The 67,212-nt window shown below is 42.1% G+C and overlaps 5 protein-coding genes across 5 annotated transcripts; 2 read left to right on the forward strand and 3 right to left on the reverse strand.

Moving 5' to 3' along the window:
• Positions 1-9,753: 9,753 nt before the first annotated feature.
• On the forward strand, positions 9,754-15,911 carry larp6a (La ribonucleoprotein 6, translational regulator a; the record flags this gene model as incomplete). Its single annotated transcript, XM_080028107.1, has 3 exons — positions 9,754-10,562; positions 12,606-12,804; positions 13,741-15,911. 3 exons carry the CDS (start codon positions 9,754-9,756, stop codon positions 14,857-14,859), a joined length of 2,127 nt encoding a protein of 708 aa, XP_079884233.1. The 3' UTR covers positions 14,860-15,911.
• A 3,687-nt stretch (positions 15,912-19,598) lies between these two features.
• tm2d3 (TM2 domain containing 3) lies at positions 19,599-26,977 on the reverse strand. The gene is made up of 6 exons (XM_080024847.1): positions 26,868-26,977; positions 26,116-26,217; positions 24,615-24,775; positions 21,782-21,956; positions 21,395-21,470; positions 19,599-21,002 (listed from the first exon to the last, which is right to left on the reverse strand). The coding sequence occupies exons 1-6, from the start codon at positions 26,971-26,973 to the stop codon at positions 20,837-20,839; spliced, it is 786 nt and encodes a 261-aa protein (XP_079880973.1). The 5' UTR covers positions 26,974-26,977; the 3' UTR covers positions 19,599-20,836.
• Positions 26,978-27,945: 968 nt separating this feature from the next.
• On the reverse strand, positions 27,946-39,312 carry tars3 (threonyl-tRNA synthetase 3; the record flags this gene model as incomplete). The annotated part of the gene is made up of 19 exons (XM_080039108.1): positions 27,946-28,447; positions 29,097-29,211; positions 29,345-29,417; positions 29,774-29,878; positions 30,303-30,403; positions 30,498-30,575; positions 31,107-31,244; positions 31,405-31,567; positions 31,684-31,850; positions 33,811-33,909; positions 35,623-35,769; positions 35,970-36,048; positions 36,145-36,209; positions 36,356-36,473; positions 36,749-36,873; positions 37,489-37,612; positions 38,193-38,380; positions 38,500-38,592; positions 38,974-39,312. 19 exons carry the CDS (start codon positions 39,310-39,312, stop codon positions 28,299-28,301), a joined length of 2,466 nt encoding a protein of 821 aa, XP_079895234.1. The 3' UTR covers positions 27,946-28,298.
• A 1,824-nt stretch (positions 39,313-41,136) lies between these two features.
• ulk3 (unc-51 like kinase 3) lies at positions 41,137-56,213 on the forward strand. Its single transcript, XM_080033310.1, has 15 exons — positions 41,137-41,271; positions 41,437-41,557; positions 41,820-41,915; positions 42,247-42,390; positions 43,034-43,116; positions 43,939-44,094; positions 44,315-44,420; positions 44,584-44,624; positions 45,012-45,114; positions 45,729-45,793; positions 46,068-46,146; positions 48,305-48,345; positions 52,702-52,749; positions 53,007-53,070; positions 55,097-56,213. Exons 1-15 carry the CDS (start codon positions 41,233-41,235, stop codon positions 55,111-55,113), a joined length of 1,203 nt encoding a protein of 400 aa, XP_079889436.1. The 5' UTR covers positions 41,137-41,232; the 3' UTR covers positions 55,114-56,213.
• Positions 56,214-59,761: 3,548 nt separating this feature from the next.
• LOC307254803 (growth arrest-specific protein 1) lies at positions 59,762-63,566 on the reverse strand. The gene has a single exon (XM_080033317.1). It carries the CDS (start codon positions 62,882-62,884, stop codon positions 62,123-62,125), a length of 762 nt encoding a protein of 253 aa, XP_079889443.1. The 5' UTR covers positions 62,885-63,566; the 3' UTR covers positions 59,762-62,122.
• Between the last annotated feature and the right edge of the window lie 3,646 nt (positions 63,567-67,212).

Raw genomic sequence — 67,212 nt, forward strand, 5'->3', positions numbered from 1 at the left:
AGTGTCACTGTGAATGCACTCCGTAGGGAAACCAATGCTACAATAGGTGCATTCAAGGTTAATTTAATGGCTCTGGACTGGACACATATGGTCTAAAATAGAAATTATTGTGTATTAATTTAGTTTACTATTTCATTCATTATTGTTACCACAACACTGAGAAACTTTGACTTGTATAAGCAATAAGCAATCACTGGAATTTGGATTTACAGTTCTTTTTTATTTCAGTTCATCCTTTTTTTGTTTGCATTGTATCTATTTATTTTGAAGAAATGTGTCTTTAATTAAATATCTCTACACCATATGACACACCGCAATGAGGCCAGGTAGCATCGCTGCATAGGATCAGTGGTCAGATTGAGGCTACTCAATAATGTAGTCTCCTGTACGCTACATAGACTGTAGCCTACTTGACAGTTTAGGCCTTCACACACAATGCACAGAGAGTAGGCAGAAGAGGGGTCCCTAACCCTAACCCTTGCACTTTTTGTGCAGTTGTTTTGTATCACACACAAGGTCATTCTCCATTAGGCTTTACAGGTTAAGGTTAAACATCAACCAATGGAACATGTACATTCAGCAGAAGCACTAATGGCTTGATGTACACAGTAGCCTAAGTAAACACTGGCAGCCTCTGCTGTGTGGTCGGACATATAGATCTTTGACTTGGTTGCAGTCAGCTAAAAATAAAGCTATAGTGTTTTACTTTTTCATATAAATGAATGGTGGTTACAATCAAGTCATCACCAAATGAGTTTACACAAAGTTGATTAAGCCGATCATATGAGCTCCACAAAACTTTTTTTTTTTTTTGTATTTCTCAGCATGGCAGCATTTACAAACTGATGTCGCCCCCCCACCCGACATTGGCGCAGGAGCTCAGAAAAATCCCAAGTAGTGCCCAAGTATTGTTCAATTTGATGATTCTACTGCTAAGAAAAAAACCTGGACATACAGCAGAAGGTATACAATCCATGCACGACCATGAAGGCTTACCTCGTGTATATGCACCAAGGGTGTTGTTGTAATTACTCAGAATTCCTCATGGGGGAGACAGAAGTTATGCACTACCTTTAAGTGTGTGATCACATCACTTAGAAGAAAATCAGATAGGCCTTCTAGAACTATTCAAACATTTTTCTCAGTATGTCAGCATGGTAAAGACAAAAAGTCTAAACAACAAACACTACGTCCCACTAGTAGGTACAACCACGAAACATTGTAAGCTGTTTGACAGACAAAACACATCAAAAAGCAAATCATTACTGGCACCTTCACCTTTCAACATTTTGAATTGAGCACTTGTCTGCTCCAGTTTTGTACTGCACATACAATGGATGAAATGCTGAAGAAAGAGATTGCTATGATAATGACCACAGGAACATTGGCAAGTAAACAACTGACTTTTTTTCCTCCCAATAAACATTGTGTCATTAGAGGAATAGGCACAGGTGCATCATATAACACTAATGAAGACTCTGTTCTAATTACTTGTGTCGGTGGAGCCGTGGCCGTGAGTCACTTGCATTTCTCAGATACCTTGGTGGAATTATTTTGTGCTGATTCATACCAGCCATTAGCTTCCTGTTCACTGCACCTCAAAACAAACCTGACTATGCACATAATGAGCATATTTGACTGTAATTTGAGCCAAAATGTCCTTTCTTCTTAGAGAGTGTGCACTTTTATATGCACTACATGCGTGTGCATAGAAATAAATGGGTATAAGCTAATGACCTTGGCATCAAAATAAATACATTTTGACTAAATAGCAGCGAAGACACAGTTGGAACTAATTATATTAATCCCATCGGGATCTCAGCATTACCCTTGTGTTAGCCAAATGTCATGGTAAAATACTGTTTAAAAAATGCCCTATAGATTAAAGGCTTTCTTGTGTTGCTGTAAATTGTATGTCTATCGTGGGTCGATAACACTTTAGACCATGTCTTTATACACAGTTTTGGAGCGCTCTCTTTTTCCTCCATTTAGACTGTATTACCCATGTTATTGCTCATTTAATTGCAGCCAGTTTTACCAGAGAACACCAAATGTGATTAAATAGATTGTGTTGTGCATTTTCAGCTTCTTTTTTTTTAACCTGGCAGTAATGAGCAGTTGCTCAAGTCCAGATTCATCAAAAGGACATCCCACACACTGCCTGTCACGATCTATTCATGAAGCGCAGACTGACACGTATTATGGGAGGTAATTATCAGCAGTCTGTGTGACAGGCCGTGTCTAAAAAGTACAATGTAAATTCCAGTTATGTATAAATAGAATCTACTTACATTAGCCATGTACATATAGGCCTACATGATCCTATCATACATGATTCCCAAAAGAATCACAGAGGCAGAGCCAAAAAAACAGTGTTATTCCTAAATCTATCCGTATCTCCTCATGTGTTATATGTTTAGTTCATCCTAGTGGTAGGTAGCCTACTGTATTGAGGATCTGTCAGCAGGGAGATGGATACACAAAGGAATGGAAATTACATCAAAGTCAATTATTACTAAAACTTGAACTATACCTATCACGTATGGGTTTGCAGCAAACCATTCAAAATCCACCACAATATCTTGGCTGTTAGAAAAAACCTAAGCGTTTGGCTTTTTTACCTTAGGAAATGCAAGTATAAAATTGTATTGCTGACTTGTTGGCAGCAGCACAGCCTGACCTCAGCCTTTACCGACAGTGGAGATGTAGATTGGGAGACTGGGACAACATTTGTAAATAAATAATGTGTATATATATATATATATATATATATATATATATATATATATATATATATATATATATATATATATATATATATATATATATATACATACTTATGTATAACGGAAGAATTACAGTAATAGGTGATGCACATTGATGTGCTGCTTTCTACCCTCTGGCAGTGAATGTGTGTGTGTGTGTGTGTGTGTGTGTGTGTGTGTGTGTGTGTGTGTGTGTGTGTGTGTGTGTGTGTGTGTGTGTGTGTACATGTGTGATATTGCACCATGGTTTTCCTGGCGTTCACAGTCAGAGAATAAAATACATATTCTGACAGCTCTGGGTTTAACGTTTTCAAGCTTACTTACTATAGAAGGTTATGATATAGTTTAATTTTAGCACTTGCATTGTAGTGACCCACTTCCCAAGTGTCCTCAAGATTACATGTTTGTTTTTTCATAACCAGGTCAGGTTCACGTCTTAACAACACTTCATTCGCTGCGATGTCTGCAAGAGATGGGGGTGGCAAACGTGTCTTCACAAGGTTACAACCATCCCCCACGTTTTGCAGTTTCCCTCAAACGAGGAAGAAGGAACGGACAAGAAGGGGGAAACAGATTGGTTGCCATGGCCCTCTTCCATCTGCCATGTCACGCTGTCTAAATAAAAGCAAGCTGTGCAAAGACAAAGAGAGGAGGGCTTCTGTGAGTGAACAAAAACAACTATTGTTTTTAGTGTACAAATATCCTGTGTTAAAATTGTGGTACAAAATGTCAGTGTTAGCCTCAGTATCAGCAAATTCTCACTTGTTGGAGACTGCACCTCCTGCTTACGTCAACAATTACTAGTGGCATGGCAGGTTTTAACAATGGAACAACATTATCTAATAACAAGAATAACTCCCTCAAAGGGAACACCCAGGTCAGATCTACTGGGTGATATGGGTGGATCCATTACATTTATTCCACTGTTAATAATGTAGATGTCTCATACTTGCTGATGTCACATTAAACTTCTGTTTTTGTGGCAGTGACAAACAAGACTAAGAGTACACAGCAATGCTAGCTCTGTGAGGCTGTATTAAGGCACAACTATGTTTGGAGCTAAATACAAACATCAGCACGCTAAAATGACAATGCTAATGTGCTGATGTAAAGCTCTGCACCTCAGTTTTGGGGTGTTGGCATCTATAAAGGTCCATGGTTGAAAAGCTGACATTGTATAATTAGCACTAACACACACACACACACACACACACACACACACACACACACACACACACACACACACACACACACACACACACACACACAAGTATAGAGCTAAGGCTGATGTCATCAGTTGTTGTGCATGTAATTGGTCAGAACCAAAGTACATTGCAAACCATGTTATAGTTGTTGAGATATTTCACTCACACCACAATTAGTAATGGAGGCACCACAGGAAAAATCACGGGATAACCAAGGTCATTGGGGATCATCATCTTGGAATCATGAATATATTTATTAATGTTGATTCAATTTTGCAACTATATTTACTTTACTACTACTATTCATACTTCAAATGAGATCCTTCGACAACTGTGGCACAGTCAACCATAATGTGAGGTCATGTACAAGTTATGCAAATGGTGAGACTTCCAGATCCTACGATTAAAGACATATCAATCAGTCAATCAATCACTCCAAAACTCCAGAAACCATAAATGGTGGAAGGTTGGGCTTGGGGCTAGCAACCCCAACTCGCAAAATCCTACATGCTACAGAAACGTTGATGAAAACTAAAAAATCCCAAAGTCTTAAGACCGAAGAGGATGGAGGGTTTTCATCGATGGCCTATGTTCCCTAGGGAACTTAAAGGCCTAAGTAAGTAAGTAATCAGTCATATCGACAAGCCATTAAAGGGATAGTTCAGTATTTTTTAAGTGTGATTGTATGAGGTACTTACCATAAGGTAACACACTAACTAGTGTGTTACCTTATGGAGATGGATGTCATTTTAAGGAGTTTGAGGGAGATTTCGCTGCAGCATAAGTCATCATTGTACTGTTGCAGAGGGGACCAGAAGAAAAAGAAAATCTCCACGTATATAAATGGACACTTCAAACTTAAATATCCGTTCAATTGTACCCTAAATTGAGATTTTTTCCACAACTTTAGTTTGCCTACAGACAGCCTTTTATTTTTGTTTTCTTGTGTCTCTTGAATAATCCACAGTAGCTCTGAGTCGAGAGGCTGATTAGTGGAGTGAGACAGAAATAAACGGCTGTCTGGCGGAAAAACTAAAGTTGTGGAAAAAATCTCAATTTGGCGTACAATAATGTAACATATTAACCATTATATATATATGTATATATATATATATATATATATATATATATATATATATATATATATATATATATATATATATATATATATATATATATATATATATATATATATATATATATATATATATATATATATACAGTGATTCTTGAAAACCGGGACAAAAGGCCGTCTTCCATATGTAACTGCTGTTATGTTTAAAACTAAAAATATTTAAAATTGTAGATGTTATTAGGGATTAAGAATAGAATGTCCCCCTGTATCTAGGCAATGTAACACATTTTTGGTCATGTGAGATACATGTTTTCAAGCCCCTCTCTTTTCCCCTTGGCCATGAAAGAGACGACCTCATGGTGATGTTGTAAGCATGTTTTTTTCACCAAATGTCTTTTTTGCATGTAAAAGTAAATTTTCTTGCTTTCAACTTAATCGATTGTTGTGCCAAAGCAAATTGATTCAGGTAGAATTTTTTCATACATGTTGATGAACTACCAACATGTGAAACCACGTGATGATGAAAACTGAAGATTAGCCTGAATTGCTGAGAGAGGTAGTTTTTTCTCAAATTGTGGCAGTGGGGTAAAGTGAGACAAATGCTGTGGGGTAAAGTGAGACAGTGTACAGTAGGGGAGAACGGGGTAAGTAGGCACACTTTTTACTCCAGTGAGAATTGCTCATCACCTAAACATCTTTCAATAATCATTCCTACATTAAATTGAAGCTTAAGGTGTTGGCTTGAAATGTATACCCCTCACTTTTTATATCTTATTGTAATAAAGAAGAAATTAATCATCAAAGACACCCTTACACATTGTGACAACCAACCCCATCAAGGGGTCGGTTGTCAAACACTATGGGGTTGTTTGTCACAATGTTATCTTAATGGGAATAATATTAAAAAGAAGGCAAGAAAGTAAAACTAAATTTGAAAGTTTAATTGCATTGCCAAGTTGACAAATAGGCCTACATAACTTACTGTAGCCTTGGCAGCTGGTCTAGTTTGGGATGCACTGGGTTTGTTTTGATTTTGTTGCCCTTTTTTCTTTTGCATGCTAGCTGCCTTTTCCTGCTCTATTCTTTCCTTCTCTGGGGTGTCAGTGAGGATACAGCTTAACAATTTATTTCGTTATTGGGTTCCTTTTCTGGCTGCAGCCTTTGGATAACATGTGACAACCAACCCCCCAAAAAATGTGACAACCAATCCCAACTTGAATTTCTTGCTAGCATCAAGGCCAACAACCATCTGAAAACTAATTAACTTGCTAACCACAATCTAAACTATAGTTTACCCTTCACACTTTGTATGGGTAACAAGTGTTTTGTTATAAACCCATTGTGTAAAAGTCTAGAAGAAAAATACTGAGGAGCTAAATATTTTCAATTTGACATGAAAAACACAAACAGTCGTCTCTCCTCAAATTCAGCAGTCTAACTCCAAGGAAGACTATGTAGGTGACCTCTGATCCCAATTCTGGATATTTACATGCCAAAATTTCACAGACAGCGCCTTCTGGTTCCGAGATATAACGATTGTGACAACCTACCCGTGTGACAAATTACCCCGTTCTCCCCTATGTGCCCTCTTTTAATGAATCCATTATATTTGAGGTAGCAAGGAGACTAGTTTTAATAAGACAAAAGACAATGTGGGCTAGAGGTGGGGGTTGATGGTTGAAGGGGTGTCAGCAAGGGCATGGTTTGGCACGTGTGTATGTGGGGGACAGGAGAGTGACCTTTAACTTCAATGGACTCTAAGTAATATGTCTTTATTCAATGAATGATCCCAACAAAACAAATGCAGAAAAATATTAATCAAAGACTCAAAAGAAAAATGACAGCTGGGTCTAGTCCTGTGTTCAGAGTCCCAGGCTGTTCTAGCTGGTTCTGATTGTTCTTTTCCCCAAGACACTAGCTGGTTCTAAGGGTCTTGTGTTCTGACCCCCAGACTGTGTTTTAATCTAACTGGTTCTATCTGTCATTTGAATGTTAATTATTGAATATGAATTATATGGTCTATTTGATCAGAGTTGCTTTCAAGTGTTAAGAAAAAAAAATTCTTAATTGACCAAACCCCATGATTCTGTTACTCGTCCGACATTAGTTTTGGAATATTTGGTTTTCAATCTAGCTGTCAGGATTCTAACTGCTACAACATGTGTTGTTATGGTAGTTTCAGAGTGGAAAAAGTAAGTGGATCAGTTTACCCCCTTGATTTCGATGGTCTGTCTCAGTACACCCCACAGCTGGGGTAAACTGAGACACAAGACAACTTTTTTTTAAACAATCATATTTTCACTGCCCTTTGTCATGAATAAATTCTGCTAATGCCCTTTTCTAGGAAACATCCTGAATTAATGGGAAATGTGTAAATTTGACTGATAAATCATTTTAGTTCCCTTAGAGGGGAGCAAATGTAAAAAATGTCTCACATTACCCTGTTCTCCCCTATATATACTGTATGTGTACCTCATACAACCAGACTTCAAAAATCCTGAACTATTCCTTTAAGGATTATCTCAGAGGCTATAGTGCCACTCATAGTCATTACGGTCTCATACATTAGGAAGTCAAGTCAATATGTATAAACCAGTGTGCAACGTTTCAACGATTTATTGCTCCGGGGTCAGCGCTATGTTCCCACAGCCCGTTGTATTCACATCCCGATGGTCCCACAGCCCTTTGTTCCTGAAATTGGTGATTAGGTTCAGGCATCACAGCTGGGTGGTTAGGGTTAGGGTTAGGGGACAGGGAGAGGATAGAATAGGAGTGACACCCACACACAAACATGATATTCTCTATTATACAGTTAGATTACTTAGAAAATGTGAGACCAAAGGGCTGTGGGACCATCGGGATATGGGAACATAGACACACTCCAATTGCTCTACATCGGCAGCCAACGCCAGGTACAAGTGTATGGGGGAACGGGGGTGTAAAAGAAGAAAAATACTGTGGAATGATTCACCCCGGAGGAGAGGTGTCAAATGTTAATTGTGGAAAAAATGAACTAGCGGTTGTTCAGGTGTGAATGAGAAGGAAATAGCGGTCGAGGGATTTGATAATGTAAATGATCATCATACACTACTACACTTACTTTCCAGCTTATTAGTACAACTATACATGTATTTAATTTAGCAACAGTTAGCCTATAGCCTACATCCTGTCTAATGTTTGTGTATTTCTAAACTACTTTATGTACACGTTGTGGATGGAGGACTGAAGGCTACCATCTATGTCAAACTGGGACAACAATTCTGGAAAAGAAAATTGGGCAGCAACACCACTTACAGCCAGGTGCTTATCGTGCCACCCTAAAATCGATGTTTGTGTAACAGTTTCACAACAAATGTCTTCCTAAGTCGGTTTGTGTATTTCCTAGAAATTAAATCAAACAAGCATGAAATGAATGTATTTCCCTTCATCTTGGAGAAAAGGCTATTTAGCCCCCCAAATTAAACTAGAGCACTGTAGGTCTGTGTGTGTGTGTGTGTATGTGTGTGTGTGTGTGTGTGTGTGTGTGTGTGTGTGTGTGTGTGTGTGTGTGTGTGTGTGTGTGTGTGTGTGTGTGTGTGTGTGTGTGTGTGTGGTGCAGAAAATGACTCAGACTGCCCACCAGCTGTGAGTGTGGCCCGCCAGTGGGGGAAGAGTAAAGATATTTCATGCAGAGCGGGCCACGGCCAACAACGCCAGTGTGGATGCATGTGGGTGATTTCCAGGGCCATTAGGATGGAGGCCAACAACAAGCTACCAATATGGACTGGAGGTACGGCCTAAAAAGGGATAATCACATAGCTGGAATACTAATAGGCTAATGTCTCTAGCTGAACACCTACATTGGTTCCTGTGCTACAAATCAACATTAATGAAGTTGTGGAAATTAACTTTTGGATTTCCCATTGGATTTAATAGGTTTACTTTAACTTTAAATTGAATGGGGTTTGACTGGTCCTCATAGGCGAAAAGCAGGCCACCACTGCTTTTGATGGATGTTCTCCATACTGTTTCTGGAAATGTTGGGTTGAGTTTTGCTGTCATAAGAATGAGCTTATAGCCTACATGTCACAATAGGCTAACATATAAACTACACAGATAATATAAAATAATTACATTGTTTCAAATTAAAGTAAAGAAAAATGCTTATCTCCACTAGTGTGGAGAAGGCGTTGAAGTCGATCATCATGTTAGGAGATTAATTTGACAATGTGTCATTGACTGAATTTTAGGCACATGTTATTTATTTATTTGTTGTTAACTCTGCAATAAAAATGTAAAAAAAAAAAAAAAAATCTCCAAACTGCAACTTCTGAAACGCTTAAAATTAATGGGACGCATTGGCATACTTTCTAACTAATCTGGTGTTTTGATAGCGTTCTAATTTGCGCAATCTCTGATTTGACTTCCATGAATGAGCTAGGTCTAAAGGCTATAGGCTACCTTTCATACTTCCGTAAGGCACCACTTGCACTTTGCGTGCCGACAAACGCTGAAAGCACATTATCCAATTAGCGGCGTTAGAGAAAGGGTCTCCCCCGCCATTGGCAATTTCCCAATTAGGAAGGAACACGTGAAAATGCTCTGCTACTTAGAGCCAGGTGAACGGGGCATTCGTGCCTTCACAGAACCAGACAACAGTGTTGGCCTATGTGTGTGAGTGTGAAACCCCTGTGTGCGTGAGAATAAAAAAAAGCAGAACGAGAGAAACATGCACGCATTGGTGAACGCCTTCATGCGCTGCCTCTCCTTCCTCTTGCCTCCCTCTTGGCTTTGTGTCAGCTTTTGCTTGTGGGTTGGGAACGATTGCGACGACAAGCTGCCGCGGCCCAATCCGAGAGCTCGTCTCAAGAGCAGAAAGCCTCTCATTACATATGAGGAAGTAGCGGCTGTAGCAGCAGCGTCAGAAGCCCAAGGAGGCTCCACCAGCCCGTCGGTCTCCCCACCACCAGCAGGTCCAGGTCCAGGCTGCGTCTCGCTGGCTGCTACGAGCCCCGCCGCTCCTCGGAACTGGATCGGGGGTTTGTGGCTCGCCGTGGAGCGCGTCTTCGGAGCCCCCTGGGTCCTTCTCCGCCATCGCTGGTGCCCGAAGAACACGCGTCTAGCAGCGGCAGCTTTACGCGCCCCACCGTATCCCGTGTGTGCCCTCGAGTCGAGTCAGATAATAAGCTTCCAGGGAGGCGCTGCTTCTGCTGCTACTACAACCGAGGAAGGGAAGGGAGAAGGCGGACGCACCTTGCTGACATACTCGGGGAACATGAGCGGGACCGTGCAGGGCATCCCCGCCGCCGATCCGAACCCAGCGGAGTGTGCCCCGGATCATGCGTCAGCGGAGGAGCAGGGGATCGATGAGGTAATCACCGTGGATCAGCACACGCAAGAGATGGGCACGGTGACGATAACCGTGGCCATTCAAGCGGCGGAGGACGAGGAGCCCGAGGAAGTGTCATCCTTCAACCATATTGACTTCCTCGGAGGCAGCTGTAGCGAGGACGAATTCGGAAGACATGACAAATCAAGGTTTGAGTTATTGGCCACTTAATTGTTCTAATAGCTAGAGTGATGTTTGGTTTCTAACCTATGCATTTAGTTCACTTATTTCATCGTTAGGTTAACAAACTGTTTGCCACAGACTTGTGCTACTTGAATCAATATGTCATGTTTTTGTTTCGTTCAATCCATGTGAGTTAAGTGTATTGCCCAAACAGGCAGCTAGGTCAGTCTGGGTTCAGCGAGGTTGGAGAATGGTGAATGAAACGTTTCAAATGCTCTTGCATGGTGACGTCCAAGGTTATTTGGAAACACTACTAAGTCTATTTGTTGCCTCGGATTCCATCAGTGTTGGCCCATCACGTCATCTGGTGAACTGCCAGCACATGAGCAGCAGCAGCAGCAGCAGCAGCGTGCTTATAGGGCTTTTTTTAGTCCCACTGAAAGAATGTTGTGGTGTATAAAGATAGGTCACTGTACAAATAGCCCTGCAATCCTGGCAGGTGCAACATAGAAGAATAGACAGTAGCCAAACAACATCACAATGGGCCACAAGGGACAATAGACAGCTCAAAACTGGGTGAGTAAATCCTCTCAAACACTTGTAATGGGATCTTATTATTCCCTGGGTGAGGAAGCGTTCAACCACCTGTAGGCAGCAGCTTCAGTGCCTGTAAAACCACACGTGTGCACACACCTGGGAGGGAGTGAAAGGATGGCACCTTCACTTTAATCTAAATCCCCTGCGTCACAACCTGCTATTTATATCTCTCTGCCCTATAAGTTCCCTACTGGCACTACACAGACGCGCACACACAGAGTGAGTCAGCGGTAAAGACTAAACGGGTATAGAAATCAGTCTGTCCATACCAAGTGTTTGCCTGGAGGTCACACCTTTTTTATTTTTTAGTAGTGGCTAAAGGCGTGCCTGTTATCCCTGCACGGGCTGATGATTTGTGGCACGTTTTATTAAGCTCAGATTGTCAGCTATGGCTTTTTTTTTTTACCCAAGACTCGCAGTGCACTTTCTTGATGGTGATTTGAAAGTGAACTTCATCAACACTTGAAGGTAGTGTCAGCTATTCTGGAGAATGCTTCATGTCAACATTTTTACTTTTTTTGTCAAAATCAGTGAATATCCCCTCCACGATCCACTACCTGTCCGTACTGTGTGTGCTTGCTTGCGCTGAAAAGAAGTCCAGTGTTGATGCACAGCCTAGGCTCTATAAACTGGTCTCCATGCTCCGATGGGCCACCTTTTGTTCATATGCTTTCTTTACATAACACGTTTAAAGAGTGTAGGCTCTGAGGAGATATCCACTGATTTTGAAAAAGTGATTTTGATATAAAACTTTGCTTACTCCACCTTTTAATCGTGTGTGCAAAGTGACGGTATTCTTTTCTGAAAGCTCAGCCCTGTGGTCGTCTTTTATCTAAAGTCCTGGGGAACATTGCACCCGTGCCAGCTGGAAAGCTGTTGACTTCGGGAGGGGAGGAGGAGGAGGAGGGGGAGGAGGAGGAGGAGGCTGGAGGAGGTGATGAGTCATCCACTAAAATTTCCTTCAGACCCCTCACTCTCCTCCGCAGGTCTGTCTGCGCTGCTCCACAGCTGCAGGCAGGTGTCTGACTGAGAGCAAAGTGTGCCTGAAAGCCTCTGAGCTATGCAGCGTTCAGCCACAGTTAGTGTGTAAACTGTGCGACGTAACTTTGCTTTCGGTGATCCACCACCATATTCTGTGTGGGAGGGAGAGAGCTTGTGACTCTGTGCCCTTCAGATGGAGAGGGCTTGGCAGTGTAAGGATTGGTGGGGACACTGTGTGTGGTATGGGTCTGGCACTGAAGCATTGTGACTATAAAGCTGCATGGAGACGCAGCTTGTCAACTTGTCTGCTGCACGGGGAAAAAATTGCACAGGAACATCATGGCTGGAGTCCATTCTCATCCTGCCAACAACTTGTAAGCTTCTGGGCTTATTGTATTAATGGAAGTGAAATGTGTAACAGTTGTAATGTGGTATAATGTACTGAACCATGCATGTTGTCTCCCACCCCCCCCCCCCACACACACACACAGCGGTGCTGGGACCAGTGGAGGGGAGTTGGAGGAGGAGAGCTGGCAGCCCCCGGATACGGAGCTGATCCAGAAGCTGGTGGCTCAGATCGAGTACTACCTGTCTGATGACAACCTGGAGCACGACGCCTTCCTGCTCAAACATGTCCGACGCAACAAACTGGGCTTCGTCAGCGTCAAGCTGCTCACGTCCTTCAAAAAGGTGATCATCGCTGCTGCAAAGCAACACGCAATGCAAAACACAATAGGAAGTAAAGTTCAAGTAAAATCACTGTTTTGAATAATAATAATAATACTATTGGTAGTATGAAATCCACTTATGGTTCATTCTCTGCTTTTTAATGTTTTTCTCATTGAGATTTCTGAGCCGATAGTCAATAGTAGGCTATACTGTATAATATCCAGCCACAATTCACAATTGACATGGGCTTTTAACACTGACCAAAACGAACAAATGAGGTTTAAATTCAAATGAAGCCCATCAAAAATGAGCTAAATGCAGTTTTAAAATGTGAAATACACACGGCTGTGTCTAATGTGTAAATGACTCGCTGCTGGAAATACAATGATGTTCTCACATTGATTCACAACAGCTGGTGCTACTTCAGGCATGGCATGCAGATTTTATTTATGTGTTTATGCCACAACTCCACAGTCCGACACACACACACGCGCTCATATTTTAATATAATGGATGTAAATATGAGCTTGAGAACATTGATGTGACTCATTTTGGGCATGATCAAATTATTCAGCGATGAAATGAGTAATAATGCATGCAGTGAAGGCAGGATGTTTGGCTGGCTGTGTCTTATAGAGTCAGTTCAGATATTGATTCAGGAAGTATGACTGAAGGGAAGATGCTCCACTTTACTGATTGAGCCTTCTCACAAGCTTAAGTTATTGTTTAGCCAATTGTTTTTTTTTACCGTACGCTTCATAATTCACAAAGGAACTGTTGCAGGGGATCAAACTGTGCAATCTTATTATTATTATTATTATTATTATTATTATTATTATTATTATTATTATTATTATTATTATTATTATTATTATTATTATCATGCATTGCCCTCTTAACCCCCCCTCCCCTGCTGTGTCCTCCATTAACACAAGCATTATTGTCTCTTTTCTGCAGGTGAAACACTTGACCCGTGACTGGAGAACCACCGCTCACGCTCTGAGACACTCTAAGATACTCGAGCTGAACGACGAGGGGCGAAAGGTGCGGCGTAAATCGGCGGTGCCGGTCTTTGCCAGCGAGTCTCTGCCTAGCCGCATGCTGCTGCTGAGTGACCTGCAGAGCTGGCCTGAGCTGGCTGCCCTCACCAAGGACAACGAAGAAGCCAACGGTGAGGGAGGATCCACCCTGCAGGAGCAGCTGATGAAACTGCTGCTGAAAGCATTCGGTACATACGGCGCCATCGCCTCCGTCCGGGTCCTGAAGCTCGGCAAGGACCTGCCCGCCGACCTGAAGAGGCTGAGCGGCCGCTACACCCAGCTGGGCACAGAGGAGTGCGCCATCGTGGAGTTTGAGGAGGTGGAGGCCGCCGTCAAGGCCAACGAAGCAGTCGGCTGCGAGGACGGAGGGGCCGTTGGGTCTCTGGGCCTCAAAGTGGTCCTCATAGGCACCAAGCCGCCCAAGAAGAAGGTCGCCAAAGAGCGGGCGCCACGCGAGGAGGGATCCGGCATGCGCAAGAGCCGCTCGCTCAACAGCAGAGTGCGAGAGCTCCAGTACCATGGCGACGACTCGGCCTGCAGCTCCTCGGATACAGAGAGTAATCCCACATCTCCCAGGCTGACCCGCAAGTCCCTGTCCTGCAATAAGCTCAGCCCCACCACCGCCGTGGGCATCAGCATCCAGAACAATCACCTCAGTCCTAGCATGTCCCCACGCAACAGCCCCTGGTCCAGTCCCCGCGGCAGCCCCAATCCTCAGCGCAAGTCTCCCCATTCCCACAAGTCTCCCCTGGCCACCGGCGAGGGCAGGCTGAGTCCGGAGGCAGGGCGCCGCTGGGCAGACTACTCGTCGGACAGTAGCCTCACGCCCTCGGGCAGCCCCTGGGTGCAGCGCAGGAAGCAGGTGGCCTCTCAGGAGAGCAGCCCCGTCAGCAGCCCCATGCTGGGCAGAAAGATCCAGAACGCAGATGGGCTGCCCCCGGGAGTGACCAGGCTGCCCAGGGGTCCAGACGGAACCAGAGGCTTTCACTGTGTCATAGTCAGCGAGAGGGGAAAGAGCGCTGCCACTCAGACTTGATAGATAGGTGGGAGCATTTCTTATGCATTCCTTAATAATTCCCCAGGAGAGAGAAATGGAAATAGGAGCTGTACTTTGCCACGTCGCTCAGCCCCTCTCCCCCCCCCCCCCCCCCGACCCCCACATTTGAGACTGCGTAAATATATTTTTGTTTGAGTGCATATCAGTTTTCAGTCTTTGTAATATTTTTATACTGCGTTTTGAGTTACCATGGTAACGTTTTTGATTTACCTAATGGGAATTTGAGTGAATGTAAATCGAGTCTCTGCTTTGATTTTTGAAATGGACCAAGTCATCTCCATTGCTGTCTAACCTTGTTTTACATGGGGCGGGTTGGATAGGGGATTTTTTTTTTTCTCTTTTTTTTTATTGAAAGGTGTCCTGTCTTGTGTTTAAAAGCTCACAACATTGTCTGTGGATGGTGTGTAAATGTGTATAAGTGGTGTAAGTGGCATTGGCACATGGACTTGATAGTGATATCATCGTATGCCTTCTCTGTATTTGTCTACTGTGAGTTCCATTTTTACATGCTGTTTAAACTGAGGCCATAATCGCTCCGCTGCCATAAAGGTTGGGACAGTTTCAACTTGGGCTAGATCTTTTTTCTTAGTTTTTATTTTGCCTTTTTTAATTTCCGTATTTTTCCGTACGCTTTGGCACTTATTTTTTCAGGGGTCTCTTCTAGCCCTATGAATGTTAATTTGTTAGGCAGGTAGCTGCTTTATTTATTTTTTTAAGCTTATTTTTTATTTCCTTTGCATACCTTTTTCCATCAGTCTTAAGCTCACAGTGAGGTTTGAGGGATCAGGTCAGGCAGTAGAAAAATGCTCATAATGTTCTTGCCTTCACGTCTGAGCTGGGGAAAAATTTGTACAGTGCGATTCCTATTGTACAAATAAATCACTGAAATTGCAATTGGCCTGGCTTTCTCTCTTGTTTGTGCGACACATTCTGTGGCAGGCATGATGGTCCGAAAACAACCACCATGTCACTCTTGTTTTTCAGTTCAATATGCAGCAAGATTAAAGTGAGATTTTGTTGCTCTGCCAACACTGAAGAGGCTCTTTAGACTTGCAAAGCATAATTGGCACAAAGTGTTTTTATTGAAATGGATTGCACAGATGGGAGGATGATAAGCGAGTTGATGGATTATTGTGTTACATCAACCCTTTCAAATATGCAATGCAAAGAAATGGTACTGAATACCATTAGATGTTCCATGTTATAGTTTCACAATGTTGAATGTAGTGAATACAAAATTGGGCTTTTTACAACGCAGAAAAACTAATGTCCTAATGATCCTGATGGAACTCAACTCTATAAAGCGCAGCATAACCGGTTGCATAAGTGTTCACCTCCTCCAGGCATAATTGTAGCAGAGGCAGCTCTTTAAAGAAAAAAACAGCTAAGTGTTTATGTGGATAGAGCTGTGTCAGGTAGGTTGTTTGCATGTCTGCACATTCCCATTCATCCATTGTCCAAGCTCTGTCAAGTTGCATGGAGACAGTGAATTGAAATGCTCTAGCCTTGCGACAGATTGTGGGCTGGCTCAAGGTTTGGGTTATATATATGGACAGTGTTTCTGTTTTGAATGCCGTTCAACCTGTGAAGTCTTGGCACTATGTGTAGGGTCATTGTCTTGCTGGAAAATAAATCTTATCTCCCACAGTTATTTTGTAGTCTGGCACAGACTTTTCTTCGTGCTTTGTATTGTGCTGTGTTTTTCTGTCATCTATGAAGCCTTCCAGGGCCTGATGTGCGGAAGTAGCCCCCACAGAATGATGCTGCCACCACCATGCTTCATGCTGGGGAAGCTGGGTATCTGCATTTTGACTTGCATCAAATATTTTTTGATTTTGGTATGTACAACAGATAGAAAGCTTAGTTTAGGAAGATCTAACTTTGTTTCTGTCTGCCTCCCACTTGCTTTCTGGTAAACACTCAGATGAAAGTCGGTCACAGAACAGAAGTTGCACAGCGACGGAACCCCGTGGCTCTGTTCACTGTCCATATGCCTCTTTGCTGCTCACTAATGCTTTTCAACCACAACTATTTTAATGGTTTGGAGAGATGTTCAGAGGTGGAAATGTTGACAGGGAGTTGTCTCCCACCACAGGTTGCTACTTTAAGAGCTTGGCTGCAAACTTTTTCTGGAGTGTTCCTTTGTCTTTTTGCCCCAAAAAATGACTAGTCAGTGGTTGGACTTTATTCAGCCTGCAGCCATACCTTTTTATTGCAAAGAGATAAAAAATAATTAAAAAAAGATTTCAAAATAATGTATTTGTTACATGCTCATACAGTATGTGCAGTGATCTGTTGGTGTGGCAGACTCAATATTTCTGAACTCAAAATGGAAAATATAGTTGGTATAAAATACAATAAATGTAGTGTATACACAAGAAAGGTAAAGTGTTAAGTTACTGCAATTATTTACATTGTCACATGATCTCCACTCCAAATGATCATGTGTTCTGTTGAAAAAGGTTGCACGCAGTGAGTGATTTAGATCGGAAAAAAGTACTGATTGCGTAAGTGCCTACAGCAGCATACACCCCATGATGCAACAAAGGGTGTATGCTGTAGGCACTTAGGCAATCAGTAATTTATGTTTTATATTTGCTCTTAATTCAGATCATATTGTAGTAGACTGTACAATATAATCTAAAGTTCTACAATGTACAGCATTGTTTCTACTTTGTGACGAAATGGTCCCCTTTGCTAAATGTCAAAACAATTAGCCTAATTGCTCCCTTTAATTGCTCCCTTTAATTGCTCCCTTAGTGATTCATTGTTGTGTTAATACAATGAAAACTTCCACGGGCGGTATCAACCTTTTATAAGCACTATGATTTCTGCCATTTCCGTTTTTTGAAGGCTCCTTAGCAACTGCCGAAGTGTGAGAGAAAGGAGCTGAGTTGTATGCTTGTAGAGTGGTTGGACTTTTTTGGATTACATGTGGTTACAGAATTTCGGTTTATCCTATAGCCTTTTGTCTGTAATTGATCTCCTGTAGGAGTGAGAGTAATGGGAGGACACAATTTATTGTGCATTGCCGAATGCACAGGGTCAACAGGGCAGAACCCATACTGCAAAATTCACAGCTTTGAAGGGACATAATTGGGATTGAACAAAAGCGGGAAGAATACACTTTTGTTCTCCTATTTGCATGATTAGCTATTCAAAATTTGTCGTGATACGAATACCCGCCTTTATTTGAAAGCCAATATAGTGGCCCAGCTCCCAACGAGTGTACATCCGAAGGGTGAGAACAATAACTGTTTGGGATAAGTACCACAAAATGATAGTATTACTCTCATAAGGAAATGTTTGATGCAATTACCAGTGGTTAGTTTATACTCACAGAAAATGTGAATATCACAAAGAGAGATAATGGCAAAAAAGCAAATACAACACTGGCCATTTTTTGTAATTGGGCAGTAGCCTTTTATGTATGAATGAAAAGTTATTTAGTGCAGTAATTATAAATAGCTATTTATTTTGGACTTGATTTTTCCCAGACATAAGTATGATTACTGTTAAAGAGTAGAGCCTTTCAAATAGGAGTTTTGCGCTTTTTGTTGAAGTTAGTTTGTCATTGTGCATTCATCTTCCTGTTAGAGGATTATTCCAAAATAATATTCATCATAGTTTTAATGTACCAAATGCATAAACAGATGTATGTACAAACACATCCATTGAGTATTTAGAATGGTATACACCCACGGCTGACAGCTAATAGAAGTCTGCCATGACAAGTGAACCTAAGCCAACACATGACCTCACAGTATGACTCAGACGAACTGAAGTCATGCTGTAGCGGGCTGAAGCAACAACGAAAGGGAGTAGTTTGTGGAGTCAGGATTACAATGCATTTTTCTCAGAATATAAATAGCAGGTTTCAAAAGGGTGACAGCAGGATATAGGTACGCATTTCAAGTCTCCTCCTTAACTCAGGATATATGACAAACACTTGCATCAGTCTGTGGGAGGGAGCTGTAGTGTAGTGTGAGTGGGCGGTACCAGATTTTAGGAACTAGATTTAAAGGGTGGAGAAATTTTACAACAGTCTCGGCAAAGTAGCCAATCAGAAGAGTCGACACAAAAGGCAAGAACTCCAGAGAGGAAATGATTTTTTTTCCCTCTGTGATACTTCGTGTTATTCACCCTCATACTGTATTGCGCAATATGAACACAGATGTATCAAATGACTTTTTGACTTAAATAGTGCTGTTTTCTATACAAAATGACTGTATAGCTTACTTTCTGATAAACATTCTCAACCGCTCGCTCTCTATGTCAATGTGGTGCCCTGCGTAAAAACATTTGACAGATTGCGTATTTAGGAAGGGAGTGTTAGGCCACCAGGCTTCCCTCCTCATGTCACTCACCTGGAGGTAAGAGGCTTCTGGCCCCACTCACTGCGTTTAATATGAGGAAAGGCACACACATCTGTGAGAATGACCTCAGCTAATAATAGAGCTCTGAATTCCTATCACAGGTTAAAAGAAGTGCACAGCCTCAAACAAAGAACCTTTCCTTTTCAAGTTCCTTTCACTCTGAAATCAAATATTGAAATATTAAGCAGTTCCGAATCTTTGCCAGTGTTAACTGGAGCAGTGTGGCCCCATTAAATGCTACCATAAACCAAGGAGCCAATGGAAAATAATGAATCCACGGTCCTCATATATCCACTGATAAATCTCTTAGTACTGATAGTATAAGTAGATAAACACATACTGTATATTTCACAATTTTATTTACATAACTTAAAAAATGTCATTTACAGTGTTCAAACAAAATTCAAACTGAAAACATATGTACACGTAGTGAGATGTGAGTCCATTAGTGCCACACAGTCTTAAGCAAAGATCTTGCAGTGTTACAGAGAGATATTTGTATTTACTATGTGAAGAATGATAATGAGTTGGAGGGAAAATGCCAGATGAATGGACTGCATATCTCCAACACAGGAAACCACAGTAACTGCAGTTTGTTAGTGCAACACATTTGAAGCGTTTCAAAATAAACATTCAGTTAAGAGATTATAATCTGTGCATTTTCCAAAATAAAATCGACAACTACGTGTTGCAGAAAGTGATGCCAGATATTACAGTCCTTGCCTCTTCACTTCCTTCTGGTTCTCTACTAGTTCCAGTTTGACCAAACAATAGCTCTTATGTTTTTTTTATAAACACCATATGTACTTAATCATGTCAAATGTAATTTGTTTAGAGCTCTTGAAAAGCCATGCCATCATTTATCTCTAGACAATGTTCTTACTGGCTGGCTCTATTTTGTGGAAAAAATGAAGTAAAATAACCATTGAACTCATCCACATGAACACATATCTGTTGTCAATAAGAACATAATGTTCTCCAGCATATTCATTCAGTCTTTCCTTCAGTACACACCTATTAACTTTCAGCTTGTCTGTTGCCCTTATAAAAATCTCTGTAGCCTTGGTTACCATTGACCCCTATTGATGCATTAACCTTTTGCAATAAGGGGGGAGAAGCAACACGACTCCAAAGATGGCAGGATGTGTGAAAACGCTGCACCTCTGAGTGTAATATGAGCCTATCTTTATATCAGCATGACAAAGGCCCAAAACCACCAGTCAGGGCAAGCCAACAAGATAGACATAATTATGGGCCCCACATCCTCCTGCACAGCTCCATCTGCAAGCGTGTCAACGGGAGAGACTGACTTGAACCGTTGGGATTGATCTGATGGTTGCTGTGTGGGCGAGTGTCAGAGTCGTTGCTTGTAATGAGGAAAACACCTTGCCGCGTGTTAGCAGATGGGGAGAAGAGGACATGTTGCGCAGCGAGCTCAGGGGTGCCAGGCAAAACGTGCTAAAGACACGGCATCCCAGATCTTTCAATCCTTATGAGAGTGAAGCAGTGTGAAGCGGAACAGAGAGGGCACAAACCCCCCTCCCAGCCAGCCAGGGTCTCCAGGGGGCGTTTTGGCTTCTTCAGATGTAGAGAGAACCGTCAGCGGGTCCCACATAGCCCACCCCGATCAGAAGAACGTCTATCAAAGTCCAAATGCCCAGGCCTCCAAAGCTGAACAGTTTGCCCAGACCCTCTCTCCACTGGCCCAGGTAAAACCGATCGGCCCCGAAACCACCCAGCGTAATGCTACGGAGAAACACATTATTGCTTTTAGAGCATTCGTCCTGACAGAAAATGTTTTTTTTAAGATAATATAAAAAGGTGGAGTTTCGGCGATTCTGGAGAAACCTTTTTAAACTCACCTTTTGTCAAAATCAGCATAGGCTCTGTAAATGGGTATGTTGCTAGCTATGGTCCCCCCCCCCCCCCTTTGTTTACATACCATTTTACAGATCCTAGGCTGTGTATTAACACCAGATTTCTTTCCACCCACACACAGTATGGACCGGTAGCGGATCATGAGGAGATATTCACTGATTTCGACAAAAACTGATTTTGACAAAAAGCATTCTCCAGAATCACTGACTCCACGTTTAAGCTGGTCATAACTCTTCAGACACTAGTGGGAGAAGGTTTACCTGAGTGCCAATGCTGTCGACCATTTGTATCCTCCGGTCCAGTTACAAAATAAACGTTTCTGAAAACGTCTTTTACCTGCAGAAGAAGAAAAAAACATTTAGTGGACATAGACAGTGCCTTTCACCAAACCAAACAAAAACAAATACCACAATATCATTTCAGGAAAACATATTAGCATGACTGAAGACACTTTAACCCTAACACATGTACAATATGTGTAGATAAAGTGTCAAAAAAACCTTATGTTAGACAAGTATTTTGTTTTTCATTTGTGGTGATGAGGACCCAAAACTGAAAGAGAACAATGGTACATTTGTGTTTCTAGGACCCACAGCATTTGAAAGGTCAATGATTTTACAATATATCAGTGTCTGCGTTTTTCATACCTAAACAATGTACATGGTCCAACACGTCACAGGTGGCGTTGTAGCGCTTGCGTGGGCAGGACACTGTCATACAGTTGGTAGAGTTGGAGCAGCGGTACTGGGACGCATCCAGCTGCCAGCAGAACTGACAGGGGATGGAGAGGGAGAAGTTGCTTTGCTGCTGTCCAGACTCTCCCTGCAAACACAGAAAACATCAGGTCAACGCTACAAAACAATCAATTATTCTATCAACATTAAATGACATTAAATGGTAAATGGACTTGACTTGTATAGCGCTTTTTAGCCGATTTCTCAGCCCCAAAGCGCTTTACATTTCTTACCACATTCTCTATCTCTCACTCTCACACCCACCCACATCCACACCAGTGTTTCTCCTGGAATAATTTTTAGGCCCGGTGGTAAGAGCTGATGAAGAGTATGCGTGCCGGGTGCGTACCAAATTTCTAGAGGAAATTGACCAAAACGAACCCCATTTGGGATGAGCCTCTTTTGACAGCCCGCTAAAAATGAGGGCATAGGGTTATGCTTTCACATTCGGTACGTTTGTAAATGTGGTGTTTCTCACAGGATTTTTAGATCCTGCTGGGTGAGAATGGACCTTCTAGGGAGATTTGGGGGCATCCCCCTGCAGAAGAAAACTTTATCCTTTTAAAGTTAAATGCATCAATCTGGTGCACTTTGAAAGGCAAAATCTGATTAATTCTGTGCTCTGTAAACAACTGTCATATGTCCTGCATATAACTATTTTCTGTAGTAATTTGGAGAAACAAGCCATGTAAACTATTGAAGAAAAACACGTGGATTTCAATAAAAATACGAAAATAAAATACAATAAACACTAAGATCTAATATAGACAGGTTCCGTCTAGCACTCATTTCTGGAATAATCTGAATCACCTCACCTTGAAGCTAGCCTATTGAAACCTTTTTTTTTTAATGCAAATAGCCTTGTTGAAAATAAATCAATTAACATAGGTTAATCATGATGTGTAGCCTATCAATATGTGTGATACATAAGGCAGATTCCCTATTCCGACCATTATATTTCATCTAGCCTATTTCTCAATTTAAAAACATAAAAATAAAGTAGCATTGAAAATACAAAAAAATAAAGCTTGTAGGCCTACAAAAGCGTGCTGTTTTCAAGATAACGTAACAGTTGAAACAATAAATAAATAAATATGTCCCTTGAAAATAAATGTATGCTTTTCTGAGAATGTCAAAGGCAGTAGCAGTGTGGTACTTCTGTAAACTTACTGAAACGAGTGCATGCTGTTTTTTTCTGCGCTGTCTCTGCTGTTGATACAGATTGGTTGTGTTGCCACGGCGACGTAGCAATTTTTACTTTCTAAGTTTTGCTCAGCACTTTTTCCTGTTCAACGTCCCTGTTAATGAGTCCTTAATATCTCCATAGGCAGACGCTGGGTTTATTTTCGCCACTAGTTCAACGTTTTCTTGCTAGACATGCTCCTGCTGTGTTTAGCAAGTGCGCACTGAATGCACACGCGCATCGTGCCGCGTGCAGACACACACACACACACACACAGATCAGCTGATGGGATGATCAGACGAGAGGTTGTAAGGACACGCGCACACGGGGGGGAGACCGACAGTGCCGCGCAGACGCTTGTGAATGATTATTACGGAATCAATGAAAAATGTATTAAAACATTTAAAAAAAATTTAAGTCAGGCTGCTGTTGGCCTGGCGGGGGGTCTCGTTGGCCTGGCGGCCCCGCCAGGCCTGTATAATGGTAGGGTAAACACTGCACACCCACACCCACACCCGTCAGTAGCTGCAATGCAATGCGCTCTCTGACCATTAGGAGCAAAGTGGGGTTCATTGTCTTGCCCAGGGACACTTCGACATGTGGCGATAGGGAATTCTGTCAAAACATTCAGGTGAATTCCAGTTTTCCAGCTAACACACATGCTTAAAAGTAAATGACCTTACGTGCTCTGTTGCATTTCCTCTTTCTGTCAAAGAACAAGGTTATGAGTTCTATATCAGACCTGTCCTTATGCCTTGTTTCCTCTTCTCAGGTCAATGCGGCTCAGAGCGGCTCAGCATGATTATGCTAGATCTAGCGTGCATTTCCACCGCCAACCCAAACCTTTAGGTAGGCAGGGTTTAGGCTGGACGGCGATAGCCGCCGCCAGTATATGGGTCAAAGTATCGGTCCATGGAACGACTGTGGTCGAGCCAGCAGTCTCTTGTTTTTGCTTGGTCAAACCAGCCACTCCTATATTAATTCCCTTCTTATTGTGAGGGTATTTACGCCGATAAATTCACAGAGACTGCTTGGTGCAAGCCGACAGGGACATTGAGCAAGCAGTCATGGCAGCTACGTAACTATGGTGACATCGTAGCAGTGGGACACAGTGTAGCCCCCAGATTAATTTAATGAAGAGGAAAAACACTTTTGGCAATGGAAACGCTAATATAAGCAGACTGAGCCGCACCGAACCGAGACGCTCTGCTCAGTGGAAATGAGGCAATAGAGGCCATTTCCGAGGCAACCACACCTCAGGGCATGCACGCTTTTTTATTATTGTCGTCACGTGTGTCAATAGTTACACCAATTAAAGTTTACAGACAGCTTCTAGTCCCGCCTCCTCCTTGATTTCGATTGGTTGTTGTTGAACTGTTTTCAACTTGAGATGCCTGGAGCGCTCCACCTAAAAGCCTGGGGTGTTGAGAGCTGCTAGTGTGTCCTACCAAAGAGAGTATTTGCATTGAATTGCAGGACGGCCAAGAAGCACATTCTGAGGACATAGACCCTTACTCCACCATTATGCATTATAGATCCAACACAGGATGAACTGATACTCACTATACAGTGAACTCCTTTCTTGGGTTTACAAGCAAAGGAAGCTGGTTTCCTGTAGGTGCAGTTGTGTTGGTAGTTGCAGTGAATGCAGTCAGCTGGCAGGCGGCTACACAATCCCCCACTAGGACAATTGGACGTGTAGCTCTCATCATCTGCAGGAGACGCTGAAAAACAGCAAACACAAAGTTACAGGATAACTTCCATTTCTAGCTAGAATCATCAATGTGTGATTGTGGTGTAACAAAGCTTTGTCACAAGTTGGATTGCTTTATTATGTCTGGGATCAATGAGTGTGGCAATAGGTGTGTGGCTACATCCCTTTGAATCTTTTGACAAATAGGGAAAATGAGGCTGTGGGAGGTAAATGACTAACACTGTGCCCTCAACAAAAAACCCAAAGATTTTTTGAGCAAGGCCATTCACTCCTGATTAGCCTGCTGGCTAGCAAAGGAAATCTGTGTTGCCTTTCTGAAAAATAACTAATGCCTCATTTCCACCGAGTAGAGCGGGTCGGATCGGAGCGGCCCTACCCTTACTGCTAGGGCGGGGTTTAGGCTGGACTGCGATAGCCGCCGCCAGAATATGGGTCAACTGATTAATTTAATGACGAGGAAAAACACCACACAATAAACAGTGCTGTGCTCACATTTTCGCCAAAAGACAAGACTCTCTTCACTCTTGCCGAGGTGACTACACATGGCGGAAATGATTCTTTCAACCAATAAACGGACTGCATATGTAGCTCCGCCTTTTCGGCACCCTTTCAGGCGGCTGGTACCCCAACGGAGGAGTACCGAAATATTAGGAGCGGCTCAGAGCGGTTAGGTGCGCTTAAACCGTACCCTACCCAACTTTTGGCAAATGAAAAGCCAAACTACCCGGACCGAACTGCTCCGACCCGCTCTACTCGGTGGAAACAAGGCATAAGTCTTCATAAAACATAATATTCCCTTTGGTATGATAACGTGACTAACAGACGGTACTGTTTTCACGCAGTAAATAAATCCACTGTTAATAAACAGAGCCTAGGCTGTGTATTAACCCTGGATTTTCCTTCGGGGCATACACAGGTAGACAGGTAGCAGATTGTGAGGAGATATTTGGCAAAAAGTGATTTCGACAGACAACAAGCATTCTCCAGATTCGCTGACTCCATCTTTAACTTAAAACATAAACCAATAAAGTTAAAGAAAGGTAGCTAATTCATTCAACTACACAGAGGGGATATAACCACAGTGCTGCTGGTACAAATAAGTACAGATGAGCCGTTTTTAATCCCAGGCCATATACGAGTATAACTCATGAGCTGTATGATTGTAGATAATCAAATCTGTGAAATGCCATTTTATGAACCGGAAACTAAGGTCATCAACAACTCTAATGTATTTGTTTGTAGGTAATGTATGTGCTACAAAGGTAATCTAAGTAAGACTGGGTCTTTTTGATGCATCTGTTCCAGTCAGGAAACATAATAGTTCCAAATGAGTGTGCTGACTGTGTTTACCCGAGGCAGCAGCAGGGACCACTGGGCTGGTGATGACAGGTCCATGCTGAGCATCTCTGGTGTAGGGAGGCTCCTGGCCCACATGAGGAGAGCTCAGGTACCCTGACAAGCAAAACAGACAAAGAAGACATATCAGTCAAATTCAACTCGAATCTGATATGGCCATGGTTATAACACCTTATACACACACACACACACACACACACACACACACACACACACACACACACACACACACACACACACTACATTGGGCTTTGACCAATAACGTTCGCTGCATTTGCATATAACGAGACTGACACGACCAACAACGCAAGATTATATATAAACTTGAAGTCTAGAACATGTGTATTAATTAAAATGTAAAAAATTACTTGTTTTTAACTTGGTTACATTTCATTTTGAGTGACTGTAATTCCCGAGGCGTTAACTGGCGAGTGACACTTCTTTCAAATAAGCAAGGACAGTGAATTAATTGTTAGGCCCTTTAATATTGTAAATGTGACATTATAGGTACTCAACCAAACATGTATGTTGTGTTAAAAGTAAACACACAACTGCTCAATCAGCGCCCCTCACTCTCCATCTCAAACTAGGCAGGGCCACTGCTGTTAGCCCGTTAGCTTACCAGATAATGCTAACTCAGTGGGAGGAAGCTAACGTTGGTACGAAACGGCTAATTGCCCAAATGAAAGCTAGCCAGATACGCGGGGCAGGCTGTGGTAAATCAGTAACATGCCCCATAAACATACCGTTTACACGCTGGAAAAGCAGGTCCATAAACAAAACGATAACAATTCCGTAGGTTTTTAGGCAGCGTCCTCGGTCTGGTCTCCATGTCTGACAGCTAGTGGCCATTGTTGCTGCAGAGCAAACCGAAGATGCGTTCAGGTCATGTAGGAAAAAAGAACAGTATTGACAGCGAAGGTCTGCTACTCAAAAAGGAGGTTTATGCTAAAATATAAAACTATAACCCCGATGATTTGATCATCTACCTAAAGGCAGGAAAAGTATTCCCCTGATACTTATGGCTCATGATGTTGTTTTTGTTAGTTTTATACACCCAGCCATTCGCGTTAATTTTAAAAAGCAAAACATATATATTTACAGTTGTCCTAAGAATAATAACAGTTGTTGTGACTGCACATTTGGAATGCCTGGTAATAGTTTCAGAAGTGGCTACAAACCCTTGTTTTCCGGGAGGGTAAACTATTCCCAAATGAAAGGTGAAGAAGGAAAAGGAATAATGTGTACCATCATTTACACACGACTATGAACGCAGCATAACGACCATCAGAGCATCCTGGTCCATCTTGCCACGCCTATCGTGCTCCACCTACTAAAACCCTGTTTAAACCCTGTTATTCATACTTAATAAATTGAAAATATTTTACCCAAGTTTTTTCTTTTAACGCTTTTATGTCATATTTCTGGAGGTCATACATTCATATTTAATTTGGTGTTCGTAGGGTATGACCTCTGTGAAGGACAGGAACATTGTCCTTGGGTAAGAACCAGAGCACTGATATAAAAATAAGGAACAATGGAGAAAAACAAAGTAACAGTTCTTTTCATTCTGTATGAGGACGTGTGGCACTGTATTGCTCCATAGTTAAAGATGACGGGTGAAAGTTGTAATTCCATTGGTGATATCTGTAATCCGGAATAAAGTAAACCAACCGAGTGATGAATTCCTGGAAGGCTGCGTGTCTATAGGCTACAACACCATCAAACTGTTGCTTATCATCACATCAAAAACACTCATCTTTTATTGTTATGAAAGTAAAAGCCCAATCGCTCATATTCAGCGGATTCATTTTATTTCCGGGCTTCCCCATGTTGACAGACCTTTAAGAAAATCATAGTCAAATTCACATAACCTTCATTATGACAATGATCACATGTTTCTTTAAATCATCAAGTTACTTCCCTTTTTAAATAGACTTAAATTACCTTCACGTGATTTCATACTTCACACATCACATACAAAAACATGTCCTTTTCTACCCCTCACACAAGATCACGCAAAGCAGCCCTGTTCATAACCCTTACTAACAGAATATCAGCTCAACAGTTTATTGTGTCTGATTACTGCTTTATGTACTATACTTTCACTGTACCAATCTTTACACATGGCTTTTCTTTGTCTCTGAGACTGGGCGGTTCCCTTTTTATTTTCTTCTTCAGAACTCCTCCTCTGCGTTTTTACAGCGGGATTGTCTGAGCAGGGTGAGGCGAGCCAGCACCTCGGCCACCGTCAGTTCTCCGTGAACCTTGTTGTCCCTCGTGCGCACGTTGACACAGTGAGTCAGCTTCTCCTTCTCTCCCACCACTGCCAAGACAATGAGAAGACACAACAGCTTGACAAGGGCCAGAGTCACATACACCACACACACACACACACACACACACACACACACACACACACACACACACACACACACACACACACACACACACACACACACACACACACACACACACACACACACACACACACACACACACACACACACACACACACACACACACACACACACACACACACACACACACACACACACACACACACACACACCCCTAACATATTCCCAGCTTTGTGCGGCTAAATAAAACAACCAACCAATTAAGTTGAATTATTCCAATGCCTTTACTGACCATCACACACTTATGAAAAGTACCATGTGGAATATGCATTGTCTATTGCACTTGGTTTTCCCCTTACATTGGCTTTCTATAATACTCCCATAAGGGACTTCTGAATTTTTTTCCAGCCGTCTGTGATAATTGTAATAGAGAAAATACAAGAACAGCGTCTTTAAAAACACACTGAATGTTGTGGGACTGGGAGTAACCAAATTCAATGTTCCTTTAAAGTGATTGCAGGCAACTACGGAGAGCAACACAATTGAGCTGAAATGCTTTGTAATCAGTGTTCAATCAGTGCTGCTAAAAGCACATACGTCAGTAGATTTTCTCACCCAGAATGAAGTTATATTGGGCCAACTGAGCGTTGCGGATTTTCTTGTTCAGAAGACAGCCAGAGTCTAGGTCAGCATCGGCCATGAAACCCGCTTCTGTAAACTGCTTACACACCTGACAGGAGGAAGGAAAATCATCGATGAATATACAGTTTGTGAGCATTACACAGATCTAAATACCACCAGTAATGATTGGCTGCATCCATATGTAGTTCAATGTCGTCAAGGTAGGGAAGGAGGAGACATACCGTCTTGGCGTAATCCTCTAAGGATGGGTTGACAGGCACTAACATCACCTGACGTGGAGAGAGCCACAGAGGCCTGGTGGAAGGACAGACAGACTGGTATGAAGCTATGTTCATGGTTATACAATACACCGCTGTTAAGATAATAACATTACATGTCCAGAAAGGGAAGAGGACTTAAAGCTATAGTGTGTAACCTCTGTTGCCCCCATGAGGAATTCCGAGTAATTACAACAACACTGTCATTGCAGCTACATGAGATAAGCCTTTGTAATCGTGTATGGATTTTATTCCTTATGCTGTATGTCCAGGTTTTTTCTTACTAGTAGAATCTACAACTGAAACATTTTGTGGGCGCTAACTAACAATACAGGGGGAAGTTTGGCTTTTCAACACAATGCCATATCTCTCATAACCACCATAACTTCTCACCATTTCCCTGCAAAGTTCTCTGTGAGAATGGCAATCATCCTCTCCACTGAGCCCAGGATGGCCCGATGGATGATGACTGGGCGGGCTTTGTCATCACCGTCATTCCTGCAACACAATGCATCACAAACAGTATTAAGAATGTTTCCCCATTAACTCCACAGTCACCGTAACTGTACCTGACATAATCTAACCTTAATCAATCCTTCTACTGATCTAGAGAGTTATCCCCTTCCATATGAAACACCAGGCTGATTGGACTAATACAAAAATTGTCATTACTATTAACTGCCAGCTGTTTACTGCTGAATACAAAAGGCATTGTGTTTTCCCATGCTGGGTTAACAAATTGACGTTCCTGATGAGGTGATGCTTGATGAGTTCAAATTTAAATCAAAGCCCTAGGTGTCCCCGTGGAACACAGTGCACAAGATGAGACATATTATTCAAGAAAGAGATTAACATGTAATCCTCGGTGCAGTAAAGCACACAGACTCAGCAGCGTGTCAATTTTGTGGATGAGGTGACTCACCCCACAAAGGTCAGGTTGAAGCGGATAGGCAGCTGGAAGTCCAGCTGAATGGTTGCACACTGGTGGTAACGTCCAATCGCATCTTTGATCTTAATGTCAATCTGAAACCGCACAGAAAGAATTGCAGTACTCTCCAGACCTCAAAGCATGAAATGGATTAAAAAGGTATGAAAGGAAAAAAATTATAATTCTGACCTTGGGTCCATAAAAAGCACCGTCTCCAGGGTTGAGTTTCCATGGCTCCCCGAACTCATTCAGGCTGTTCTCCAGTTGCTGCCAATCACAAAGGCATAAGTTAACATAATTCAAATCTAAACAGTGAAAAGCAATTACTGTGAAGTGGGGCCAAGTTCTACTGACGCACAAAATGAAATATAAAACATGCAGTTCAATTCAGTTTGGACACAATTGCATTTACATTTGAAGTGATGCCTTGCCTTGTGCAACTTACAACATCAATAACAGAAAGGAATGAGCAACGTAAGTTATTGACAGCACACCTCCTACAGAAATGCAAGGAACTTCACAATGACTCACACATCCGATACTACTGTATGACCAGACAGCGAGGAGCCAGCTCTCTAATCAACAAGTCAGTGTCAACGTGAGCAGTCATGTGCTTTAAGCCTGAGGTATGGCAAAGTCACTGCATTGTTATATTGTATGCCATTAAAGCAGTGACTCATACATAGGAGAGACTAAGGCACATCTCCTGCTGAATAGTGGGGCGGCCTGAGAAAAAAAGAGTTTAAGTGCATTTTGCACAATGGGTGACCTTGGATTGCGATGCGTGATGCAGTTTACCTTCTCAGCCTGGTTCCACACAGCGATGTCGCCCAGATACTTCTCTGGACGAGTGGAGAGGTGGAGCTGGAAGGAGAAGCCAAAGACGTCGTACACACAGCGTAGGAAGTCCAGACAGCCCTTCATCTCTGACTCGATCTTTAGACAGGAGAAACAGGGAGATGATTCAGACTTTAAGATATGACTCATAACAAGCAGGTGGTAATTTTTCAAAACTGCTTTCCTCATGTTCAAAGACCTAAAAAGTGCAAGTGTAAACCACCAGGAAATCCTAAAAAAAAAGTGCTGATGTGGTCACCTGCTCCATTGTGCAGAATATGTGAGCGTCATCCTGCTGGAAGCGGCGTACTCTGGTCAGCCCGGTCAGAGTTCCAGACAGCTCGTTTCTGTGCAGCACGCCAAAGTCTGCCAGCCTCAGAGGAAGCTCCCTCCACGAGCGAGGCCTGTGGCTGAACATCAGACTACAGGACAAACCGGAGAGCAAGAAATCAGAAGTCTGTGACCTACGGTTTTGATATAAAAGCATGTTCTGGAATCGCTACTTCAAAAGTTCAATCTCAGAGCGCTCTGAATTTACCAGTGTCCGGGGCAGTTCATGGGTTTGAGTGCAAAGACTTCATCCTCCACGGGGAAGGAGAACATGTTCTCGCTGTAGTGTTGCCAGTGGCCAGAGGTCTCCCACAGTTTGCTGTTGTAGATGTTGGGGGAGGCTACTTCCTGGAAGCCTCTTCTCCAGTACTCATCCTAGAAAAACAAACAAACAAATAAGATTCATGACTTCTGGGAAGACAATAGAGCTACTGAAACAGAACTCTTTTAAAATTCCTTTTTAGGGAGCCTACTGTAACATCTGGCCAAGGACTACACATGAAAACAAGCTTTTTTTGCTAAATCTGGCATATTTACAGAAATCACATTTATTTGCACCGTCCCTGTTAAATAAAACATTCAAAATATCGGATCCTGTGGGGTTATCGATTTGTTTTCTTTCAGCAAACCATGTAATGTCAAGTTGAGAATATGTGCAACAGGAAGGAGCATTAAAAAACACAATGTGTGCTCAGTCAGCATCCCCTGAATGAATACGATTTAGCAGAAGATAGATATACTGTACACAACCTACATGTCATGTGCTAAGTGACAACCAACTTTTTAAATTATTGCATTGTTATAAAGCCAGCCTCCAGCATCTGTAAAGCGATCTTCACTGTTTTAGTGATATATTGTAGAAGGGAAATGCATAACTTGTAGCTTGCTTGCTTTTTTGTGTTTTCTTTCCACATTGATAACAGATTGGAGTGACGTGATAATGATCTTGCACCCTGTCTGTGCAAAGTGTGTGAGCTCTCCTTGGCTTGGCCTGGTGTGTTGGTGTGTGTGATGTGAAAGTCTTCAAGATGTCAATGCATCCTTACAAATATGTCACAGAGACCAGTCACCAAACCTAGCAAAACAGTTTATGTCACTGTCAAATCTAGACTTTGTTCAACTCTGGACAATCTTCTCTTAACTGACAACAACAAATCTGTAGCAGTCCTTCAACCCAATTATCAAATGCTAGTATGTGTTAAGTAAAAACCGTTTGCTGTTTTGCTGAAAAGTCCAGTACCCAATGTGAAAATCTTGATTTTTGGTTCTGGCACTTCTGACTAAATACTGTTCAGTTGTTCATATAGTTGGTGTTTGGCAAAAAAAAAAAAAAGCTTTAGAAAAACAGATGGTGGGCTGCATGTCAATGAGCTGCCAATCACTACAAGTACGCTGGAAATGTTAAGCATAGCTGAGTGAGCCTCGTGGGCTCAGGTTGAGAGTGGTTACAAGTGTTTTTTTGGGTTTCATTTGTGAAAGGTTTTTTTCCCCAAACACTCATGTATAGATGCTGGTTCTAACTATAGGATTTTGTTCTGAAATAATGAGTTGTTCAGTGATCTTAAAGAACGTTCTGAATGGATTCGACAATAGGTATTATAAAATCATTATAAAACACTCAACATAACTCAAGCAATTACAAAACAAGTTTAATGGAAATCGCTTAAAAATCCTATAATGATATAAGACATGTTTTTCATAGAAGCCTTTTAGAAAACTGCATGACGGGAAGATTAAAGTGTACACAATACAATGGTCAAAATAAATCCTTTCAAATCCCAGGGTCAAAAACCTCCTTCACATCTATTGAGTTGTACCTAGCTCATCTTTTGACATTGATATTGAATATATTTAAAAATATGAATCTTTCGCATAAAGAAAGGATGCTTTTTGTAAAACAAAAATAAACTGAGCCTCTTCAAAGAAGAAGGTCGGCCATTATCTGAAGGCTTCTGCAGCTCACATCACTCACAATGCTCTAAAAGAACACTGCAACTGTTTTTAACCTGATGCCTTTTATTTATTTTTAATTTAATTTAATTTTTTAGCTGTATGTATTAGCTTGTTTTTATATAGCCTGTTATGAAGTGTAATTTTAGCATTATAGTGTCAATTGTGGTGTACTTTGTTTGTTTGTGTGTGTGTGTGTGTGGCCTTGTGCAAATTCTGCAACTTATTTTCTGCTGCCTGTCTTGGCCAGGACTCCCTGTGAGAAGAGTTACTGTAACTCAATGGGACCTTCCTGGTGAAATAAAGGTTAAATAAAAATAAATAAATAAATGGGAACGTTCTATTTAAAATAGAATGAAACCTTGCGAAGGTCAACCACTCTTACCCTGATGAACTCTGTGAGTGTGTTGTAGATGTAGGCTCCATGTGGCATGAAGAAACAACTGCCGGGGCTCAGGTCATGGAAGAAGAACAGTTCCTGATCCTGTGAAACAGACGGAGATGAGATTTTTTAAGACTTCACATTTCCTTATTAACCGCAGGTACGACCAGCAGGGAGTTATGCAATCATCACACATGAGACTATCTGTTAGCGTATGGCAGCCAAAGAAAAGCTATAAAAGGGAATAAGAAAAATTATAAGGACACAGCTAGGTTTGGTTTAACCCTGGTAGCCAGAAATAAGGACATATCTAATTCATTCATTCCTCAAATACATTAGTACAAGGGTTTCAGCAGGTCCTGTGATTTCCACAACATCCTTGAATGGTAAACAGTGTTTTTAGAACAGCATTGATATGAGTTGTCTCCTTGTGCGTTAGCTTATAACACACCTCTCTGCTAACACTAATAAACGTTGATTATACTGCTTAGTCAATTGCACTTTGATTTTGGAATTTGAGGTTTTGCGGAAAGGTTTTTCATCACACACAATTTGAAGTAAATGAAAGTGTTGAAACTGAAGTTCTCCACCATAGCAGTAGCAGGTGTTTTACATGAAGTGGATCAGAAAATATTCCCTTATTGTAAAAAAAAGTTTAGTTAATCATATCATAAATCCAACCTTGAGCTAATGACAGCAGACTAAGTCGAGTTTGGTTTTGAAAACTGACTTTGAAACACATCAAACACAAATCACGTTGGTTCACAATGAAGGAGACTGCCATGTTAAGACTTATCGAAGATATTTTTGCAGCCATGAGCCTAGGGCTGCATCTTCGAGATCGTGGTCGGCTTGGGATTGTGCCAAAGGCAACATCTTTAGAAACAACATGGCCCTTTCGTCACCTTCCTCCACATGGCATCAACAGCAAGATTTTCCCTCTCACTGTTAATATAGAACTGTGTTGCAACCAGTGCTGACTGAGGTGCTGCCGTCTGCGTCTGCCAGGCTGGGGAAGCAGCTGGGATGCTCAGTGACTCACGTGCAAATAAGAAGAAGCACAGTGCCCTCAACTGGTAGAAAGCTGCAACAGTTGATTTATTGCAACAGCCAAAATAAATTGTGTCCATGTAGTTTTGCCATAGTGGTTTGGCCCTTTAGCCTTTCTGATGATAACTGGATTATACTGGTAAGATAGTCTCCCTTTACTGAAAGGCGGAGTCAGCTATTCTGGAGAATGCTTGTTTTCAAAATCACTTTTTGTTGATTTCAGTGAATATCTTTTCACGATCCATTTCCTGTCTGTACTGTGTGTGTGCTGAAAAAAAGTTCTATTTTTTTTTACATACTAGTTTACAGGGCCTAGGCAGTTTACAGAGCCTAGGCTGTGTATTAACACTGGATTTTTTTTCAGTGCACACAACGTACGTACAGGTAGCGGATCATGAGGATATCTTCGCTGATTTTGACTAAAGGTGATATTTGAAAACAAGCATTCTTCAGAATCGCTGACTCAACCTTTAACCTCTGCCTGATGTAGTGATTTCTTCGTATCTTGTTACATGTGTATTAACAGTTCATGTTTGCCTTGGTGTGGGTTCATTTCAGGGTTTCACCACATCAAGAGAAAAAACCCACAAACCTAGACTCTAACGAGGAAAAAAACTGCTACAAAAAACCTCAGAGGAGATGTGTCAGCCATCACATTATACCAATTCAAATCTAAATTCACTTTGTACTGGGTTTCAGGTTACAGTTCTGGGGCCCGTCAGCCCCGCTGGGTGGGCTTGGACCCGACCGCCTGCAGTGACTCACTTTGCCGATCTTGCGATGATCTCTGTTCTTGGCCTCCTCCTGAAAGCGTTCCCACTCCTTCAGCATCTTTGAGTCTGGGAAGGAAATCCCATAGATCCTCTGCAGAGTCTCCATGTCGGCGCGGCCCTCCCAGTAGGTTGAAGAGTTCTGATGACAAGAGGGAGAAAAAGATGGAAGAATTAACATTTTTATTATTTTAGTTACAGATCTAGGAAATACGTGTTCGGAAATCCAGAGCTTAAAACTGGGAACTCTAAAATAAAATCTGAGAAGAGCATAAATCAGTTTGGTGCTTGTGTAATTTTGAGCACTGAAACCAAAATATCCTGTGTGTATTTCACACATACCTTGTAGATCTTCATGGCCTTGATCTTGCCTGTGTGTCGGACATGGGGACCTCTGCACAAGTCGATCAAGGGCCCACATCTAACCAACAAAGACACAAGAAAAATAGCTCAAACCTCCTCTTTGAATGCATTGAATCCAATGAATATGTGTTCTCCTTTCTTGTAAGAAACCTACCTGTAGACTGTAGTAGTGGGGGTTTTGACTTTCTCATTCAGAATGCGGCACTTGAATTTGTTGTACTGAAAGATATAAACACCTCGGGTTAGTTTCGAAGTCATCCGGAGCAGTTTTTCTGTTTTGGTATGAGGATTTCACTGTGTTTAGATTAAGCAAGAGTGTACACACCAGGCCATGTTAAACAGATTGTGAGACCGTACCCTCTCACCTTAAACATCTTCAACAGAGTCTCCTTGCTGATCTCCAGCCTCTCAAAGGGCTGTTTGTCCTTCACCACAGTCTTACACAGAGATTCCAGGTCCCCAAACTCAGTGCTGGACACTCCCCTGGAAACAGCAAACATGCTCAGCTCAGTAAAAAAAAGCTTGTGGTCAGTGCTGCTCCGACAAGTAGGATGACATTTCTGTAAATACCTAACTGTGGGTGACATGATTATCCTGTGTTTTAACTTAGTACACTAAGACAAAAGGTGATACATTTTTGCTGTATGTGCTCTTTTCAATAACTGATAATAAAAAAAACTACAGATGAAGTGTGAAAATGGTGTAATATGCCAGAGAAATCTGAGCAGAGAAGACAGATAGTGAAAATGCTTGCTCACTTCTGTCCATCCAGGAACATGTCGTAGTAGAATCCATTCTCGATGGGCGGTCCGTAGCACAGACAACCTCCATAGAAGCGCTCCATGGCCTCCCCCAGGATGTGAGCACTGGAGTGCCAATAGACCTATGACATGAGACACAAGGTGAAGATATGTGTGGGGGGAAAAACTGTTAAATAAACGGTCTGCTCAAATAAGATATATGTATATATAAAAATAGTATTCTTTTCACTGATGGTCTTGTTTGCTGTTACATGTCATTCATGGTCATCAGAGGAAAAATTAGACTGTTTCAGAAATATTTAAAAGATCCTTGTAGCACCTTTAAGATGGAAAATGCTCATTTTAAATCAATAAAGTATATTTAAAAATGTACTAATGTAAAACTAGATTTGCAGAACAACAGAATACATCTCAGTGGAGTCCTTCAAGAAGCTCCTGAAGGCCCACCTCTTCTCAGAGGCCTATGACCTCCAACCCGCCCCCACCCCCCTGTGTACACAAACACTGTACTTCCCCCCCTTTTTTGTGAAGCAACCTTGGGTACCTTGAAAGGCGCTATATAAATTCAAATTATTATTATTATTATTATTATTATTATTATTATTATTATTATTATTATTATTATTATTATTATTATTATTATTATTATTATTATCTCAGAGGTTTCGCTCTGTAGCCACTAGCCATGTGATAAAACACTTTTTATTTTTTATTTCTTTAAATAACTATGTACTTACAGCCTGAGCATCGTCATTGTCAAAGCGCAGGATCTCAATAGAGCAGTCCTGCTCCAGAGGTCTGTCCAGGTCCCACAGCTCCCCATTCACACGAGAAATCACTGCGTTGTCTGCCAGGCCCTGGCTGACAGATGGCAAGAGAGTTTCCTCAGACATGCTCCACATCCCACTGTGTTATTTCTATCATTGTATTCATTGAAAAGAAAAGGAATACGGTCGTGGAGAAGGAAATTAAACAGTGTCTCCCTTTAATATGTCTGTTTGTCTCAAAATGTTTTAGTCTTTTAAAAGGTTAATAATTCATTATAGTGATCATGTAAGCAGCCATTAAAGGAGGAGTCTGAGATTCTGGAGAATGCTTGTCCAAATCCATTTGTCAAAATCCGTGAATATCTCCTCACGATACGCTACCTTATCTGTACTGAAAAATACCTGATGTTAATACACAGCCTAGGCAATGTAAACTGGGACGTTGTTAGCTACGGTGGGCCCCCTTTGTTTACATACCTGTTCACAGAGCATAGACTGTGTATAAACAGCAGTTTTTTTTAAATCAGCGCACACACAGTACAGACAGGGAGTGGATCGTGAGGAGATATTCACAAATTCTGACAAAAATGCAATTTTGTCAACAAGCCTTTTAATCAATGATACAAATGCTGTCTGAACATTAGGGGATCTGTACGGCTCTGCTTAGAACTAACCTGATATCGCAAGCCAACTGGTATGGTGTGGTGAGCCAAGCCTTGCCCTCCACTTTACTCCCATTGGGCAGCTCCACAGTGATGGGCTTACTGTCTGCAGCTCTCTTTGCCAGCAGGGCATCACTCTCCTTCTTCAGCTCCTCATACAAGCTGAGGCGCTCTGCAATGTATCCAGGCAACGGCTTCAGCTAGAGTGGGAATAGTTAGGAATAACAATCTAAGTCAATATGGTAATGCATTCTGGGAAAACATGAGCATGACCAGAGCTCGAGGCTTGTTGTTTTCACCAAGGTCCATTATTAATCACCTCTTTCACACCTCCGCCTGCGCCTTGTCCCTTTTCCTGCTTCTTCTCCTTCTTGTTGTTCCTCTCAGCTGGTTTGGCATCTCGGGTTGCCACCTGTCAACAAACAGAGTGGGGTGTGTCTGTGTGTGTTTAGGTTCGTGTCACTATTTCATTATGAGGCAAATGCTATTGCTCTCAGGGGAAAATGTTGAGCATCCAAAGTGTGTGTGTGTGTGTGTGTGTGTGTGTGTGTGTGTGTGTGTGTGTGTGTGTGTGTGTGTGTGTGTGTGTGTGTGTGTGTGTGTGTGTGTGTGTGTGTGTGTGTGTGTGTGTGTGTGTGTGTGTGTAAACTCTGTGAAATGTAGAGGGGGTATCTATTTCTGGAAACTTTGCCATTTGGCTTCATTGGACAGAGGCCCGCTCCTCATAGTGGAGAATTACTATCACATAAACTTACAAATTAAGCTATTTGAACTGGATGATAGGCCGACTTACTTTCTCAGGCTTTACAACGGCTTTATTATCAGCCTGGTTGTTTGGCTGCTGATCTTTTCTGGTGTTTTTCTGTGGAGCTTTGTCACACTTGTCTCCTTGTTGCCTCTTGCCCTGCGTCTCTAGCTGCTGCTCTGCCTTCAGACCCCGGCGGAGGTGCAGAAGCCGGTACCTGAGCTTCTCATTCTCGGTCTGGAGGCTCTCCAGCTCCGGGGAAACTACCGACACACCGGCGGGGACCTGACCTCGGCTCAGTCCATCACGGAGAGAGGATATTTCCGTGGTAAGGAGCCGGATTTGCTCCTCCTGTGCGGTCAAACGTGCAGCAAGGCACTCCGCCATTTTTAAAAAGACCATCACACAGCCACAATGACAGCTAACTTCCGGCCAGGGGTTTTGAAAATAAAACAAGCAACCAGAATAATATTTTTTCTAACAAATTATACTATGGAAAATTATATGAATTTATACGCTATTGAAATATATTAAATAAAATGTAGGTGTGAGGAAGTCAAGTTTATGTGGACGAGTGGAGCTGTAAGTAGGCCTATTCAGACAAAGTTATAAATTGTAACCATAATGATGTTACAAATAGACCTTTGAGAAAATGTACTATTAAAAAAAGCGAGAAATAATTTGTAATTATACGAAAATAAAGTCCTAATTTAACTCTACAGGAAGAATATTATCAGAATGAAGTCGTAAATTAAGGTGTTTTTTATTTTAATAAACAGCCTGTTTTAAAAATGAGAAACGTGAAGAACCATTTACTTTCTGGTCTGCCTTCCTACAGAACAAGAACCATGTAATGCATTTATAGATTTTATATTTTGAAGGCGTTGCTCCCAGGCAGCTCCTTTCCGGCCAGACGTTGCAGTATCAGAGCACCACCGCTAGTCGGCAGTGTCTCCTTCCCTGAGATATGTTTATGTCAGCTGGTCACAGCAGTGTAGCAGCGTGTACCCAAGCCGTCTCTGCAGTGTAAACACATATTTACAGTCGTTTTCCCGGAGATTTGTTGGCCTATAGGTAGGTATCAGCTATTTTACTTCATGCTGTAAAGCAAAACGTTGACATGAGCGCGGAAAGTGCTTATTTATTCAGCTTTATGTTGGGCTAACAGCGGGCTTCATCTACAGTAGCTGTAACGAGCTACCTGTTCATTGCCAGCACAGTACAGTCACTGTGCTACTTTAGCTAGCTCCCAAACTGAGATGCATCATATTCAATTCAACCATTAAGTTTAAGTGTGCAGCTCCCTTGCTTCCCAGTCAGAATATCATTTAACGTATGTCTGAAACTTGGCGCATTCATGAAGCAAAGGAAACTGTAAACCAGATAATTCAGTGAACTTTGAACTTGTTGGTGCAAACTAACGTCACACCTTACATGCTACTTTGCAATACTTTCATATTTGTTTATTACTGTCAACCATTTGACCATTGTGTTTGTCAATCATATACAGTTTACTATAAATGGCTTACAGTGGGGAAGTACTTGACTACTAGTACTTGTACTCTAAATGGTGTAGCAGCTGTAGTAGCTATCCACTCCATGAAGCACTGTTATAAATCATCCCCTACTTTCGTGACTCTACCAGGTCAAACTAAGGATGTGCATTCTGCAACTGACTGTGACCCCTGACCTCTCCTTAGTAGGGTGTGGGTCTCTCAGGCCATTTGTTTGCTATACATTATATATATATGAAAATCATATTGATCTCAATTTCCAGCCCAGACCTGCATTGGAGATTTGATGTTGCTGTCGTCAGCATGGCTTCAACCTCCAGCTTTGCTCCACCAAAACTGTCTGATTACATCCTCACAGAGCGGCTGGGCAGTGGAACCTATGCTACCGTCTACAAAGCATACAGAAAGGTGCGTTTGAGGAGTGGAGGAGTTAACGTATATTCTATTTCAATGCAGCATTGGACTCAGGTTTCCAGCACTGAGGTTCCCTGTCCTTCACTTGACTTTGCCTGCCAATATATATAAGCCAGTATTAAATGATTAAATGTGATTTCTGCACTCCCTGTTTTTTAAGGGTTAATATTCTATATTGAGCAAGTTTGCAGTCACCAGTGAATGAGAATCGTATTATAAATCCAGTATATGTTTTGAATGAGAAAGTTGCAGTATAGTTGTTTATGTGACGTTGCAGGGGGACAGTCGAGAGGTGGTGGCAGTAAAGGTGGTTGGGAAGAAGACTCTAAACAAGGCTTCTACAGAAAACCTGCTCACAGAGATTGAAATTCTCAAAACTATGCGACACCCTCATATAGTCCAGCTTAAAGACTTTCAGGTAAGCTCATCATTGAGAGCTTTTGGATAGATTTTTTTATCTATATAAATAAGGGATGTGTTGGTTGGGAATACAAAAAACAGCCCATATGATCTAATGAAATAATGCCCTATGTATTGAAATACTAATGGCCATCATCTATCTATCCATGCCATCTTTCATCAGTGGGATGCTGAGAATATTTATCTGATCCTGGAGTGGTGTTCTGGTGGAGATCTGTCCCGCTTCATTCGCAGTCGCAGGATTCTACCTGAGAGGGTGGTCCGACGATTCCTGCAGCAGATGGGTGAGTCATTGGCAAAACATCTATCTGTTTGTAAATAAAACAACATTTATTTTGACTAATATAATAGATATAGCAAGATGCAAACTTCAGGAAAGCATTATGTGGGCTGATTTAAGTTCTCCGTGTGTGTGTGTGTGTGTGTGTGTGTGTGTGTGTGTGTGTGTGTGTGTGTGTGTGTGTGTGTGTGTGTGTGTGTGTGTGTGTGTGTGTGTGTGTGTGTGTGTGTGTGTGTGTGTGTGTGTGTGTGTGTGTTCACAAACAGCCTGTGCCCTCCAGTTTCTTCATGAGCGAAACATCTCACACCTGGACTTGAAGCCCCAGAACATTCTGCTGAGCGGCTCTGTCCTCAAACTAGCAGGTGATGTCATCCCCATCTCACACAGTCAATAAAATGAGTCAAGGCATATTGATTCAAGCAACTTGCCAGACGAGACAACAGAAGAACTGAATCCTCTTTGTGTCATTGTGCCGATATGTTTGCAAAGCTAGTACTAAAACTTGCACAGGCCACGTTTGTTATAATTGTATTAACATCATATTAATTAACAACGTGCAACTTTAAACAACACCCCTTTGTGCAGTGTGCATTGTAAGCATGTCAGTTGTTAGAGCTGTAAGCAGATATGTGACTGCTTGTATCCACTGGAATCTCTCACATTAAATATTTTTACCTTCTGCTTGTGTGTCAGATTTTGGCTTTGCCCAGTACATGTCACCGTGGGATGAGCAGAGTGCCCTGAGAGGTTCTCCTCTCTACATGGCTCCTGAGATGGTGTGCAGACGCCAGTATGACTCCAGGGTGGATCTCTGGTCGGTGGGAGTCATTCTTTATGGTGAGTGCTTTGTGTTCACCTTTATAATCTTTATTTTATGTTGATGTAGTAATAATAATAGATTACACTTATATAGCGCTTTTCAAAAACTCAAACTTGCTTGAGTTGTAATGTTGCTTCATTAGATATTCAGGGTACCAAAACATATTCCCATCCACACAGTCTGGTATGACTGTCTTGTGCTGTGAAGCGTGTGTCCCCCCTTTCTATTAATTATCTAACAACAAAACAATCAATTTCTTTCTCAGAAATAAAAGGCTTATCAGTTGACTGGCTCTGCAGGCTTGAAGGGGCACACCGAGTAGTTCACACAAGAAATGACACCATTAATCATGAAATGGCAGCCTGGTTTGCTCCCTTTTTTAGTGGGCTACAATAATAGCTAACTACTGTGACTGCTCTATGTGGAATAAATATATTCTACATACAGAATGGGTGGGGACAAATGAAGACGCATGTAATTTATAGACTGTTGCCTGAATGTGTCACTTTCAAAACACAATATAAGCATTGTAGGATACCTTCAACTGAAACTAATCAAGTGCAGAGTAAGTGCATTAGTTTTCATAGACAAATACAGTGTAATCAATGCAGACAATCCTGTTTGGAAAAGTCTTCTCAACCTTGTTTTTTGTGCATGTAGAGGCTCTGTTTGGGCGAGCACCCTTTGCCTCAAGGTCATACTCTGAATTGGAGGAGAAGATCCGGAGCAACCAACCTATTGAGGTAAGTAACCTGCTGAAAAGGCAGAACCCTGGTGCTCTAAACAATGCTACGTTGTGCTACTTATTTGTCATTAGCTGGATGCTCATGATGAGGCGAGCAAATGTCAAAATACCGTATTATGTATAGCATTACTGAAACATGTAAAGGAACACTGCTTGTTTTCACATGCCATTTTTGCCCTTGCAACAAAAGTCAATTCATAAAGTGATATAGTTAATTCAGTGAGTATGGTAACAGTGTCCTAGCACAGTGCGTTGGGGTGTATGTTTTTCAAATCAAAATGGAATCAATCATCCAAATATACAAACACAATCACATCACCTAGTATAATGAGATAACGTTGATTGTGGTTGTTCTTACTCTAACCACTAGATGGCATACTTAAACACAATTATCTTATCCCAGCAGTGGAGTTATTCAACTGAAACAGAAAATGATTGCTCATCTCCATGGCAATGAAATCATAGTTGAGTCTGTCCTGATTTTGCCCGCTGCGTACACACACCAAATGTTAATTACCACTGCGACAACTATTAAGGTCGACAGTACCTTTTTTAATGATGGAGTTCTTTCAAAACGCTTGAATTCTTGTGTCAAACATTAGGCTTGAGCTCAATAGATAGCATTAGCATACGCTCCATTACCCGGGGCTTCACATTCACACACAGCGTTTTAAGGTCATCTTTTGATCAAAAGTAGTGATGTGAGACTAGGAGGTTCTCGGGCAAACAATCTGCCGTCCTCTTTATCCCCTCTGGACTATAGTTCCTGTGGATGGAGTGTAACATAATAAGGTCGTGTGTTTTTTTTCCTGTGCCTCAGCTGCCTGCCGGGGCCGGGGTATCCAAGGACTGCAGAGACCTTCTGTCACGTCTGCTGGAGAGAAACCCAGACGCCCGCATCACCTTTGCAGAGTTTTTCCTCCATCCCTTTGTGGATATGGAGCACATGCCCAGTGCAGAGAGCCTAGGGAAAGCGGTAAAAAAAAAAAAAAAAATGCATATATGCTGGCATGTGTGTGTCCAATTTAGACGACTATGACGAATGTGTGTGTGATTGACTGACCACATGTACAGATGTGTCAGTAATGCTCATGCCTGACCCACATTATGCCTTCACGCGTGACTGTTTGAGAGTTGTAGCCGTTTTACATTCATTGATAGCGGTTCCTTTTTTTCCTTTTTTTTTTCTTATATAGAAAGAGTTGGTGGTGCAGGCCGTTCAGAAGGACCAGGAGAAGGACTGGTCGGCGGCTCTCTCTCTTTACTGCGGTGCCCTTGAGCACTTTGTCCCCGCCATTCACTGTAAGAGCAACAACCACTCACTGTTATATATGCCCGTTGTGTGCCTTTAAGGCCCCTCCAACAATGCACCGCTTTGTTCCACCACAATTAAACTGGCAAAGTAAATGCACTAAATGTGAAACCAAAACATGTCTTCTTCCCTCCGCCCCTCCCCTCCCCCAAGACGAGACAGACCGACAACGTAAAGATGCCCTCAGGCTGAAGGTAGGCCTGAAAACACTCCAGCAATCCAGTTTGGATTACTTTCTATTTTCGTGTGTGTGTGTGTGTGTGTGTGTGTGTGTGTGTGTGTGTGTGTGTGTGTGTGTGTGTGTGTGTGTGTGTGTGTGTGTGTGTGTGTGTGTGTGTGTGTGTGTGTGTGTGTGTGTGTGTGTGTGTGTGTGTGTGTGTGTGTGTGTGTGTGTGTGTGTGTGTGTGTGTGTGTGTGTGTGTGTGCTTTTGTGTGCTTTTGAGTGTGTGTTTTTAAACTCTAGTGGTTTTGACTTGGAATGGATTTCTCCTCTATGAATACCATATGTTGTGGATGGAGAGCATATGGCTCTGGGTTGACATGATTAGGTTGAGTCAATGTGAGAGGGCTTCTCCCCACAGGTCAGCCAGTATGCGTCCAGAGCCGAGGAGCTGAAGTCCCTGGTGTTCTCAGATAACAGACTGAGCTTTGAGGAGGCCCGCACCTCCAGGGATGTCCTGCGAGGTAATGAAACACAACAACACAGCTCAGTGTCAAGGCCAGGGCCACTGTATGTCCGCAATAGGCCTCGTCTCGTAGTCAAGGGCTGTATGACAGGGCATGGGAGTTTAGTGCTTGGTTGCTATCAGTAATGGGGGGTTTAATGAGTTATTTATCCTGATTTTATTTTACTTTTATACACACATCTTTCAAAATGTGTGAATTAGTTATGCATATTTGCACGAAACCACTGTAACCTCAACACAGAAAAGACATTTCTTCCTTTTACTTTTTCTTCGAATTAATTCATATGAGGGAAAGTTGTTTTTTCTTTTCCCCTGCCCCCCCTCCCCCCTCCAAGGTCAAATTCAGGGTCAACTGCAGGCTTGTGGTTCTGCTCCTCTTGGGGATTTGGTGTTTTGCTCAAAATACATTTATTCTCGTTGGCCCTGCTGCCCTAAAATAAATATTATGAAATCTTAACTATCTCAAGTCCACAACATTATGTGTTTTAAGATACTGCAGGGGAAATGCTGATTACAAAATATTGCACATTTTCCAGCAGATTGCACTGATGGTAACTGTAGACTGACGTAAGGGCTCATAGTTGACTTTTTTTCCTCTTCTTTCTCTTCCAGAAATGTCTCGAGACCAACCACGACTGCTGGCTGCTCTGGAGATTGCCTGTACTGCCATTGCTAAGGTTAGAATGGGGAGATTCAGAGATTGCTTTTCCAAACCACATATTTTAAGATCTTGAGAAAGATCTATTTTGCAGTTTTGTTCATCTGACACTGGATAAGTTATGCAATTTTGTTTTTATATGTACCGGTATGTGTCTCTACTGCTAACAGTCTTACTATTCTAAAAGTTAACAATAATGAGTACACACATTTTTCAGTGCTATCATGCTGATAGTGTGTCTCTGTAGTCAGATTTAAATCCAAGTTTTCCCTTGTTTCAACTTTCCATTCTAGGACGAGCGGGGGTTGGATGATCAGGAGGCCCTGGATGCGTACCAACAGTGCTTAGGGGAACTACTGTTGGCTCTGGCAGGTAGATAAACTAATGTTTTTTTCCCCCCTGTACAACTTGGCTTTAGACACGTATCCTGTCCTCCACTGCTGTTGGCCATTGAGCCACTCCACTGGAGCAGAGTAAAGAGAGAAATTCAATTAGAGTGGAGGGTACAGCCAGAAAGTGAGCCGGGTCAAGAAGTGGCTAAACAAAGAAAGTGATTCTCAAGGGAAGGGATGGAAAAAGACAGACAAACACGGCTTGGAGAGAAAGTAAAGATATAGAGATGCTTAAAGGAAAAACCTAACTGGAAACATTCGCTTCAGCACGGTTCGGCAGGGCCCAGTAACCCTAGATCTGGATTGCGTTTCCATTGTTGACAGTACCCACTCTTGGTAGGCAGGGTTTATGCAGGTCTGCGATAGTTGGGTCAGAAAGATATACAGTCTATGGATCAAAGCCGTTGCACGGCAGTGGGCGGGCAGCTACGCAACTGTCGTAGCAGCAACAGTGTAACCCGCTGATTAATTCAATGAAGAGGAAAATTAGCCACACAATAAAGAAAGAGCTACATCGACATATTTTCTAAACGCAAAACTCTCCACTCTTGCCGAGGTGATTACACACGGCTGTGTATCTCTTGAGCGGCAATTATTCTGTTGACGGACTGCAGAGTGTAGCTCCACCCTTTTGGGACTCTTTGGGATGACTTGGTACACCAATGAAAAGGTGACAAAAATAGGGGCGGCACAGTTTCTTATTTTGGTACCGAACCACACCGCTTAGTGGAAACAAGGCTAGAGAGAGACCCTAAACGGGGCTGAGAGTCTATGAGAGAGGTGGTTTGGCTCAGAGAAAGTCTCAATGAGAAAACAAATAACTTTGTGACAGTCATTTAGAAAGAGTAAAAGACAAACTGATGGAGAGAAAGACACAGACAGAGTGAAGCAATGAACTTGGAGATTGACAGGGAGACTTAATAAGCCATAGACAGACAGAAGAACTAGAGAAGAGACCCCAGTGAGTGTCTACTCTGTGGCCTGGCCTCCATTAGGCATGGGCTCATGAGCTCATCTAGAAGATGGGCCTTAATGGAAGAGGTGGGTTAGAGCCATCCAGATGTGGCTTTGAGCCGGGATGGGACCTGCTGCCAGCGCCCTCTGTGTGTGGTACCAGAGCCCTGCCATCTGCTTCCCATTCACACAGCACCCTTCATTTCTTTGTATTATTGTTCACTGAAAAACAAATAAAAACTATTATCTCTATAGTAAACAAGAGCCTGAATCATCCAGCCAGAGCTATTAAAGGTTCATCCAGAGGCGGTTAGAAAATTGACGTACTTTGACTTGAGTTGATAGACTGTAGATGTTACACTTGTTGCCCCATGTAGCTGAAGAAATACTATGCTGAACACAATTTAAAGATCTAGTGTGTAACTTCTGTTGCCCCCATGAGGAAATTGTGAGTAATTCCGACAACACTGCCGGCGCATCTACATGGGGTGCATGGATTTTATTCCTTCTGCTGAATGTCCAGAATTTTTCTCAGCAGTAGAAACGGCAAGTAAAATATTTCCTGGGCGCTTCTTGAACTCTTCCGGCAGTGTCGTAGGGTGACATCAGTTTGTGAACGCTGCCATACTGAGAGATACAGAGGGTGTTTTGTGGAGCTGATGTATCTTTGCGTCAACTTATTTGGCCATGGCTTTCAATGTAACTGACAATTGTTTTATATGAAAAAGTTACGCACTATAGTTTTCGTCCAACTAAATCTATCCCATCCTAACCAGCCATCCCAAAAAGTCTGCTTGTGTGGCACAGCAGATACCACCAGGGGGATTGTGGAGGGGGAAAACATTGGCTCTTTGTTTGGCTAGGACGCTCTTTGTTGCTCAGCCTTCCCAACATGCCTTGCTTCCTCCTCCCCCCCACTCTGTCACTCTTCCCATTCCAGGATGACTGACTGTAAAAACACTGGCCTACATTAGAACCCATTTCCACCCTTGAAGCCCCCCAGTCTACACGCTAGACAAACCACCATCTTGTAGTTGACCCCCTGTCTTGAACAAACAGGGTGATTAGGTTAGTGAACTCTCTCCTCCCTTCCTCTCCTCATTATTCTATATATCTTTTTTTTCTCTCTCTCTCTCTCTCTCTCTCTCTCTCTCTCTCTCTCTCTCTCTCTCTCTCTCTCTCAGCTGAGCCCCAGGGCCGCAGGAGAGAGCTGCTCCACAGTGAGGTGAGTGGGAACAGGAAGGGCTTCTGCTTGAGTGCTCATGGTATGAGTCCACCATCCATCACCTCCAACCAGCCCTAGGCTCATCACCTAGCACAGTGGACACTCCATCACGTGACCCCACAAGCCTTTCTCAGCAGTCACATGTGCATGTCTTTTTGTGGTAAAAGGACAAATAACATAATCCATCATCCATATTACTGTAATACACACATAGATCACTGTCCACTTAATAATTGGATACTTAAAGGTGCACTATGTAACTTTGGGGCATGGCAGAATAGTGAACGTTATCTGTGGTTATATTATTCTATATAACTGAATAAGCAAACTTCCATCACAGGACAATTGGATCCCTGGAACACTTGAGGGGTATACTACAAAGCAAACTCAACAGAGCCCGGCTCTCTTTTTTTGATCTGGTTCAACATAACACATACCCTCGCTCAGAGCTAACCGGTATCACGAAGGCAGTTATCAACCTCTTATGTTGAACGAGGGTTTCAGCTTCAGGCTCTGTGCGCGTCCCCATGAGAGGGGGCGTTTGACCGTCATTTGACTCTGCTTCCGCACAGACTGGACTGATCTTTTGCCGCTAACTTTACACAAACGGACTGATTGTGAGCAGCTGAGTAAAACAAAAGTGTGTCGCCAACTTCATTCAAGAGGAAGAGTTTGTCAGTCTGAATTATTACAGCAGAAAACAGAGAGCCGAAAAAAACTCTTACTGCAAATAGGCTAAGGAGAGTGGAATGCTGCCAGCATTGAAATTATTTATTTATCTTGCCGATCGTTCTCGCAGTGCGTAACGTGACATTATAAAACAATGAAACGTTGAACTAGGATTTAAACACTATACCATTTAGCCTAATATATATATAGGCTACTTTGCTATATTTATAGCACTACGCCTATAGTCCCACACTTAAGAATGTAATTTAAGTCTGACACTGTCCCCAAATGAATAGCCTATGGAAAATCATTTAGTTTTGGGTCACATCATAATGAATACAATTTTGATTTAGACTATTAGCCTTTTATTTGAATCTTACAAATACCAATAGGCCTACATTAAAAAACCTGTAGTCTGGATTTTTCGGACAAATGTGAATCTACTGTGAGAAGCTTAACCTGCGAGTCTGCAACGATGTCCGAACTGAGCTGTCACGTCCCAACTGTAATCGCTACTGATGAAAAGAAAGAAGCCTACAGTGAAATAATGTTGCAACCTGTGATTTTATAGAACGCTTTATTAAGAGCCAGTGTGTGTATATCGCCAGGTAAAATCATTTGAGAGGAGAGCATAGAGTGGCGCTGCATACAGTATAGGTGTGGGCTATTTTACATTTTCAATAACTGTATGCATGTGGCAAAAAGCCCCGGCGCGATGTTACAGTTCACTCTGTAAGCCTAATGTCACGGCTTCGTTTCGTTCATTAACTTACTGATCAATAAGTTTAGATGTAACAGTTTCCTCAGTGAGAATGTAGCGCTCAGACAATATAGTCAGGTCCGCGGGATTTCTAAATGTGTAGTTTCCTTGAAGGGCAGCGCTCTAAGAGCCGAATTTAAGCTCAAACTCTGAAACAAAAACTGGTCTGAGCAGGTTAGCCGTGCAGCCTCTGTTACCACGGTGATCTAGCCAGGTAGAAAGAGAGCCACCTTTCGTGATACTGAAAACTCTGGCTTTAGACCGCTTTAGACTCAACAGACCTCGCTCAGCCCTTAATCTCGCTTCGTAGTATACCCCTTTGGTCTGTAGTGATAAAGCTACCTGAAAATTGACTGTTTCACTTTTGTTGTTTACAGCAGCAGGGCCAACATATTTATTTACAAACATTCAGGTATTATCTTTGGTTCCATGTTCCTCAAAATAATTTTGTTTTGATTTGTAATGATAGAATTATTCAAAACTAAGAATTACATTTGGAGAAAATATGTTTTGCGAACCAAGTACAGGCTCTGCAAATGTAACCAAATCCCCCTCCTCTGAAACTGTATAGTGCACCTTTTAAAATGGCAAAGAGTCACATGTTATGACAAACAGAGAATGATCACCCAACTCTGCATCTCTCCTCCGCTCTACAAAGTTTCTGCTCATTGGTTTGGTTTTATGGCTACAGCTTTACTTTTTCGGATGAGTCTAACTGCTCTCATTAGCGTCGTTTTCGGTCTCAGTAGGCAGCCTATTTTCTTTTACAAAATTCTCTACAAACCGACAAAGTTATGGACTAACCGGTGAACAAAGTGGATCATTTAGTGGCTAAAGAGCCAGATATTTCCCCCAAGACTTTGTGGAAACCTAAAGAAGAGCAAAAAAGTAGGGTGATCACCTGAATCTGACATTCATCAGGTGGCCAGACACACGACTCTGTATCCATTGGATGCTGAAATAAGACACCTTTTTGCTAACAAGTCTACCATTTTATCTTTTATGGAGGTATAATGTGAGTGTATACAGCATGTTTATGCTGCCTCCAAGTGGGTAGAATATAAATCAGTTTTTGCACGTTTAATCAAACTGACTAAAAGTTTAAGCTGAAATTTAAATGAAAAAGGTAAGTTGATGTGAGTTGTATTTTTGATAAACCACACAAAAAACTTTTTTGGTTTGCGAGACCCAAATGGCCTTTGTGTTCCAATCAATGAAGTAAATAAATAATAGCAATAATATTCAATAATCTTTAACCCAAGTCCTTCCATTTGCCTTGTAGTCTTTATGCACTATAAGACCTGTTCCTGGGGACTATATACATGCTTTTGGATTCCATTGCGAACATACTTGAAAAAACCCTACATTTTGATGGTCCAGTTAATCTGCTAGCTGTAACTTTTCTTTAGGGAATAAGGACCCTGAATAGACACATTGATATTGTCCTTTGTCAAAAACATGCAAAGGACATATGTTTGTCTGCCATTAATGCTCAAGACCCTCTTTTGTTATGTCCATTGTTTAGAGACAGAAAGCTGATCCAGCAACAGACAACAGTATTTCACCAACAAAACCCCCAGAAGCAGTGTTTGGGGGTTGGATCGGGGCCTCGTAGACCTCCCTATTTGAAGTTTTATGGCTGCTTGTCTTAAGTAAATTCAGATGCGGCTGTAATAATCTAACACAGCATTAGCGGAGCGGGGGTGGGGGGACTGGATCGAAAGCATGTGTGCATGTGAGAGAACCCCAAAGAGCCAACACATGCTGCCCCGACCGGCCACCATGTGTGTTCATATCTACTGTAGAGCACACTTTAGCCTTTCAAAGCTGTTATTCAATATCCTGTTCTCTCATTGGTGAGTCTCAGCTTTGATCTATCCCATCATGTCTGCTGATACAGGGTCAGTTATGGCTTAACATACAGGAGGTCATGTTGTTCTGATGGTCGATATATCTACATTTAAACTTAGAAAGTTATCAGTGTTTCTCATGAACTATTCTCACCCATGTGGATTTCTTCCACATGTATTGTGCTTGGTGATTAAAGGGATTGTGATTAAAGTGCTGTGGCTACAAAAGGTTGGGGGCCGGGGCTAAATGCTGAAAACCTGTGGTCAGAATGAGTATTTACAGCAACAGATTGGTGTTTGAAAAGGACATTATGGAAGCTATCAGTGTAGGTCTACTATGTTGTTAGTGCAGTAGTGCCCCAGAGGGCTCACTTTATACTGTGACACAGTCTTGATACAAATAGGTATGAGGTGCAGCCAACAACCTTCACAATCACCATAGGACTGATAAACACAGTAACGAGTGTCCTCAAGCATATGATGACAGCAGTTACTACACATGTGTGCCATATAAAATATTTACAACAGAAATAGCAAGAAACAGGACTCATTAGTTTTCAATTAGATGAAGACATCACAGTTTAGCTTAGATACTTAATCTTCTAATTAAAAGTTTCTAATGTGGAAAATTTGGACAGAAATGTCTTACAAACCAGAGGCCCAACCAGATGTGTGCAATGCAAATACAAGTGACAATGCAAAATTGTGGATCTTTAGCAGGTATAATGTTAGAAAACAGCGGTGGCGGGGGGGAATGCCATTGATTGTGGAGGTGTATGATCTTAAACAAAAGTATTCTGATAAAATCAAATTGTGACCGGATGGTGGCACTAAAGGAAAAAAGCTGAATGATCACCAAAGTCCGTAGATGCTCAATATCTGGGAACCATGAGTGAATGATCATTACGTTAGGACAAATCCAGCCAGTTGTTTTAAATATTTAATTCAAACCGACGCTTCTGTCCATAAGCCACAGCCTTCAGTAGAAGACATGTTTCCAATGCATACAAGAGCATGAGCAAACACGTGAGCATTAAAGTGTTCATTGTAATTACATTTGTCTCATTCTGTCGCCAGATTAAAAGCCTCATGTCCAGAGCTGAATACCTCAAAAAGAATATCAAGGTAAGCATGCATTCAGCTGAATGATGAGACACACATTTTCAGACTACATGAGTTCAGATGCCACTGAGAACACAGAATATTTCTCAAAAAGACACCAGTGGCAAAATGAACACTTATTTTTTCTTAGTAAACAGCTAATTTATTATAAGTTATAACTTAAAACATTCATGATGGTATTGTTCAATGCAGATGGTTGCATCAACTTTTAGTCACCATGTGTTTTAATTAAATGTCCAGGTTTGTGTTCATTTCATCAGATGCAGGAGACTCAGAATGACGTGTCTATGGATCCAGAACCTCTTGCGGACTCTGTCAGAAGCAGTGAGTTTCCTCTCTTCATATGTGTATGTTGTTCGTGTTTTTAGACCCTTGCTTCCATACTGATTAGTGACTATATGGAGGTTTTCGGTACAGGTAGACAGTGTTGGGTTTTAGGTAGGAACTGCAGCCTAAAGTTGTAATGACATGTCCTTTCTTATTAAAGGTTTATTTTTCCACTAGTAAAATCTGAGCCTTTCTCTGGCGGTGCCGGCCACCCCGCAGCACTGTCTGGCTCTTTGATTCCATTCCAGTGCAGCCCTGGGCCGCGCTGTCCTCTGCCCTCTTGTAAAGCCCACCTCGTGAAATTGAGACTCGGTGCTAGCAAAGAGTAACCTTCCCAACCAGAAGAAAACCACAGCACACACATATGCTTTGCTACTTTTTACATAGACACATGTTAAAGTAACTTTAATTTCAGCCATCAGTGTACAGTTAGTACATTTCAAATCCAAACAACAACATCAAAAGCGGTATATCAACAATATAACATTCAATACAGTGGAACTTCCCAAAACGACTAAACTATATAATACATGATGTGTTGTTTATGTAAGTTACTTTTTAATATACTTGAACATCCCCAGCTGTGGCCTCTTTATATACCGCCTTATTCTAATTATTTTCTGGGCTCAGCCGCTGGATGGATAGTGGATTCCTAAAGTCGAGACAATATCCTGTTCTCTGCATGAAATTCCTGAGGAATTATGAATTAAGAAAATGGGGCTGTGTGTGTGGGGGGGAGGGGAAGGGCCCCTAGTGAACCTCCAGGCCGCTCAGGTTTCGTGAAGAACGTTGCTCCTTATTCGGCCTCTGTTATTTTAATAAAACCACGCTGCAGTCGTCCGTGTGTAGCTGGCAGAGATCCAACAACAACAAGAGTAGAGAGGGTCGCTGCAACGCCCAAACCTCCGTCTAGTGACCTGAGACTACACCACAACCAGAAGAAATGTTTTGCTGAGAACCACCACGCTGTAACCCTCAACATGTAGATGCTTGTGTGTCAAGTAGTAGCAGTGTTTTAATTGTCTTAAGGTACAATGTCCCCCCCCTGAAGTCTGCATCACTAACCCCTCTCCGTCTTAGATTTCCTTTTCCTGGTTAGTGTTTAGGGCCGGACATAGAAGGGACATAAGGGTTTCAGTACAGTTGTATGCACCTCCATGATTGACTATGAACACAACAGGGAGCCCACATACACCACACGCTACTGTACACAGCTTAGCAGGATGCCGGTAAATACATGTTGGAAGGTGGGAAAAGAGGCAACAGAGGTTGTGTATGTATTATTCTGCAAACAGTTGACATTATTTGTGGGGTTTTAATTGAAATTGTGCTTCATAAAGGTGTTGTTTGTTATGTTTTGATTAAAGATATAGTTGAAAAGTGTATTTTAGCAAAGATAATCACATTATGACATTTTCTTATCACCACATGTTTACCCTCAGCAGTCATTACCGGCAATCATCAAATGTTTGTGACAGTCCTTTAAATTCAATGAGTGACTGTTTATTTCTCTACGTATCATAATACGTTGAATATAGGGTTAGGCTGTGGTTAACCTTATGGTCATGAGCGTGTTGGCCTGCCAGTCATATTAACATGTACTTTATGTAAATTGTGTTCAAGTGAAAGCTTGACGCTAAAGTGTCTACAGTTACACAAATATAGGAAATCAGTGACTGAAGTACAAGTCAACAGGACAGGTTAAGAGAAAGTAGTTATAGAGAAAATGTAAATTCATGTTATTAAGCTAGAGCACATAACTTGCTGAGAATTGTTTATTGCCAGGAAGGATTAGTTTTCCCTTGCACATAAAAGAGTCCAAAACAAATTTGGAACATATTATTCTGTATAAACCTGAAGGCAGCAAACAGACAGGCCTCCTTTTGTAGACGATGTGATCCCACAAAGTCGCCTTAGCTGTATTATTTAAAATACATTTGCCAGATTTTAAAATTGCGAAGGTGTTGTACTCTTGAAAAAGCTCAACCCCCTAATACACATCAATCATTTAATGTTTTCTCAGCTTGCTGTTTGCAGTAAGCTTGACGGCCACCGTGGGAACTGTCCGGGGACGTCCCACAGAGCATGTGACTGTGTGTCTGTCAGCGTTCAGCCTGGACACAGAGCCTTTACCTGACCGGGGCTCTGACGGGGCCAAATCAAACCTACACCTCACCGCACCCTAACCAACTCAGAACACAGTCTGGGTGGGATACCACTGCAGCCAGCCAAATGTGGTCAATGTGTTGGTTGTTGCTGAAATGTTGACGATTTTGGCAGGTTGAGAACTTGTGTTTATTCTTTCTGACGGGAAAAAGAAGAAAAAAAAGTTTGTCTGGTAAAAAAAAACACGGCTCTTGGATTTAGAATTTGCACTCGACTGAATGTGAAAGTTTAGTTCCCTGCTCGTTTTACACTGTGCTGTTTTGCACTGCTTGGCCCCAAATCCCCTCTTCCTGACACGCCATTGACATGGAAATGCTGGACAGCTTGTATGACAATAGCACACTGTCATGGTAAACCAGTCAAACTGAGAACGGTTGCATTTCTATATTTGCAGCACATCTTAAAAAACTGAGTACGATGGAATGGGAACCGTGGCTTTACAGAAGTATAAGATCAGAGCTGAACTATGGTATTAAGTATATTATGATGAGGCCTCTGCAAACAAGTACGTCCTCCCTCACCCCTCCTTCCCCACTGCCTTTACTGTGGCTGAACCACAGGCTCACCATACTCTCTCCACTGATGGAGCCCTCTCCACCACTATGAGGGGAAAACTGGAGAGGTGCGGCCTCTGCCTTATTTACACTAGACTTTGCATTTTCTTAGGTTTGGCAGCGGCCGGGTATTTGAGGGATTCAGTGAGTTGTGGCGCTCAAGCAAAGCCTTCATAACTAAGGCCTCGGTGAAACGACGAAAAAGCTTTAACAGTCGGTGGCAGGTCGATAATCCTCGCTGTATTACACTTTCACTGACTTCAGACAGGTAGAGCACTACTGTACCCTAAAGGGAGCTTTAATATGTGAATGTCAACTTTACAGCAAATGTAGAAAATGACTGAAACAGGAGTCAAAGGAGGAAGGTATAAATATGTGTGTTGGCATGATATCCACACTGCTGTCTTGTTTTATTTTTTATTTCCATGTTTATACAGCTGTTATTTTATGTATTTATAAAATGAGAAACTCAGTGGAAAATAAAATGTCAATCTGTGAAGCCTCTGTAGTCTGGACATCTTTGTGGACAGCGCGGGGCAAGCAGGCAACCTTCAGAACCTATGGGAAGATTTATGTGTCTTCATGGGCGAAACGCCATCGTCATCATCTGGAAGGCCGCTCTGCAGAAACAGCTGGCTCATGTCCACACAGGGAGGAGAGAGAGGAAGGCAAACAAGGACAATCCATAATTATATGATTCATATGGAGCTATGGCAACTAAATTAGACAATTCCTAGAAATCAAAAACTATGGGGATACACAAATAAATAATTGCAGGTTTATGAATTAACTTTTTTTTTTTTTTTTTTCTGCCTACATTGTCTTCTTCAATGTATGATAGGTATAGCTCTTCTGCCAGTGCCTTGGCTGTTGCACTCAGCAGCATTCTCCAAAAAGAAAAGTTACCTCTAGTGGAAATTAAGCTTTTCAAAAAGGAAAAGTGAACCATTTTAGAAAGCTGAAGGAACTCTGGATTAGTGTCACCTGTGAAAACATTCATAAGGTTTTCTGTGGCTCTGGAGGAGTTTTGCTTAGTCTGAGTAAATAACCTTGATGATGTCATGGTGATGTCATCAGGGCGATCTGGGCTTGGAGAGTACACATTCAGAACAGGGAGCTTGTGTTGCAAACTGGAGGTGTGTAGTTAGACAGATGTTGCTAAACCAGGCAGTAGGTCTACTGAAAAGTCCTACTGAGTTGCATTATGGGAAATGTAGGAGCCAGTGTTTTTGGAGCTTGAACCAAACTACTAGAAGTCATTGATATCTCAGCCCTATGCTGCTTTGATTTTGACCATTTAAAGAATACATTTATTGTGAGTCCCTCAACTTTATAAAAGTGTGATAATGAATCTCTCCGGAGGAACCCTTTAAAATAGTGAATTTTAAAACACCTGAGATCTCGGGAAAATCAATGAATTGCGGAAAAACATGTCTAGTTCCCACTGAAATAAATGAAATACACAGTGTGGCTTCAGTTGCTGTTTGTCAAGTGGTTATAAAATATGCCCAGGACTCTCAGTACTGTTTGCTTTCTGCCCTATACCAGCTGGGTAATCACATTCACCTGGCATGCCAGGTGTAAATCTCTCCCAGACTGCATAGTTAGAACAGAGAGAGATACATTGCCCTGAGTGCTAGAGTCCCTGGGTGGAGAAGCACCAGCTGCTGCGTTTGGAGGGGGGCTCTAAGTGGCAAACAGAGCCCACGGTGTTGGCTCAGCTTCATGGCTTTAATCATGACAGGAGCATGTTGCTGCCAGGAAAACTGTGGATGCAATTTTGAACCTTGGGCTTTGCTTTGTTCCTTGTTTTGCTGGAGTTCTGCCAACATATATTGCTTCCCCCCTTTAAAAAAAGTTTGTAGAATATTCAGTAATGCATCCCAGAAAGGAATATTCTGCAATGGAAAACCTTAACCCCCCCAGTATCCCTTTCCCTTACCACAACGTACGGCATTGAGACTTTAATTGGCCGCCATTTAGCTGCAGCTCCAACAACACTACTTAGGGCCTTTTCCCCTTCCAGGCTCCCTCTCTCACTTTGGCTCTCTCTGGCTCTGTCGATACTGATTATGAGCAATCGAATCCCATTGGCATCAAACTCCCCCATATAAATAGGGGTCTATGTTGTGGACCTGGAAGAACCGGGTGCCCTTGACTTCCAGCAACCCGCCTGCCACTGAAAACATTGAGCAGGTCAGCCATTCACTGTGGGCTAGATGGTTATCATCATGAATGGAACATTGTACCTACGAGAGACAAGAGCCTTTCCTAAATTCCCCCGGGTCACTCCCACTTTGGAGCAGAGAAAGACAGATCGGTGGGTCAGAGGATAGGGGGGTGGGGGGGTGGGTTTGTTTCAGAGAAATGTTGAATAAAGATAATTTAGAAAATGGGCTCCAGCACAGTGCTGCCTCTGTATCCCCCCTGTTCCCTTCCAAACACACACACACACACACACACACACACACACACACACACACACACACACACACACACACACACACACACACACACACACACACACACACACACACACACACACACACACACACACACACACACACACACACACACTCACACACACACTCAACTCCCCAAGGCCGCTGTGCTGGTGTTTGTTTTGATTTTGCTCCCAGAATGAGGGGTGGGTAGGTGGGGGTCGGCCGGGTGGTTATGTTGGAAGAGTTTAAGATGCATGGCAATGGTTAAGACAGATTGTCTATCCAGCTAAACTAGAGGGAGTCATGCTATACACTGTTAGCTATAGGCCACTTTTTGTTTCTTTTACGACACAACAGACGCTTGGAAATCCTTCTCCCGGATTCCTGTGGTCGACGGAAAAATCAGGAGAAGCTGTGCAGACCTTCTTTTCCAGGCCAGGGGATCTGGAAAATTGGCCACCTGCAACTAAAGTAAAAAAATAAATAATAATAATAAAAATAAAAAACTACTAATTATTCATCACATGTATGTCGATTTTGTCATGCAAGGCTGATATTTATTTTTTTTGTCAAAGGATTGCTGCAGCAGTTGACCACATGCCTCTGACCTGACCAGTATCCTACAGGTAAATGAACTGTGCAAATTGACACAACAGAGATAGTTTCTCAGTTGCAAGGGCAAGAAGAAGATTGACCAAAAAGTTGAATGCAGGTTAAACTTAATCTCTGTCTTATTGTCCTGGAAAACATATTTCTCTTTCAGTTGGTCCATTTTTCTGCTCTTTGCAACTGCACTTTTCTGCATTTTTTTGTTTAAGACTTGAGTACATTTGCATTTGCAGAACACCTTCACACCTTGATGATTTGTAAAAACATGCATAATGTGGAACAAGCCCCAAATGTATGCCTAGTTAGTTCTTTGCAAGGATTTTGAATATACTGAAAAGTGCAGAAGACCTTATACCAGCTCATTTATAATATCAGTCAACGTGTTTCATTGACTTTTTCATTGCCTTGCTGAAGAACTTAGATTGTAAGCAGGATCCTGGTTTTGTGTTTTTGTTCCAATGAGGACGAATTACGCAATGACTAGACACTTAAAATTCCTCACCAGGTTTCAGTTACGCTGACCTAATCCCTTGAATATTAGACAGTGAAACATATCCACATGCAGTGCTTACTTTGGGCTTACTTGGCTGACTTAAGAATGACATTGTCAAACAATAACATCAGATGTTTTGGCTTTCGGATACTGAATACAGCGTCTTTTAAAATGGCAATGTGCAATTATTTTGTACAGTAAATGTAATATCGGGAATTACTGCACACCTTGTGTCACAAAAACATACATTTGACACTGGAGAGAACTGGATTTGCATAGTGACAAGGGTTAATAATCAAGCTTAACAAGGCTTATGAGGCTTGTACCAGACACTTTCTTCACCTCCTTCGGACAAATCACATCATAACACAGCTTTAGTTCATAAACATTTTATTATAAAAGTCACCAAGACACTGCTCTGAAGTGTTGACCGCCACGCTCCCACAAGATGAGATGAAAAAACTGAAAACTGTACTACGTCACATCAGGTTCTCTGTATATATCATATGTACTGCATGTAAGTGACTGGCCTGTTTTACTGCATATACTGTTTAACTGTAAAATATATACACATTCTTCATGTTCTAGCTTCATAATTTAACATTCATCATTTCAACACTTTTCAAGACTTCATAACAAAACGGAGAGATTAGTTTGGACAGAGTTTCAAGTGGCAAGTACACAAACAAACGGGCATCTTCATTATAAGTGATCAGTGCCAAAAAAAACATGTTTTTTTTTGCTTTCTCCTTTATGGGAAACAGACTTCAGGTGCGACAGTGGGGAAGAATGACATGAGACAGACATCTGGGTTGATTCCCTGGACTGTAGCTGTGGACATTCAAACAGGTAACACTGGCAAAGGTATAGCTGCTCCTTAGCTGAATGGAGCAACAGAGGATTTTTTTCAGCTAAATGTGTGCAACTAAAAATATGAACGTGATGCATTCTCACAAATTGAATATTAAAAAACACACACACAAAATAAAAGCCTTCATAAAACTTTTGTTTTGTTCAAGGAGAACTAGGAACTTGTGAAGGCATCTCAATCTCCTGTTTGAATTTGTTAAGTTTTATCTATATTTATGCATTTCTTTAGTAACAATCATTCATGTAAACATGTAGCTTAATACTCCTCCTATTTAGTTCAAGGTCTCCTGTGCTGTTTTGACCATTCAGAACAGACTATCGCTCCTTTAACGCACACTTTTAGTTGATTATTGTCCAGTCACTACACTGGAGAACCAATAAGGCAGAGCTGACCTGGTGTTTGGTCTGCCATCTGTAATATCCATACATTTTGCTTTCTTTTTTAATAGACTTATTAAAGCTATAGTGCGTAACTTATGTTGCCTCCATTGGGAATGAAGTAATTACAACAACACTGTTGGCGCATCTACATGATATAAACCTTTGGTAATCGTGCATTTGTTTTCCTTCTGCTGTACATGCAGGTTTCTTCTTAGGAGTAAATCAACAACTGAAACATTTTGTGGTCGCTTATTGAGCTCCTGCGCCAGTGTCAGGGGGCGCCACCAGTTTGTAAACTCTGCCATACTGAGAAATAGATGAGTATTTTGTGGAGTTGATAGGCTTAATCAACTCTGTGTAAAATTGTTGCCGAATGCTTTAATGTAACCGGCATTCATTTATTTGAAAAAGTTATGCACTATAGCTTTAAAACGTATTGCAAATACTTCTATTCGAATCCCATAGTTTGATATAAAGTCATATTTCGCCCATACGTAACAAAGGCCAAGCGGTGTCAGAGCAGGTAAACCCCTAATCGGCAGCAGTGTTGTGGACAAACTCCAGGCACTATACGTTGACCTTTTCACACCGTCAGCAACCGACAGCTTTTCCTGGCCTGTTGCTCCAGTGTGAAAGCCCTAATAAAGACAGGGGGTGTTTTAAAGGCGTGAAAGGGGGGGGAGCTGGCAGCACAGAGGAGGAAGGAGACAGGGGCTGGGGGTGTCTCAGGAAAAGTTCAATAAAACATTCTCACATGGGGGGAGGGGCCCCACTGCCCCAGACAGACAGAGTGCCGGAGAGGCGCTTCACTTAATTTCACTAACTTGATCCCCCCACACCCTCGCCTGTCCTTTGACTGTTCCCACAAATATTTGAAGTGCGGTTTGCTGCAACAATGCAGAGGCCCTCTGAAATGGAGAGCAGAGCAAACAGGGGAACTGGATGTGTCCAATGTTTGTCTAAGGTCTTAATGAAGCCACACTTCCAAGTACCATTCAAAGCAAACCCAAACAAACACAAGCTGCTTTTAAAGGCACACTTAAAATGGCCATGCCCCCACAACAAGGTCTGCTGTGGTTCACTTCCTCTCATCGTCACCTCAGAGTACTTGTGCCATTTGTGACAACAGCAGGCACTGAAAGGCACTTTAAGGCTGTCTGTGAAGATTTGAAACGTAAATCGAAAAAGGCAGTGTTCTTCACTGAGTGAGATGTGTACCAAAAGACTTTCAAACTGTACAGTTGTGGTAACCCTACACAAATCACTACTGTGCTTAATGTCACCATGCAACTAACGAATGAAGGGTTGCCTGAAAAAATAGCTTCCCTTATCCAGCAGACCCGGGTTCCTTCCAGTCCCTGTGCCGGCGAGCCAATCAAAGCACAGCTGAAGTGTCTCTGATCAAGTCACTGATTTCAATCACCCCCTCACTGGACTGGACCTCAAAGCTCCATGGAGGGGTCAAATCAACAAGGCACTTTCACACTGTCATTTGTAAATCCAACACATATTCCATGGACCCATCACTTCAGTCAGTACAATATCCGTGATAGAGTCAAAAGCAGAAGCACCACGCTGGTAGACAACCCCCGGGCAGCAGAAGATGAGCCACTGTCCACCTCCTCTCTGTCATTCTTGGAGTCGTAGTCTTCATCCTCATACGCGTCATCCATCACCTCTGGCTGGTCCGAGACGACAACGTTGTCCCCACCTATGGCGCACAGTTTGCTCATGTTCTCCTTGACCACCTCGCAGAAGGGCCTCTCCACGCCATCGCACACGCAGCGGTTCAGCAGCACGCCATTGGGGATGAACAACATCTGCTGGATGGTGGCCTTGCACCTGGACGAGCACTTCCGGCCGTTGAACAGCTGGCCGCAGTAGGACAGGTATGCCGTGAGGGAGGTGTGGCAGTGGCTGTCCTCCTCGCAGCGCTGGCGGGCCTCCATGCACCCTATCCCCCCCGCGTCGCTCGGGTGTCTTCGCGGGAGGCACGGCTCTATGGCTCTCTTGGCGGCCAAACACTCCAGGTCCTGGGCGCAGTCGCAGGTCTCCAGGTCTGGCCCGCTGCGGGTGTGATTGAGCCGTATGAGGGCGTTGATGCAGTGGCTCGGACACTGCCTCCTCGTCCCTCTGATGTTGCCTTCACAAGCGGCTAGATATTGGCCGTACGCGAGGTCGCACGCGGGCTCGTCGTGGCACCGGAGGAGCGCTTGCCAGCAAATGAGCTGCTGGGCATCCACCAGCAGCAGCACCCATTGGAGAAGTGCCAGGGCGCTGCACCAACATTTCATGCTTGGATGGAGTTTCTAGTTAGTTCGGTGACGTGCACTTCTCTCTCCACCAGCAGCACATTAGGAGCAGGACAATTTACACATTGAATGTCACAGAGTTCACAAGCATTCCATAGAGCTACTGTGCGTTCTGCAACCAGCTGCTTTGGTTTCAATGCAATCGAGGAAACAAAACACTTTGTCCCTTTAGATGATCCACAAACTTGTACAGTATAGTGTAGTTGGCCTGCTCCTGCTGAGCTTTGCAACTGCTGGAACACAGGATCTGACTCAGGGAAAAATCACCACGCGTGGCTGCAACAGAAAAAAATAACGCAGAAACAGTTATTCCGGGAAGCGTGTCCGTTCAAAAGTGGGGATTCCAACTCCAAACTGCAGCCTGTGTCTTCCGCTCCATGCCACCGGTGCAGATCAGATGAAAAGACCCTGGAGTTATCCAAAGTTAACGTGCACTCTAACCGCACTGATTGTCCACAACTTATTTTGAACACTTGAACTAATCTTTCTTGCCATTGTGATTTTCGACTCCTCGTCGCAGTTCTTCCACTTTTACCGCTTCCATCCACGCATTCCCCATTATTGTTTTAGTTGGTATAGGTTTGTATCCGTCGCGTTTTGTGTCGCGCTATGTGCGTCTTTGTCCCTATCCTCGCTGGTTACGCTTCACGGTCCGCCGAGCAGTTTACCCACAACACCCCTCCTCTTTCTGTCGAAAAAAAGAAAGAAAAGTTCCCCCCACCCTTCTCTCTCTCTCTCTCTCTCTCTCTCTCTCTCTCTCTCTCTCTCTCTCTCTCTCTCTCTCATTTACAATCCCGACCACCGATTGGTCGTCATTGAGGTGTCAGCCGTGGGACCCATATATTCCCAGGCCTGTATACAGCGGCACAGCTCTGTTGCGCACAAATCCTCTCTCGGTACAAGACGAGATAGGCTTGATGAAAATGTTTATGATCTTCCTTTCATGGAACCCGGGATATGTGTGGTCCCCTCTTCTTTCCTGGCAAAACACAAGTAAAAGAGGGGGGCCAAGGAGTGGGGGCTTGTACAACACATTCCTCTGCAAGAAGCTCACATCTGCAACTTCACCGCTGCAAATGTTCAGCGCGGACAAACAAATCTGTTCCCCTTTAGCCGTAAAAACCTCTATGATAACTGGCTCGTCGTTGAGGGTTTGTCGCTAATTTTCGCCCTCCCTCCCCATCCCCCCTCTCCCGGTCCTGCCTCTCATTCTGCAGACTTTGTAAGACCTTATTGATGGAAGAGAATGGGAGAGAATAGTATTTTCTGGCCCGTTTCACCTCAATTGTGTCAGCTTGGCCATGCAGTGGCCCAGTGTTTTTCCAGGCCTCTGATTGTACACGCACTGCGGCCTATCAATAGAAAGGGGTTTCAGCAGCAATATATTTTACAGCTCGCCCCTTTCACACCACACTTGAAAACTACCAATAGGCCAGGCTTTTTCACCATTCAAATGGTAACTACCTTGATTTTTTCCCTCTTCTGCAGAGCAGCTTTAGGCCTGCTCCCAGTGAGAGGCAGTGACTAGGCCTGCCACACAATCAGACAGATGCCTGACCTGAGATCTGTTCATGGATGACGGATAGTATGCTGCAACTGCAGTTCAGTTCAGCTCATTAAATATGGGTTAAACCTACAGTATACTTGTGTATACACTAAGGCTCAGTTGTTATTACAACAGGTGGACAGAACATTGAAACACCGGAATATGCTATAACTACTGTACAGTTATAGACTCTAAAGTAAACGTAAAGTGGAATCAAATCCAATTTCAACATAATAGGCTTAACTCAGTAGCCATTTTCTTGCTGTAGTGTTTCTTTACCCTTTCTATATCCACTTACATGCACACAGTGGCTACATTATGGTCCACCAATTGAACATATTTGCCATGAATTGTACACATTTTAGAATGTTCAATTATTTCTGACATTGTCAGAAAAGTTTACATTGTATTATTTGTTGTTTATTAATGAAGGTGTAGATAAAGGTGCTGTTGCACTGGACTTCATTATGGAGAGGTGTTTTTTGTCAAACACTTACAAACATAAGGGGGGCAGACAATTCCAAACAACTCTCAATACAATGTAGTGCAACACTATCTTTAACTATGACCAACATATTACAAAACTAACCTAAAGTTTAAAAAATCAAATCAAATATAATAATAAATAAATAATCAAAAGTGAACCATATGAACTGGCCAGTGACTGAGTGTTGTATACAATAAACATGTATGAATTTATCGGCTTTCAACACACACCGGTATATGATGATTATTTGACTTCTTATAAAACAGAATTAAGATTGTTTCCCCTTTTTTAAAAGTTCAAAACCTTGTAGCTTCTGTAGTTGTGAGTGTATCTTTGTCTCCACCTGGTGTTCTGCTGGCTGAACATGTCAACACACAATGTAAAGTGTCAGTTCTGTTCAAAAAAAAGAAAGAAAAAAATCACAGTAAACAGGGAGAAAGTTCATTATCCTAAAAATCAGTTTATTGCAGTTAAAACTCACTGAAATCACTGAAATACTTCCAGAGACAGAATGGTAGATGTACTGTAAAACAAAGCAACAGCCAAAGAACCAGAACAAATGGAGTGTTGTGGCAGCCATTTCCTGAACAAATCAGTTCCACAGGATGACGACACACACACACACACACACACACACACACACACACACACACACACACACACACACACACACACACACACACACACACACACACACACACACACACACACAAACAAAATAACTTTGTATAAGATTATTTATTATTATTATTATTATTATTATTAGTGTTTTTTAACTATTATTTCAAGTCTCAGACACACACATACAAAGCAAACCATTTGCTTTATGGCTTCTGTTCCACCAATTAATATTGTCTGCGGAGCACATAACATATTCTAGTAGCTCTATTAGAAAAGGACTTATTGCAACTTTTCCTCTGCTTTATATTATTGTAATGTTACAAATATACTGTTCATCTATCACACGACAATGATCACTTTACATCGAATGTTTAAGTGTGTCCTTCATTCAGGCGTAGTACCTACAGAAAAATAAGTTTAAGTAAATTAATACCAGTCATTTTAGAGAAAACAACTTTCTTGCTCACATTTCCTTTAAAATAAAAAAGTGTAGTATTTAAGACATTTATAATCAGAAAGAAAAACCCCAAGAAAAACATGTTTTGACAGAAGAATCGTAGCAGGAACAAAGCTGGTATCACCCTTGGCACCACTGCTACATAAAAAAAAAATCAAACACTGGAAAAATTGTAGCCAATATGGATTTGAACACAACATCAACAACATCCCCTCTTGATACACCTTCACGTACTCCTGGTTTACCACACATCAAAAGACAGAATACCGAGATATACGCATAAGGCCCACAGTGACTTTGTGCATAACGCTTAGCCAAAGGAGCAACTTTTCACAGAGACACCACTTGACACATCACACCGGCTAAATGACAACATATCCACCAGCACAGACACGGCACCACTGAGACCCAGGCGGGGGTCAACGAGATGGAGGACAGGTCAAAGGTCATGTGACGGTCAACCACACCACAACACGCGGCCAGTTAGATGAAAGCAGAGTGGAGAACGGCCCCGCTGTTGACCGTATATAGGCAAACAGCATATACATTGACATCTTACACAACATAAATATTTGTATGTGCATTTACACTCACAGCAGCAGTTACACAGTTTGACATCTTTGTGCCGTCTAATTTATGTTAGTGTTTCAGCGAAGGCTTTTGGCATTCAACTTCCAAAGCTTCTACATTTCTCTCATTTGAGCAGCATTTTTTGTTGTTATTTATTTTATTTTTTTTACCTCTGGAAGCAGCGCAAATTGAAATATGCTCGGCATGTAGTTCATACTGATGCTTGGTTAAATTTTGGGAGCATAGTTATTGTACATACATCTTACAACACACAAAATGCAGCTTAACAACAACAACAAACAAGAAGGCCCGTCTTTGTAAAAAGTAGCTAACAGATGTTGGAGCTGTAGAGAAGACAACCAAGGCACACTGAAGTACGGGAAAAGCTATATATATATAAATATATGTACAGTACATTTAAAAAATAAAGAAGCATTTATAATGATATGTCTACGAAAAGATTAGGACTAGGATTAACGCAGCACACAGGGAGCTTTCATATGGGCCCCAGGGATCCATTATTAGTAAGCTACTTATGACAAAAAATCAGCCTCATTTGTTGCCCTAAATAAATTTTGGACAATTTCTAAGATTTTGTGCTTTTCTATCTTGAATACAAACAAGCCCAC

This window comes from Ammodytes marinus (genome assembly GCF_949987685.1).
Source record: "Ammodytes marinus genome assembly, chromosome: 1".
Lineage (NCBI taxonomy): Eukaryota > Metazoa > Chordata > Actinopteri > Uranoscopiformes > Ammodytidae > Ammodytes > Ammodytes marinus.

Bases quoted from the DNA above. Each gene is read 5' to 3' on its own strand.
- tm2d3 (XM_080024847.1), bottom strand. From the start codon at position 26,973: ATGGCCACTAGCTGTCAGACATGGAGACCAGACCGAGGACGCTGCCTA. The intron at 21,957-24,614 runs GTGAGTATCAGT...CTGTGTTTGCAG, and splicing joins AGAAAGGAGTTCACTGTATA to GGAGAGTCTGGACAGCAGCA. The intron at 21,471-21,781 runs GTATGAAAAACG...CTTCTTCTGCAG, and splicing joins GGACCATGTACATTGTTTAG to GTAAAAGACGTTTTCAGAAA.
- ulk3 (XM_080033310.1), top strand. From the start codon at position 41,233: ATGCGACACCCTCATATAGTCCAGCTTAAAGACTTTCAG. The intron at 44,625-45,011 runs GTAGGCCTGAAA...TTCTCCCCACAG, and splicing joins AAGATGCCCTCAGGCTGAAG to GTCAGCCAGTATGCGTCCAG. The intron at 46,147-48,304 runs GTAGATAAACTA...TCTCTCTCTCAG, and splicing joins ACTACTGTTGGCTCTGGCAG to CTGAGCCCCAGGGCCGCAGG.
- LOC307254803 (XM_080033317.1), bottom strand. From the start codon at position 62,884: ATGAAATGTTGGTGCAGCGCCCTGGCACTTCTCCAATGGGTGCTGCTG.